At 43.5% G+C, this 72,089-nt stretch overlaps 2 long non-coding RNA genes across 4 annotated transcripts; both read right to left on the reverse strand.

Annotated features, from left to right (window-relative positions):
* Positions 1–24,446: 24,446 nt before the first annotated feature.
* LOC115592344 (uncharacterized) lies at positions 24,447–25,893 on the reverse strand. Its single transcript, XR_003986123.1, has 3 exons — positions 25,699–25,893; positions 25,455–25,514; positions 24,447–24,590 (listed from the first exon to the last, which is right to left on the reverse strand). It is a non-coding gene; the product is annotated as an uncharacterized LOC115592344 (long non-coding RNA).
* An 8,644-nt stretch (positions 25,894–34,537) lies between these two features.
* On the reverse strand, positions 34,538–53,641 carry LOC115592342 (uncharacterized). 3 transcript variants are annotated; one of them, XR_003986122.1, is made up of 5 exons: positions 53,590–53,641; positions 48,262–48,916; positions 36,611–36,782; positions 35,490–35,548; positions 34,538–35,219 (listed from the first exon to the last, which is right to left on the reverse strand). It is a non-coding gene; the product is annotated as an uncharacterized LOC115592342 (long non-coding RNA). The 3 variants fall into 3 exon arrangements; XR_003986121.1 differs by having other exon boundaries at positions 35,490–36,782; XR_003986120.1 differs by lacking the exon at positions 34,538–35,219 and having other exon boundaries at positions 35,409–36,782.
* Between the last annotated feature and the right edge of the window lie 18,448 nt (positions 53,642–72,089).

Genomic DNA, 72,089 nt, shown 5'->3' on the forward strand with positions numbered 1-72,089 from the left:
TCATGTTGTACAGTGTTTATTGGGGCCGTATCTTAAGCTAGGTGATACGTGATAGCTGCTGTGATCGGCTTTCTAAAACGGAGGCATAATTTTCTTCCTTTTCCAAAAGCCGCCTCAGAGGTAGAGGTAAACATGTGACGTGACGTGAGCCCGACGTTGGGCTGTGAGCAGTTGACAACGAATTTGTCTTCAAAATAAGAGCTTTACATTACACCCCATTGGAGTTTAGAGCTGGGTTCTTAGCGGGGGGCTTTTAATTTGAAAGTAGCGACCGTTCCTAGATTGTGGCTACAAAAACAAGATAACACAACCATACAGCTAGAGATCCAGGAGACGCTAGCATCTCCTGATCTCAGCGGCTGTCCAGTTGCTCATCTAGCAGGCGAGGCGGAAATAAGTGGACCCTCCGAGGCGGGAAATCGGCGGACCAAAACAGACCCCCAGTTTGCCGCCCTCTGTCTAAAACTGCGGACCTAGCCGCCAAAAGGACGGGCAGATTGGCGGCTTGCTGCCCCGTCTAAAAACGGCTTCTCACTCACTCCTTCCATACACTTAACTGCAGGCGGGCTTCCGCCACTGAATCACGTGTTGTACAGCCGCTTTACCACAGGTTGAGGGCGGAGGCAGCGGCAGTGCTGCGTTTTGGGGCGCTTCAAAAAATCCGGGAGGAAAATAGGAGCATTTGTTTGTGATTCAGCTGAGATATAAAATGCTTCAGAATCGCTGTGTGTAGATATGAGATCACGTGTATGTGTGAATCGAGATCGCGATTTTTTAACGATTTTTTGTGCAGCCCTAGTCTGGAATATTTTATTATTATTATTTCCTTTAGAGCCTCAGAAGATATCACACCCGTCTAGCCCGCCATCTTGGATCCCGTCTGTGCATGTGCACGCCCGCACAGTGCGACCAGTCCTCGCTCCGACCGAGCTTCAAACCAAGCAAAAAAACACTGCATGAAAAGTGGGATTTTCGTCAGTATGCGGCACTGTAGATTGACGTGGAATTTCAGGTTTGCAGCAATTTGCAGGCAACACTGAAAACTGACGTAAATTGTCAGAAATTGACGTGGGCCTTGCTTGGCAGTTGTCCCCCCATGACCCCCCTCCCCCTGATTCTAGGGGAGGCTTTAACATGTAAATGAAAAGGCTGTGAGCTATACAAATGCAAATCAGGGTAGCAGGGGGAGTTTTACCCCAGGTAACCTTGTTCTAAAAGGTGTTAACTTCATTTTAAGAAAATCTCTGGTATAAATAGATCAGGCTCAGTATAGCTTAATTATAAACCCTTATATTTGAGCTTGAATGGATTTATTTAATGAAAGTATGCTAGATCAATTACTGTGTATGTCATTAGCAATGGCCAATGTTATGTAAAAAAGATTATTTATTCTTTTCTCTCTCTCTCTCTCTCCTGGGAACAAGTTAAAGATAAAACTCCAGTTGTTAAGAAGTTAAAATGTGCATTAAATATTTTGAGATAACCAAGATATTAAAATGTAAAAAAAAAAAAAAAAGTATTTCTATCATTTCATGGGTTCTGAATGTTTTAAAAGCAGTTGAAAAGTAATTCTTATTGCCTGTGAGAGTTCATGACCTGTAAGAGTTTTCACACTTCCGGGTAGACCGGCGCGTGAGTGACGAGGAAGAAGGAGCGGAGAGTTAATGGCGTCGAGCAGCTGACGGTGGACTGTGTGTGTCGTGTTTTATCACTAACAGACTGAACTGTTGTCTGACGACGTGCTGTGAGTGTGTGAGTTGGACTCTCCATCGCAGTCGAAGTGTTTGTTTTTTAATGGACACGAAGCAAGTTCGGCTAAGATAGCTAGCAGGAGCTAAGCTAGGCTAGCAGGAGCTAGGCTAGCGGCCCGGTCATTGTCGAGAGGACGTCTGCGCGGACGGGAGAAGCTTTGCCGGGTCGCCACGAAGAATGTCGCCGACGGACGGCGCTTCCCTGCGGCAGAGGGACACGGAGGTTTATCGCTGCGAGCATTTTGTTTTCACAGACCAACCTCGCCTCATAACAAGGCCGCGACCTCCTGTTAGCTCGGAGCCACGTCTGCAAGTCCAGATTTACACGATGCCGATAATGACGCCAGCATTGTGTGTAAGTAACCTTAACTGTTACTGTTTTCTCCCTGTTTTAATTTTACTGTGTCTTACGTTTTCTTTATTCATACCAGTGTTTTCAATTGTTTTCCAGCTGCCTGTGAGACATTACGAGACAGTACGCAGGACAACAAACAAGCAGATCTTGCATTGCAGGCTGACGCTGTGAGGAGTTGAGCTCGGAGTCGATCGAGGACAAAGAGGGTAAGATTTATTAGATTAGATCCGTTTTTGGTTAGTGTGACTATTATTCTATTAAATGATAGATGTGTTGTATCCACACGCAGTGCATCGCGCAGTACTGATCGTCTTTATTTTTTGTTTTTACAGCTGCTGGAAGCGAGCCAGAGTGCTAGCTGAGGATGAGGTGGACTTTTCGATGTGCGCCGCCATGGACCTGATGTCTGAGGAGGAAGACGGCACAAGATGGCGGGTGTCCGGATGAATTGTGCGACCTCCGTCCTTTCGCAGTCGGGAGCTCACCGAGCTCTGCGGCACACTGCAGTTACATGAGAGGCGATTCCGAAGTACAGAGCAGCGCACCACAGACGTCTGCAGAAACAGACACTTCGCGGTGCTGCAGGATTTTGGGCCTCTTGAGCTTCCCGTTTGTTGTGTGGGCAGATTATGCTTTGTACGTGCTGTGTGTTTGTGCTAATAAAACTCTTTCTTTGAATAAACAACTCCTTCCTGGTAAATGTTCCTTTCCTCAGTAAATTCATTCATGTCATTGATGATATCATAAATATAAATGAATGAATAAATCATATAAATATATAAACATAATATATATATATATATATATATATTCCCACCGGGGTCTACATTTATAATGACCCATGGTGACCAATCACGAGTGATTTTGCTTGTTTATGAGTAGTGGTTTCATCCAATACTGAGTGAGGATATTCAAGCCAGCCCACACGTTCTCTGGCCAGGCGTGGTTTCGCTGCTATTCATATGCCAATTGGAGCCGTTCGCACATCCGGGAGCTCCACTGACGTCATGGTTCGTTTCCGACAATTTTCGGCACAGACAAACGCCACGTTCACAGCCTGTAAATTGTCGTTAACTCCCGAAAATTAAGGAGATTTCCGGGCGTTTACGGGGCCGAAAATCCCACTTTTCATGCAGTGAAACCTGACCTGTGTAACAGGTCATAAACACAATAAATCTCTGTTAAATCCTCAATTTACACAAACAATTATTTCACAGTCTCTGAGTTGTAATGTTACTGCTACGGTGCTTTTTCATCTCAAAATGGTGGCGGAGCGGTCTCTTAACTCACAACTCCGTCGCCCACACAACTACTGCACATATCTTTCATTCACACAGCGTACATACACTTGTATAACATTCACAGTCTTCATAAACACAAAATATTAACTGGTTAACAGTTTATGGCAACATACAAGTATGTGCAAGGAAATAAACACAAAACTCACCAAAACCGATGTGGTTTAGTTCTCATAAAATCCCCCGTCAGTTCCCGACCAGGCAAGTTATGTTTCTCAACTGCAAAATCAACTTTTTCACTCTTTTCTCTGCTTGTTAACTACCGCTCCTTATCTCCGGTTTCTCCTCTGCTCTCTCCCTCTGCTGCAGCGTCTCTCAGGTGCTGCGTCTAGCGTCACTCGCCTCTTAAAGGGGCAGCGACATTAATTTTCTGTCAACATACTTTTAATCTTCAACATTAAATTATTGTTGTATTAACAGTTTTAATTAACTCTGAGAAATCAATTTACATTAAATGTATCACTTTTAACTTTTAAACTTATTTATGCAGCTTTTAAACTATTTATTCTTATTTATATGTCATATTTTAACATGAGTTACATCCTCCCCTCTTTACCTAATGCACGTCCCTGTGCATTTTGAATCTATACCATCATAACTCTAGGGGTTTTTGGAAAGCTAGGTTCTTCAAGGGAGTCTGTAAACACATCACTCAAGGTTTGAAATAAAGACTGAACTACTGTAACCAACGGGTTCCCTAGCTCAGGATAAGTCAGTCTTTTAGCCGCTTTTCTGTCTCTGATAGGTCTCCTAGAACAGTCGCTTTCGGTCTGGTTGTCAGTTCGGTCCATAACACTTGTGTTTTCTTTGCTCTCCTGAGCGGGTTGAGTAGAAGAATGGACATTATCCAGATCTTCCTCAGGTAGGTTTCCAGTTTCCTGTCCAGCTGTTGAGCTGCTCTCTTCAGGATCAAGTAAGTCATAGTCTGCAGGAACGGGTAAGTTCAGGTCACAAGTCTCTACTGGAACATCCTCAGGGAAAGCTCCGGCTACATCTGAAGGATCTTGCTCAGTAGCAGTCAACTCTTTCAAAGGTTCCGGTTCAATCCGTTCTGTTAAGTGTTCCATGGGTTCAGGGGTCAGGTCGAAACCTAGTGTTTCCACTCTTAGGTTTCTATGGCCATCATAATGATACTCCTCAGAGTCAGATTGGGATTCATCCCCATCAGCCCGATCTGAACAGCCATTTTTAGGATGTTGTCGAGTTCTTGGTCGCTTTACTGCCTTTGGTGGGTAAGTTTCACTTTCGATTGGGGTCACAGGAAGGAAACCGCACGGCAGCAGGAGGTCACGATGACGAGTTCTTTGTGGACCATCTCTCGTCTCGGGTCTCACAACATACACTGGGATGTCTCCAGACTGTCTCAGGACAACATACACGTCAGATTCCCACCTGTCGGCTAACTTGTGCTTGCCTCTAAGGCGGACGTTCCGAACCAAAACTCTGTCGCCTTCATTCAAGGTGGAGTCAACAACATGTTTGTCAAACCTCGCTTTGTTGCGATTGGCTGTCTTTTTAGCATTCTCAGTTGCTACTCTGTAACTGTCTTCAAGTTGGGATTTCAAATTCGGACATATTGCGAGTGTGAGCCTGGCTGGTGGTTGACTGGTAGGCCAAAGGCTAGGTCATCTGGCAATCTTGGCTGGCGCCCGAACATTAACTCGTAAGGGGTAAAGCCGGTTGTCTCGTTCTGGTTTGACGTACTCCCGCCAGTGACTCTTTTTCTGGTTCTCGAGGGTTCCCAACATGTTGAGCAGGGTCCTGTTGAACCGTTCTACAGGGTTCCCTCTCGGATGGTAAGGGGTGGTTCTTATCTTTTGGGTGCCAATGAGCTCACACAGTTCTTTTATTGTTCGGGACTCAAAGTCGAGACCTTGGTCACTGTGGAGTTTTTCAGGGAAGCCATAGTGGACGAAAAAGTGATCCCACAGGCTCTTGGCCACTGTCCTGGCTTTCTGGTTCGGGGTGGGGACTGCCAATGCATATTTCGTAAAATGGTCGGTAATGACCAGAATGTCTTTGGTGTTACTGGAGTCCGGCTCCACACTGAGAAAATCCATGCACACAAGCTCGAGTGGTCTTGTAGCCACGATGTTGACAAGCGGTGCGGCTTTCTCTGGCATGGTCTTACGTCGTATGCAGCGGTTGCAGGTTTTGACCTTAGTTTCCACCTCAGCTGACATTTTGGGCCAATAGAAACGCTTCCGGACGAGGTCTAGGGTGCGCTCTGTGCCCATGTGACCCATGTCGTCGTGGAGGCTCTTGAGGACTAGAGATCTCAGGGCTTCAGGGAGCACAAGCTGGTAGTGAGTCTGAGCAGCTTCTTGCCGGCTGCGATATAAAACACCATTAAAGACCTCAAGTTTGTTCCACTCTCTTAATAAGAGACCAAGCTCAGGAAGTTCCTTCCTCAAGGATGGTGGGGGTTTCTCTCCCGACTCCACTTGCCTGAGTACTTCACGAATGCAGGGGTCAGCATTTTGCTTGTCTCTTAGTTCAGCTGGTGTTAACGAGGGGACAACAGGTAAGCCACCAAGCTGATCCTCCTCTTCAAAGCTTTGTGGGAGAGCTCTTGGATGATGGGCAAGTGACACAACCAAGGTGGTGCTTGGTGAGGTTTCCCCAGAGTGGTTGTTGATCACTTGATGAACCAAGTGCTTCTCACAGATGGCCTTGATGGTGTTTTCGTTCAGGTTTGCATAATCTGCTTCTGACAGGTGTCTTTTTGTGAATTGCTGTATCCTCTCCAACTCTTTTTGTGATGATGTGTCATCAGGCAATCTGCCATGAGGACGCCTGGACAGCCCGTCCGCGTCTTGATTTTGCTTACCGGCTCTGTATTGTAGCTGGAAATCGAACGTCGACAGAGCGTCCAACCATCTGTAGCTCGAATGTATGTTAATGGATTGCTATCGGTGACAGCAAGGAAGGTGTTGTAAGGTGTTCCCGTACAGGTAGTCCTGGAATTTCTCTGTTACTGCCCACTTAAGGGCAAGGAATTCCAATTTGTGCGCAGGATACCTGGACTCACATTTCGACAGACCTCGACTTGCATAAGCAACAACTCGCTTCTGTCCCTGTTGCTCCTGGTAGAGGGCAGCACCGAGGCCCGAGGTGCTCGCATCTGTATGTAAAATGTAGGGGAGCTTGGGATCAGCAAATCCGAGGATGGGTACAGTTGTCAGTTTTTCGATTATGGTGTCGAACGCTGCCTGGCAAGCAGGCGTCCATCTGTCACCAAAGATGTCTTTTGGGTTGTAGTATTTCTCAGGGCTCACTGTGGTTTTAGTACACTTTCTCAGCGGCGGATAGCCAGCAGTGAGCTCGTTGAGTGGCTTCACAATCTTTGAGTAGTCTTTTACAAACCTGCGGTAGTAACCACAGAAACCCAGGAAGGTTCTTAGCTCTTTCAGGTTGTTTGGTTTTGGCCAGGTTTTTAATGCTGCTACTTTGTCAGGATCCGTTTCGATGCCCTTTTCAGACACGATGTGGCTGAGGTATTTTACAGATGTTTGGAAGAACTTGCACTTCCCTGGCGACAGTTTCAAGCCAAATTCTTTCAATTGGTTGAGCACGCGCATCAACCTTTCCTCGTGTTCCTCCAGTGTCAAGGAGAAGACGATGAGGTCATCAAGAAAAACTAGGGCTTGCTTCAAGTTCAACTCTCCCGGGCAACATCAGGCATCCTGTTGAATTCGAAGAATCCTTGTGGGTAGACGAATGCAGTTTTGTGTTTGTCTGCTTCCTCCATCTCTATTTGATAGAAGCCTGATTTAAGATCGAGCACTGAGAACCACTTGGACCCGGTCAACGCCGAGAAGGACTCTTCAAGATTAGGTAAGGCATATGAATCTTTTACTGTTTGGCTGTTCAATTTTCTGTAGTCTATGCAGAGTCTGACATCGCCATTCTTTTTCCTGACGACTACAATCGGCGAGGAGAAAGGTGACTCGGATTCACGGATGACTTCTGCATCAAGGAGTTGCTGAAGATGGGTTCACACAGCCTCTATGTCCTGGGGGTGTATAGGTCTCAGCCTATGTTTGAATGGCGTCTCGTCACTGAGGTTTATGTGGTGTTTTATTTTGTCAGTGCGGCCAAAATCAAGCTCATGCAGTGCAAACACCTCCGGCATGGAACTCAGTTTCTCAGTTATCCTCTCTTTCCACTCACTGGGTACAGGAGAGTCAGTGAAGTCAAGGTTGAGATTTGGTTTTTGGTCAGGTTTTGTGGGGGTGTCTGAGTCAGGGGTCTCGACAGGTTGAACACTCCTGACAGCGTGTATCTCTGCTATCACAGCCTTTGGAGACAGGGTGATGTCATGGCGTGACTCGTTCTTGAGTATGACTGGTATGCAGCGTGGCAGCTTTGGTGGTAGACTTACCAGTCCATCTGTCACCAGGATGCCACCTGGCAGGGAAGGTGACTTTGGTGACTCTACCATCACCCACTTTCCATCATCAGGTGTCGTGCAGCTCACTGATCCTTCAAGGACTTTGGTCTGTCCAGCTGCAATGGTCTCAAAGTCTTTACTATGAAGCCTCACCTCTCCCAGGCTGGAATCAACAGAATGCCTTTTCCTGATTCCGAGGGTCTTTAAGACATTTTGTAGCCATAAGGAAGGGACTCATAGTTCTGAGGTGTGATGTCTGCATACTTTTCATAAAGAACATCCAAAGTATTTGTGCCTATAAGCACTGATGACAAGGTGGAGCGCATGTCAGGTACAACCAAAGCCAGCGTGGGCACCTCAATGTCCACTCCAAGCAAGCTCTTTGGGAATCTGACGGTGGCCTGAACATAGCCAAGATAAGGGATGCTTTGACCGTTGGCTCCTTCCAACTCAAGCAGGTCATTCAAGGAATTCATAGGTAAGTGAGACAGGTTCTCTAGATAGAAAGAGTAGGGGATTGTTGTTACTTGAGAGCCTGAATCCAGCAAGCAACTGCAGTCTTTGTCACCTATGGTCACTTGTGCGGTGCACTTGGCTCCAATCAGACCTTTCGGCAGGGTCACTGACTGTTTTTGTGTGTGAGAGAACACACAGGCTCTGTACAGCTTCTTTTTGGGACACTTGGTCTGTGTTCCAGTCCCCGTTTGTCCCACAACCGGAACTGGGTCTAGTTTAAAGGATCAGGCTTTGAAGCATCATTATTAATGTCCCATGCTAACTGCTTTCCTTTTAGCTGCTTCCTCTTCTCAGCTACAAGAGATGAGTTTGGCTCATTTTCACACTGAGGCTTAATGTGTCCGTCCTCTCCACATCTAAAGCAATACCAGGGCCTTGATCTATTGCTTGTGTTGCTGTTTACATCTCGGCTATGGGGCTGCAGCCTTTGAGATGTTGGAGCTGTTTTGGGAGCTACTGGTCTGGCAGCTGATTTAGCCTTTCTACTGTCTTTCTGTGTGATACGTGTCTGAGTCTCAAGGAAGTGTGCACCTGCAGAGCAGAATCTTCATTTCTCACTATGTGCTCACTATTACTTTCTGTATGTCAGGTGGATTGACGTCAGAAGGTTTCAGAGCAGGCTGTGTCTTTTCTTTAGATGGTGTCGGTGGTGGAGACCAATGATGTTGAACATGCTGCTCTGGGGCCGTACTGGGCAGGGGGCTTACCTGTACAGCATTTTCAGGGTCATGTCGCTCTGGGGTATCAGGTGGGTTCTGCTCCACATCTTCATTTTGGGTTTCTGAGTGATCTAGATCGACAGTCTCACTGATGACAGAGAGCTCTTCTCTGAGGACAGCTGCAAAGTCTTTGCCAGTCTGTTTTGCAATGTCCTTTAACTCTGAAAGGTAAGTCTGTGTAGCCGTTTTGCTAGCTACAGGTGTGTAGACACTGGCTAAGGCTCTAATGTGATAAGTGACATCAGTCTGAGTCTTACTGTTAAGTCTGTGTGGCAATGAAGGTAAGAGAGACTGTATAGCTGTACCATACACATACTCTACTACAACCTGTTTGCCTGATGCTGGCTCAGCGAGATCTACTGGGATTGTCCTTTGAATGGAATCATATTGTTTCAGGAAGTCAAATAGTTCTTCATCAGTTTCTGTACCGGCTATACCACTAACTATGACTGAATTAGGGATTTTCACACTACTTGTTTGAATGACATCCATATTGAATCGCTGATAACAATACTATACGGTCTCTGGTTTCTAGTCTTAAATGCTTTAAGCCACTCCTGGCTAGCTCGCCATGTTTGTAGCACCGGTATCACACCATTTACTGCGCCACTGGACTAGTTCTAGGTTCTAAGGAGTGGGGAGCAATTTACTGAATGCAAAACGCACATATAAAACACAGTACACAAACAAAAAGAGTACTCTGCAGGTTCTTAATATTGAGGCAATTATAATAAATGAAAAGGTATTTCACTCTTTTTTTGTTCTTTAGTTCACCTAAGTTATTTTAGTCAAGCTAAGTTGAACTGGACCAGTCTTTTTTCCTTAGGTTACACCTATTTTGGAATTCCTATTTTTCTTCTTGAGTTAACTCTTTTTTTCCTTCCTTTACAGGCAAGAAAATACCTTCAAATACACAATCAAATCAAAGTGAACCACAATCATTTCAAATCACATTTAAATATATTAACTCAATATACAAATAAAAGTATGACACTTTCAATTCAAGTTCGAGTCCAAATGAGAGTTCAAGTGTTCAGTTCAATGAAAAGTTTCAGTTCGATTCAGTCCAAAAAATAATAATCCAATCGGTTCTCTGTTCAGTTAAAAAATAATAATCCAATCAGCTCTCAGTTCAGTTCAAAAATAATTCCTGATACTCCTACCGCTCTGGCAGCGAGTCACCATATGCAGAAGATTTCCTCACTGAAGTGATGGAGAAGGTGAGAATGAAGATCTGGGTCTAGCCCGCCATCTTGGATCCCGTCTGTGCATGTGCACGCCCGCACAGTGCGACCAGTCCTCGCTCCGACCGAGCTTCAAACCAAGCAAAAAAACCTGACCTGTGTAACAAGTCATAAACACAATAAATCTCTGTTAAATCCTCAATTTACACAAACAATTATTTCACAGTCTCTGAGTTGTAATGTTACTGCTACGGTGCTTTTTCATCTCAAAATGGTGGCGGAGCGGTCAACTCCGTCGCCCACACAACTACTGCACATATCTTTCATTCACACAGCGTACATACACTTGTATAACATTCACAGTCTTCATAAATACAAAATATTACCTGGTCAACAGTTTATGGCAAAGCATTTGCTTGTTAACAGCTACGTTTTTAGCTAGGCTCTCCGCCAGAAAAGAAAAGTACAGCACGGTAAATGTGCAAGAAAATAAACACAAAACTCACCAAAACCAGTGTGGTTTAGTTCTCATAAAATCCCCCGTCAGTTCCCGACCAGGCAAGTTATGTTTCTCAACTGCAAAATCAACTTTTTCACTCTTTTCTCTGCTTGTTAACTACCGCTCCTTATCTCCGGTTTCTCCTCTGCTCTCTCCCTCTGCTGCAGCGTCTCTCAGGTGCTGCGTCTAGCGTCACTCGCCTCTTAAAGGGGCAGCGACATTAATTTTCTGTCAACATACTTTTAATCTTCAACATGAAATTATTGTTGTATTAACAGTTTTAATTAACTCTGAGAAATCAATTTACATTAAATGTATCACTTTTAACTTTTAAACTTATTTATGCAGCTTTTAAACTATTTATTCTTATTTATATGTCATATTTTAACATGGGTTACAAAAAGCTCAAATAAAGAGGTACACCAAATGACAACAGACATTGTTGCTGACTATACGTACCTCAGTCTGAGCTCAGTCGGGCTGTGGTGGTGGTTAAATGCAAAAGGCAGCATGCTAACATGTAAATGGGGACAATGATAACATGGTTAGGAGGTAATTGTCACCATCTTAGATGAAAACAAGTTCTCCATCCAGAAAAGCCTTCAGTGTTGTTCTTTGTTCTTCTTTCAGTGAAATAATCTCTTCAGTTATGATGAAATTGATGCTGTAGCAGCTACGCTAACTTCTTAAGGAGCCACAATTCAAATGACCACTTGCTTCTCTCACTGGTCTTCACACCTTAACCCCTCCCTGTAGCTGCCAGTAGGTCCTTATAGAAAGCTGATGGACTGACAACTATAAGTACAGGTGTGAACATCACCAAGATGCATTGAGGACACATTTGAGATCCACTCCTTCAAACCACTTTCATAGGTGATCTGGTCATGTAACCACATTTTTTTCGCAGTTTGTATGCACATGTGTTATGACAAAGAAGTAGTAGTATTAATAGTAGTAGTAGTAGTAGTAGTAGTAGTAGTAGTAGAAGAAGAAGAAGAAGAAGAAGAAGAAGAAGAAGAAGAAGAAGCCACAAAAACAGGCAGAATGGATTCCACACCATGTGCTTCACAGTAATGCAAATAACATGCTTTGTGAACACATTGTCTGTTTCAACTTATCCAACCACTGAACTAGTAACCTCAATATCACCAGTCTCCCTCAACAAGTGATTTTAAGAGTTGCTTCATGAGGAGAAACTTAACAAACTTTGTGAAATGGCTAAAAACAAATTCTGAATCACTGTCTCCTTTTTGTAAATTCAACATTAAATCAGAACATGAAGTTGTTTGTCTCCTTGTAAAAAGTGTCAGTTTGTGGCAGTATGTCTGTACCAGCCTGTCTGCTTCTGTGTCTAAAGTGCTAAAGTCTTACCTGCTAATATTTAGCTGCTGTTTGAACACACTGTTTACACTGATTTCACAATTTACACTCACAGAAGACAACATTTTTTTTGGACATTTTCTTCTGTATTTGGTTTCACATCTTCACAACCATTCAATCTTCATCTTAATGTATGACCTTACATAGTGTGAACCATTTTTCAGTTTTTTTTAAAAAAAACACCACAAAAGAAACCTAACATTTGGCCTCTTGACTTTGAGAAGATAAATGAAAAATAGACAAGTTATAAAGAGATGAAGGGTGTTTCTGGGAAATATACATTTTCCACTTTTTCCAAATTTCCTTCAAATTTATGTTGCTGAAGCCTCTTCAAAAAGGTCACTTTCCATTCCAAAGATTTCATGGATAATGTCGTACCAGTTCACTATAGATGGAGCATTTGGCTGGAGCCATTTCCTTGTAATTGCTTTTCTAGCAGCAATATTTAGGATATCAATTGTTTTGTTATGTATTTAATATTTGTAGAAGTTGAACATAAAAGGCCAAAGAGGACTTCGTACCATTTAAATAGAATTTTTGTCCCAAATACAGTAACTAATTCTGAATCAAAACAAGTGATAGTTGTGGTCTTCCTGGGAGCCGCAGTTCCTCCAGCAGCTGGAGCTGTCTGAGTGATGAGATTTCTGAGCAGGTGTGATGAAAAATCTATAAACACTCTTCCAGCTGAACACCCTCCATGCAACTGAGCTCGTTATTCTCCACTGAAATTCACAATATTCCTTCCAAATTTTCTCTGAGATACAACTGCTAGATTCCCTCTCCCATTAATAAAGGTGGAGCTTGTTAGCTTAATCTCTTGAAAAGCCCTATATAGTCTTGAAATTACTTTAAGCCCTCAATCTGTTTTGTAAGCACTAATACGAAACTTCAATAAGCTATTTTCAAATGCTGTTTTACTCTGCAACATGAAGCTGTTAATATGGTGCCGTACCTGAAAAATCTGAAGAAGTCACTGTTATTTAATCCATGTAGTCTTTTCAGTGCTTGAAAGTCACTCAGTGTCCCCTGATTGAAAACAGTACAATATGAGGAGATATGATTTGGCATAAAATCAGTGTCATTCAGGATCTTAATTTCTTCCAACAGACCATAATTGTTAATAACATTTAGCCACATTTTCAGAGATAAATTAATCCATTTATTCCCTGTTTCCATTGAATAATAATATTTACTTAATAAGTCTTTTATCCCCTTATGGAGCAGGAATTGGAACAGCTCCCGACATCTTCTCTTCGATTTCTTTCCATCTCGCCCAGTAATCGTGAGTGCACCAACAATACGAAATCTTCAGTTTGGCCGATATATATAATAGTCTTTCAGACAGAGGAGTGCAAGTCCTCCCTTATCTTTCGTCAATTGAAGAGTTTGAAATCTAATCCTTGTTTTTTTTCCTTGCCAGATGTATCTAGATAACAATTTATCCCATACTTTGAATTGTTAATCTGTTATTTCAATTGTAACAGTCTGAAACAAATATAACACCCTCAGCAAAATTTAAATTTATACCAACTCAATCTGTGACTCAAAACCTAATACTGGCATTAATTTCCACCTCCTTATGTTTTCCTTTATCTTCAAGTTAAAATTTAAATCACACAAATTGGTTAGCTCTTTCAGGATGTTTATCCATTCATCCATCCATTTTTGTCCGCTTATCCGGGGCCGGGTCGCGGGGGCAGCTGCCTGAGCAGGGACACCCAGACTTCCCTCTCCCCGGACACTGCCTCCAGCTCTTCCGGGAGGATCCCAAGGCGTTCCCAGGCCAGCTGAGTGACATAGTCACACCAGCGTGTCCTGGGTCTTCCTCGGGGTCTCCTCCCAGTAGGACATGCCAGGAACACCTCCCGAGGGAGGCGTCCCGGGGGGCATCCGAAACAGATGCCCGAGCCACTTCAGCTGGCTCCTCTCGATGTGGAGGAGCAGCGGCTCTACTCCGAGCTCCTCCCGGGTGACAGAGCTCTTCACCCTATCTCTAAGGGAGCGCCCTGCCACCCTGCGGAGGAAACTGATTTCGGCCGCTTGTATCCGGGATCTTATTCTTTCGGTCATGACCCAAAGTTCATGGCCATAGGTGAGGGTAGGAACGTAGATTGACTGGTAAATCGAGAGCTTCGCCTTTCGGCTCAGCTCTCTCTTCACCACGACAGACTGATACAATGACCGCATTACTGCGGCCGCTGCGCCGATCCGCCTGTCAATCTCACGCTCCATCCTTCCCTCACTCGTGAACAAGATCCCAAGATACTTAAACTCCTCCACTTGAGGCAGGAACTCTCCCCCAACCCGGAGGGAGCAAGCCACCTTTTTCTGGTCGAGAACTATGGCCTCGGATTTGGAGGTGCTGATTCTCATCCCAGCCGCTTCACACTCAGCTGCAAACCACCCCAGGACATGCTGGAGGTCCTGGCTCGAAGGAGCCAACAAGACCACATCATCCGCGAAAAGCAGAGATGAAATCCAGTGGCCTTTACTCCTAGATATTTAATATGATCCATATCCCAGTTTAGTTTGATCTTTGAGCTGATGATCTGGCTAGGTCTATAGTTGAAACATAATATTTGAGACTTTGAACCATTCAAATTGTATCCTGATACAGAGCTAAAGGCATCTGAAAATGATAGTCAGGTTCATTATATTTAGATTTTAACCTTTGTGGGATTTTTGGGGGGGATTTGCTGAACTATACATTTTTGGAAAGGTTATTGTATAAGTAGTCAGAAAATCAATGTTTGCATTTGCCCAGATGTCTATGTGGCGGCCATATTGAATTTTTAAAAATGGCCGCCGTAAAACTTTAATTTGTAATATCTCGGCTTCTGAATAAGCTGGAATGTTGATTTTAACTGCTAAACCCACATTTTCAGGGTCAGGGAATTCAATTACAAGCTAGTTACAAAGCTACAAGATGTTAGCATATTAACCCATAGATGCATAAGTGGGTCAAAAATGACCCGTGTGGTTGTTTTCTTGCAATATCTTTGTAAAGAAAAGTTTGTGCAGCCATTCCACATTTTATTGTCGTGACAGCCTTCCATGGGCCGACAACACAGGAAAGTTCTCCCGCACAGGCAAGGCAACCTGGCTGCAGGTCTACCTCAAAGCAGATGAAGATATTGTCAGTGCTCTGCAGTTGCTTTTGGATGAAGCAGATGTGACAGGAGGAATGCTGTCAGCCCTGGAATCCTTTATACGCTATATTGCCAAAAGTATTCGCTCACCTGTCTTGACTTGCATATGAACTTAAGTTACATGCCATTCTTGATCCATAGTGTTTAATATGACAGCTATAACAGCTTCAACTCTTCTGGGAAGGCTTTCCACTTGGTTTAGGAGTGTTTATGGGAATTTTTGACCATTCTTCCAGAAGCACATTTGTGAGGTCACACACTGATGTTGGACAGGAAGGCCTGGATCTCAGTGTCTGCTCTAATTCATCCCAAAGGTGTTCTATCAGGTATAGGTCAGGACTCTGCACAGGCCAGTCAAGTTCATCCACACCAAACTCTCGCCTGCATGTCTTTATGGACCTGCTTTGTGCACTGGTGCACAGTCATGTTGGAACAGGAAGAGGCCATCCCCAAACTGTTCCCACAAAGTTGGGAGCTGGAATTGCCCAACATCTCTTGGTATGCTGAGGCATTCAGAGTTCCTTTCACTGGTACTAAGGGGCCAAGCCCAGCTCCTGAAAAACAACCCCCCATCGTGATCCCCCCTCCACCAAATTTTACACTTGGTACAATGCAGTCAGACAAGTACCGTTCTCCTGGCAACCGCCAAACCCAGACTCGTCCATCAAATTGCCAGATGGAGAAGCGAGATTCATCACTCCAGAGTACATGTCTCCACTGCTCTAAAGTCCAGTGGTGGCGTGCTTTACACCACTGCATCCGACGCTTTGCATTGCACTTGCTGATGTATGGCTTGGATGCAGCTGCTCGGCCATGGAAACCCATTCCACGAAGCTCTCTACGCACTGTTCTTGAGCTAATCTAAAGGTCACATGAAGTTTGGAGGTGTGTAGCGATTGACTCTGCAGAAAGTTGCAGAAAGCGACCTCTGCGCCTTATGCGCCTCAGCATCTGCTGACCCCACTCCATCAGTTTACGTGGCCTACCACTTAGTGGCTGAGTTGCTGTCGTTCCCAATCACTTCCACTTTATTATAACACCACTGACAGTTGACTGTGGAATATTTAGGGGCGAGGAAATTTCACGACTGGACTTGTTGCACAGGTGGCATCCTATCAAAGTACCACGCTGGGATTCACTGAGCTCCTGAGAGCGACCCATTCTTTCACAACTGTTTGTAGAAACAGTCTGCATGCCTAGATGCTTGCTTTTATACACCTGTGGCCATGGAAGTGATTGGAACACCTGATTTCAATTATTTGGATGGGTGAGTGAATACTTTTGGCAATATAGTGTATGTGCAGCTTACTCACCAAGGGAATCAACATCAAGGCAATCCCTCAAATGTGATGGCATCTCTTCCGCAAACATAGGGCAGAAAGTGACAAGCTCCCTCCAATACTTTGAGCTCTGAAGTAGCACATCTTGAGAGTCCATGTACAAACAAGAGTATGGGCACAGGCAGCCATTACTCTGCAGGATCCACAGCTGGATCCTCTGCAAAACAGATACTTCAAACAATTGGATGGCATGCTCAAACCAGTGACCACAGAGGTCCTCCCAGCCCCAAAGGCCATTTGTCAAATGAAAGTGTAAATCTGACAGCTCTTCTGGGAGGTACTCCTGCAGAGCTAAGGACTTAGCCTGTACTGACATGTGTCAGTGCAGCAGCCAGTGATGAACGATGATGATGACAATGACGATGACCATGACGGGGACGATGATTATGATGATGTAAAGACACTGTCTAATTAAAAAGGTTGCTTCATCATAATGTGGTCTAAATGTGCATGTTGATAGTTCCAGAACGTCCAAGTTTTACATTAGCTAATTTTAAACTCAAAGAAAAAACTCTTCAATAAAAGGAACTCTGAGTTATCTGACCAACTGCTTGTGATGTGTAGTTTCTTTTACCCATATTGTGGATATACACTGAACAAAAATATATACGCAACACTTTTGTTTTTGCCCCCATTTTTCATGAGCTGAATTCAAAGATCTTCAACTTTTTCTATATACACAAAAGATCCATTTCTCTCAAATATTGTTCACAAATCTGTCTAAATCTGTGTAAGTGAGCACTTCTCTTTTGCCGAGATAATCCATCCCACCTCACAGGTGTGGCATATCAAGATGATTAGACAGCATGATTATTGCACAGGTGGGCCTTAGGCTGGCCACAATACAAGGCCACTCTGAAATGTGCAGTTTTGCTTTATTGGGGGGTCTGGGGGGTCTGGGGGGTCTGGGGGGGGGGGTCAGAAAACCAGTCAGTATCTGATTTGACCACCATTTGCCTGACCCACATTTGCCTCACCATTTGCCCCTTCCCCTTGCAAGGAATATTACATCTGAACAACTTTTCATTACAATGATATTGCAAGAAAACAACCACACCGGGTCATTTTTGACCCGCTTATGCATCTATGGGTTAATATGGTAACATTTTGTAGCTCTGTAACTTGCACAATTGGATTCCCTGATCCTGAAAATGTGGGTTTAACAGTTAAAATCAACATTCCAGCTTATTCAGAAGCCGAGATATTACAAATTTAAGTTTTACGGTGGCCATTTTTAAAAATTCAAAATGGCCGCCACATAGACATCTGGGCAAATGCAAACATTGATTTTCTGACTCCTTATACAATCGACTTTCCAAAAATGTATAGTTTAACAAATCCCCCAAAAATTCCCACAAAAGTATATAGTGAACCTGATGATGACAACAATTTCAAAATCGAGCATTTGCATAATTGCAAACAGTAACAGGCTTAGTGGACAGCCCTGTCTGGTCCCTCTTTCCAGGCCAAATTAGTTTGATACTGCTCCGTTTATTTTTACTCTTGCCTTTGGGTTATTATATAAGGCTTTGCTAGTTTTAATAATGGTATGCTATCTGATGAAATTCAAATTTTCCAATACACAATATAAGAACTTCCAGCTGACACGATCAAATGCCTTTTCTGCACCGAGGCATAATAGTAGTGCCTGAAGTTTATTTTTTAAAATATTTTTTAATACATGTGATGTTTCAGCGAATGTTATCTTGTGTCTGCCTTTGCTGGATAAAGCCTGTCTGGTCCAGACTTATTATCTGGGGGAGGATTTTTGCCAAAAAGTGTGTGAAGATTTTGTAGTCTTGATTGAGTATGCTTACTGGCTGATAACTTCCACATTCAGTTTCGTCTTTCCCCTCTTTTGGTATCAGAGGAATCACTGCATCTCTCCAAAAAGGAGTTATGCCAATCTTGATAACGTGTTATATGTGTCCTTTATCAATGGGTTTAGCAAAACTTTCATTTATTTGTACCACCATCCGGTCCTGCTGCCTTATTGGGGTTTAAATGTTATATTGCCGCTTTAATTTCTTCATCTGTAATTTAAACTTTTAATAAAACCTTTATCTTATTCGTCCCCCACTTTAGTTATGTCTAAGTAAGTTTCCATCTTTGTTTTATCTGTTTTAGGTTGTTTATATAAGCTTTTATAGAAAGTTTCAAAAGATTGCTGTATATCTTTTCTTTAATATTGAATGGAACTTATTTTATGAATAGTTTTTTCATCTTGTTACTTTTTTAATTTGTAAGCTAGCTAAGCTAAGCTAGCTGATTTTCTCCCTGCCTCATAATGTCTTTGTCTCAGAAAGATCATCTTTCTCTTAATGTCGTTTGAGCAGATTTCATTCAATTCATTCTTTTTTTTGGTCCATAGTATTAACATTTAATAAAGTAACCAGTACATCTTCCGGATATATTCCCGCACTGATACAAATCTCCCGTCTCCATATTTCTTTTCATATGTGCACTTAAAATGTAATTTCTTGAAGATTAAAATTGTTACCCTCTCTTAGAACCCTAATTTCTGGAGGATGAACATTGGTTAAATCTCCATCGCTCCTTCTCAATCTCCAAGTTTTTCTGGTTCTGATTCTGTTGAATGGGTCTCTTATAAGGGAGCTACGTACCCCACTCCCTCTTCAATTTTGTCATATCTTTGCTGCTCTTGATTGGATTTCCCAACCCATTTACACTGTACATGATCATTTAGTTGACTTAATACTTTGCATTTTGGTTCTTTGTTTAAGCCCCTGTATGACTATATGTGTTACGGGCCTACTGACAGCTGGACCCTAAAGCAGAGGCAGGCAGGTTGGAGAGGTGCGTCAAAAATGTTTATTTTAACAAAGGGGCTCCACAAGTAAAAGCAACAAGTGGCTGGTAAGGCATGCGGGGGAACTCAACCGCCAGAAGACGCTCAGGCACGGGGCAAACTCAGGAACTCAGGCAACGAGGCAGCTCAGGGCAAACTCAGGAACTCAGGCAACGAGGCAGCTCAGGGCAAACTCAGGAACTCAGGCAACGAGGCAGCTCAGGGCAAACTCAGGAACTCAGGCAACGAGGCAGCTCAGGGCAAACTCAGGCACAATGCAGCGAGGTACGAAGAACTGAAAAGGCACACAAAGAAAAACGTCAGCACTAGTTGGCAAGACTGCAGCAAAAACTCACTAGGAGAGGAAGGTCAGCTCTACCGACAAGACGGAATTATCTGGCAGGGGAGAAGGGCCAAGACCAGGTGTATATATAGAGGTGGTACTGATTGAATGGCTGCAGGTGTGCCTCGTCAGCCCCGTCAGCCAAGCCCTGCAGAGGGGGAGGAACAAAGAGGCAGGGAAAAAACAGGCAGGGCAAAAACACCAAAACAGAGAACCCTCACAGTACCCCCCCCCCCCAAGGGACGCCACCTGGTGGCCTACCAGGCTTCTCGGGGTACTGCGAGTAAAAGTCTTTCAACAGACTGGGGTCAAGGATGAGGGAACGCTTGATCCAGGAACGTTCCTCTGGCCCATACCCCTCCCAATCTACCAGGTATTGAAAGCCCCGGCCCCGCCTCCGCACATCCAGCAGACGACGGACAGTGAAGGCAGGGTGGTCATCGATGATCTGGGGGGGTGGAGGGGGTTCAGCCGGAGGGGACAGAGGGCTGGTGGAAACGGGCTTCACGAGGGAAACATGAAAGGACGGGTGTACCTTTAGGGCAGGCGGAAGCCTCAGCCGCACCACAGTGGGATTTATCACCCGGTCAATTTCATAAGGGCCGATGAACCGAGATGCCAGTTTTCTGGATTCAGTCTGTAGGGGGAGGTCCCGCATGGACAACCAAACCTTCTGCCCGGGCTGATAGTTGGGCGCCGGGGTCCGGTGTAGATCTGCCAACCTCTTGTTCCGAGCTGCTGTGCGGGTGAGGGCTGCCCGGGCTTCTCGCCAAACCCGGCGGGCACGCCGGAGATGACCCTGCACCAGGGGCACAGCAGAATCCGCCTCCTGCGAGGGAAAAAGTGGGGGCTGGAAACCATTCGAAGCCATGAAGGGAGACATACCTGTGGCAGAGCAAACCAGGGAGTTGTGGGCGTATTCTACCCAAGGAAGGTGGGTGGACCAGGAGGCGGGGTGGCGAGACGTGACACAACGGAGAGCTGTCTCCAAGTCCTGGTTGGCCCGCTCCGTCTGGCCGTTGGTTTGGGGGTGATATCCTGAGGAAAGGCTGGCCGAAGCCCCCAGAGCCCGGCAAAAGGCTTGCCAAACCTGTGAAGAAAACTGGGGGCCTCGGTCCGAAACAATGTCCTGAGGGATGCCATGCAGCCGGAACACATGTTTGATGAGCAGAGTAGCGGTGTCCAGGGCTGAGGGAAGCTTGGACAGGGGAATGAAGTGCACAGCCTTGGAGAATCTATCAACAATAGTCAGAATAGTGGTGTTACCTTCAGAGGGGGGCAGGCCTGTGACGAAGTCCACAGCGATATGTGACCATGGCCGATGAGGACTAGGAAGGGGGCGAAGGAGGCCAGCAGGAGGGCGGTGAGAGGCCTTGCTGCGTGCGCAGACAGAGCAGGCGGAGACGTACTCCCTGGTGTCAGCGGACATAGTGGGCCACCAGAATCGCTGCTGCACTAGGGCTAGGGTGCGGTGGAAACCAGGGTGGGAAGCTATCTTTGAGGCGTGTCCCCACTGGAGAACCGGGGACCTGGCAGGCTGAGGCACAAACAGCCGGTTGGGTGGACAGCCTTCAGGATCTGGGTGGTCCTCTTGGCCTCCTGGACCAACCTCTCGATCTCCCACCTGGCAGCTCCAACCACACACGATGAGGGCAAGATGGTCTCCCCACCTGGCTCCCCCTCCGGGAGGGCAAACTGACGAGACAGGGCGTCTGGCTTGGAGTTCCTGGAGGGCAGAACGGAGGTAGGAGAGGTTCTTATGGTCAGTCCAGACAATAAAAGGAAAGGTGGACCCCTCCAGCCAATGCCTCCAACTCTTGGAGAGCCAGTACGACAGCTAGAAGCTCCCGGTTCCCAACATCATAATTTCTCTCTGCTAGCGTGAGAAAAAGGCGCAGGGATGTAGCTTCTAGTCAGAGGTGGAACGCTGGGAGAGAACTGCTCCCACCCCAGTGTTTGAAGCGTCAACCTCCACCACAAACTGAACAGCAGGATCTGGGTGAGAGAGCACAGGGGCAGAGGAGAAATGGCACTTCAGTCTGCTAAAAACAGCATCTGCTGCAGGGGACCATGAAAATTGAGTCTTTACAGAGGTTAGGCTGGTGAGTGGGGAAGCGACACTACTGTAGCCCCTGATGAATCTACGGTAAAAATTTGCGAACCCCAAAAACCTCTGTAGCTGCTTCCTGTTAGTAGGAGTGGGCCAGTCGGCCACTGCTTGAACCTTGGCAGGGTCAGTCCTGATCTGCCCCCTCTCCACCACGAAGCCAAGAAACTGCACAGAAGACAAGTGAAATTCACATTTCTCAGCCTTAACATATAGTCTATTCTCCAACAGCCTCTGAAGAACCAGACGGACCTGCTGGACATGTTCCTCAAAGGACCATGAGAAAATAAGAATGTCATCAAGGTAGACAAATACAAACTTATTTAACATATCACGTAGGACATCATTAACAAGGGTCTGGAAAACAGCAGGTGCATTAGTTAGTCCGAAAGGCATGACACAGTATTCAAAATGTCCGAGAGGGGTATTAAAGGCTGTCTTCCACTTGTCCCCCTCCCTAATACGTACCAGATGGTAAGCATTTCTAAGGTCCAGCTTAGTGAAGACGGTGGCCTCATGAAGGGAGCTGAAGGCAGAGTCAATGAGTGGTAAAGGGTACTTATTATGTATAGTAATGTCATTTAAGCCCCTGTAGTCAATACAGGGGCGAAGAGTCTTGTCCTTCTTATCCACAAAGAAGAAGCCCGCCCCCACAGGAGAGGAGGAGGGACGGATAAGACCAGCTGCAAGGGAGTCTGTGATGTAAGTCTCCATGGACTCCCTTTCTGGTATGGAGAGGTTATAAAGCTTGCTGGACGGTAGGGGGGCGCCAGGGAGCAAATCTATGCCACAGTCATAGGGTCTGTGGGGTGGCAAGGATTGGGCACGGTCCTTATTAAAAACCTCCTGGAGGTCGTGATATTGAGCAGGGACAAGAGTGAGGTCAACTGGTCTGGGTGGTGGTGGTGTAGAGGAGACTGTGGTAGGAATGGCAGAGTGAAGGCAGTGTAAGTGGCAAAAAAGGCTCCAGTTGGTGATGGCCGAGGTGGACCAGTCAATGTGGGGATTGTGCAGCTTTAACCAAGGGAGACCTAACACAACAGGGGTAATGGGTGAGGAAATGATGAAAAGAGAAATAGATTTGTGGTGGTTACCAGAGAGAAGCAGTGACAGCGGTGCAGTGCGGTGAGTTACTCCACCTAGTAGCTTCCCATCAAGAGCCACCACGTTCTTAGCTATAGATAAGGGCTCCGAGGGAAGGTTAAACTGGGAGACAAGGCACGAGTCAATAAAATTGTCATCGGCACCAGAGTCCATGAGTACTTCCACAGGAAAGGAAACTTGAAACCGAGACACAGTACCTTTAAGCTGGAGGCGTCAAGGTGGGGAGGAAGGGACGGAGGTGTGGCTCACCAGTGCCCCTCCTGTGGCTGGTGAGCCTGCTCTTTTGGCAGGACTGGACACTGGGCGAGAAGGTGGCCAGCCTGGCCACAGTAAATGCAGAGGCCCAGGTGTCGTCGTCATTGGCGTTCAGTTGGGGAGAGCCTCGTCCTACCGAGCTGCATTGGTTCCTCTGTGCTGGGGAGGGATGAGGCTGCCGACGAGGAGCCACTGGAGCCAGGTGGACCAGGAGGTAGAGGAGAAGGTGCAGGTGGCCGTGCAGACCAGAGACGAGGGGAGCTAAACCTGGCTGCTCTCTCCCTCCGTCTCTCACGGAGGCGGTTGTCTAGGCGAATAGCCAGGGATATTAGGTCGTCTAGACAAGAAGTTTCATCCCTAGCCGCTAGTTCATCCTTGAGCTCCTCCTTCAAACCCTTGACAAATACCCCCTGTAGGGCCCTTTCATCCCACCCACACTCTGCTGCAAGAATGTGAAAGTCCACAGAGTACTGGGAGACTGTGCTGGATCCCTGCTGTAAAGAAAGGAGCCTGCTACTGGCCTCCTTGCCCTGTAAGGGGTGGTCAAAAATCTTTCTCATCTTGGCTGTAAACAAAGGGAGTGAACTACATAGGGGAGAGTTGCTGTCAGACAAGGCCAGCGCCCAGGCGGATGCCCTATCCGACAGCAAACTCATAATAAAAGCAATCTTGGATCTATCAGTGGAGTAGGTTAAAGGCTGTTGATCAAAAACTAAGGAACACTGGTAAAGAAACTGGCTACATGTCCCTAAAACTCCTGAGTACCTGGCAGATGTGGGGATGAAGGGCTCACGGGGATGGTTGGATGGAAGAACCGGGGCGGAGTCCGGAGAGGAGTTCGGAGCGGGATCAGAGTCTGGAGCTGGAGCTGGAGCTGGAGCTGGAGGACTGAGGAGGTGTGTGGACACCTGGTCCAAACGACTCTCGAGTTGAGTAACTCCTGAAGCAAGGCGCTGAAGTGTGTCCATAATTTGTTTAAGGGCCTCTTCGTGTTGCCCCATAAGGACTCCCTGACTTGCTAGCGCCTGCCGAAGTGAGGAGATCTCTGCAGGGTCCATATTGGCCAGATAATTCTGTTATGGGCCTACTGACAGCTGGACCCTAAAGCAGAGGCAGGCAGGTTGGAGAGGTGCGTCAAAAATGTTTATTTTAACAAAGGGGCTCCACAAGTAAAAGCAACAAGTGGCTGGTAAGGCATGCTGGGGAACTAAACCGCCAGAAGACACTCAGGCACGGGGCAAACTCAGGAACTCAGGCAACGAGGCAGCTCAGGGCAAACTCAGGAACTCAGGCAACGAGGCAGCTCAGGGCAAACTCAGGAACTCAGGCAACGAGGCAGCTCAGGGCAAACTCAGGAACTCAGTCACAATGCAGCGAGGTACGAAGAACTGAAAAGGTACACAAAGAAAAACGTCAGCACTAGTTGGCAAGACTGCAGCAAAAACTCACTAGGAGAGGAAGGTCAGCTCTACCGACAAGACGGAATTATCTGGCAGGGGAGAAGGGCCAAGACCAGGTGTATATATGGAGGTGGTACTGATTGAATGGCTGCAGGTGTGCCTCGTCAGCCCCGTCAGCCAAGCCCTGCAGAGGGGGAGGAACAAAGAGGCAGGGAAAAAACAGGCAGGGCAAAAACACCAAAACACAGAACCCTCACAATATGAGTCACCAGGGCCGGAGTGGGACTCATTTTCAGCCCTGGAGTTTCATGCCTCAGACCAGCCCACTTTAGATCACAACCTATTATATTAAAATAATGTAATTACAACATGTTAAGCCCTGTTCTCCAAAGCCTTGTAATTCTGTGTATTTTTTACATTTTTTCTGGTTGCTGCACAATGTGGATATATTTCAACACGAGTGCACATCTCCAACATCATTCTTTGTAACACAACAACCTTTTCAACAAATTCAAAAAAGAATAATTAAAATATTGAATATTAAATTTGAAAACATTTAAAAGTGTTGCACACTTCCTCCAGTTTCCCCTGTCTTGCCTGCACCTGTATCAAATAAAAACCAATAATCTGTATGACTTTAGCATATTTGACATGGAAAACACATTTTGACTGAACCAATTAATATTTTTTCAATGGGATATTACGCAGGCTTATTCCATATCACTTTCATGTGTGTGCTTTGTTTACTATCTTACTTTTAAAGATAAAAAGTATATCGGGCCACTCCTATCATTTGGGAATAGAAAGTGATTATATTGGAACTGATGCTTGCTTGTTCACACACTAGCTCACCTGTTTCTTCAATGACAGCAGCTCCCTTCCTCACCACTGGCTCCTGCTCTGCCTCTGACACTAAATCACATGTTAAAAATGGTCATAATTCTCACCACAAATCTCCCCTTTTACAAGTCAGTTTCATTATTGTTGTGCTGAATCATCTATCATCAATTATCTCAGGGCATTTATCATATAGAGCAGGTCTACACCATACTTATTATATTAATTCTAATAATATTCACTCAATGAGCAATCCTACCTGCCCACTCTGGACCTGTGGTGGGCTCATGGCTGGTGCTAGGTGCAGCATCTGAGGGGCTACAAGACAAAGTTTCCCAGTTATGTGGCATCGCATCATACTATTATTTAAATTATGTAACGTTAGGTTACGTTAGGTAAGACAAGGCTATATGTTACAGAGCCACGCAATTCATTGACTTGATAGTCAACACACTTGCACTTCTGGGGCTGGAGCCAGGCTACAAACACCACTGACAGTGTGCGGCGTGCACCGACGTGTTACGTCAGGCTGCGTCTGCAAAAAAAAAAAAAAAGAAAAGAAAAAAAGAGCTACCAGTGGATACGGCCCAGGGACAGCGGTAACAGCACAAACGTAACACCCACACAATGCCATGACTGAACACCAGCCCAAACTAAATAAATAAATGAAAATAATAATTGAACACCGCCCCTGGCGGCCCAAAAGTTAGACCGGCCCATCGGGAATTGTCCCGATCCTCCTGATTAGCCACTCGAGGCCTGTGAGTCACATCTTACACCCCTGGTGCTGTAAAGAACAATAGCAAGAACTACAAGAAAAACAAAACCGACAACCTGTATCACAGTAAGGAAATAGTGATGTTGATCACAAATAATAACACTGACTTCCAAAATGAAGGCCTCTTTAATGGCCTCCTGACTCTGATGGAATGTGAGTGCAGAGGGAAAGTCTCCTCCTCCTGGCAGTGAAAGAGTATACTGATGTTACTTATCAAGTGTCTTGTTGACAGAAAGCCTGGAGCCATTCCTTGAAGCCTCTCCTGTAGCTTGTGCTTTCCTGGTTTAGTCATTTTTCACCTGACTGCCAAGTCAGTCAATTTAGCTTCACAAAGCTTCACTAGCTCCGATAAAATATCCTCTGATGACTGGATTCAGGTCTCAGCTATATTAATTAATTCCTCCGCCTCTTCTATTCTTTCGTAAATTCTACCAATATCCTCTTTAGTACCATTTATTTGCTGACTGGAGTTTTTCCTGAATTCTTGTAGTTCTTTCACCCTCCGGCTGCATAATGGCTTCCATGTTGCTAATGCTATTAGTTTGCGGCAATTGACCCTTTTTTTAGTTGTCGCATTCCTTACTTTTTTCCTCCCCTTTCTGATGGGCATAATCACTCGCCTACTGTAACTTATGCTGCTTTGGCATTTCTTTTATTGAATGCGAGTTTTATCAAGCATCTCTTGAATGTTGCTGTCGGGAGCCTGTTATACTATGTTGCCATCCCGTCCCGCGCTAGACCGAAAGACGAAGAAAACATTTTATTAACACTGAACATGTCGCATTTTACAAATATACTAAACAATGTATGCTACTTCTTTGTCCCTGTGGAGAAAGTTAAAAAGAAATGTCTCAGTTTAGTGAGTAGTTGAGGTAGGAGAAACTTTATAAACTTTGCAAAATGCTGTCTGTGACTAATTCTTCATTATTTGAGCCTTCTTGTAAATTCAGCAGATGTTCTACATAAACTTCTTTATTTCTTTGTGTAAAAACATGGTGTCTGTTTGTCCCAGAGATGGATGTGTTTATTTGCATATAGAGCAGGTAGAGATGTCTGATTACAAAGCAGGTCACTCAGACACAGGTTAATGTTAGCTGTAAACTGACAGACTGCAAGCTGTGATCCCAACTTTTTTAACTAGGAGCACAGTGGCCCCTAACTAAAAATTTTAGTAGCACAATCACAAAATGTAGGGGCGCACACCATAAATCAATTATATTGACTATATATTATGTATATAATAATATATATTATATAATATAATAATTAAGAAATTATTTTATGTTGAGTTCAGTTTCATGCTGTTCTTTCTTTGCAGGTCGAGTTGGCCTTTATATTTGGTAAAGGGTAGTTCTTCCTTGGCAATGAAAAAGCCCATGTTAAACTTCAGCCTCCTCAACCTCTTGCCTCCTAAATGCAACTGAAAGTGAGTTGCATTAACATTGGAGTACAGGTCACAGCATATTTTTGTCACACCGCGATGAGGGTTGTCTCGTTCTGGGTTTTTGTGGCGTGGCTTCCTGTTTTATTTTGAAAAGTAACTCTCCTCTGGTTTCAGGTCACTTGCCCTTCCTCATGTGTCACAGGTCTGATGTCTCACATTCCATCAGAGTCAGTATTTTGCTTTGAGGTGTTTTGCCTCGTTTATTTCTTTGTGTGTTTTGTATCTTTTTTCTTCTGTATCGTTTTCTCGCTTTTCCCAGATTAGTCATTGTGGTTCACAGCCGGTTCATTTGTCACTATGTTTAAGAGCATGAGAGAGAAATACTTTCAAAATAAAAGCCTGCTTTAATTGTCTATATTCTGCATCTGATTCCTCTTTCAAGCCCAGGCCTGACAATTTTATGCCTTAGACTAGCACTGTGTTTGACCAGTGTGTTTTAACTGTATAGTGCCAGCATTACCTGCATATGTCATGTTCCCAACATGTTGCCGGTATCGACTGCAAAATTTGGAGTTCATGGAATTCGTCTCGCTGAGACCTTAAAGGGATAGTTCGTGTTTTTTGAAGTTGGGTCTTATAAGGCACATATCTATAGTCAGTCTGTTACCTGCCGTAATCAGCCGCTCCAGCCCAGACGCACAGCTCTGTACTGCAGTGAATGGAGTCCAGATGCAAAGCGAATTTTAACCACCTAAAACAAGGCTCACCCAAAAAAAATCTAATAGAGAAAATGCGCACCGCTTTATATCCCCGCCAGACCGCCCTTTCTTTTGGCACGACATTTTCTGTGAGCGCCGTTTCATTGTGTAAACTTTTACTATATGAATAATTTCCATTGTCATTGTCCGTCTAATTTAAATAATGTTTACGTTCAGAGTTTGGTTGGTTCAGAGGCTGCAGCAGCTCTCGTGCACCTCTAGCTACTCCGTTCACAGAGGCAGGGTTACTCAGGTAAGGCACTCTTGATAATCTGTCAAGGCATACACTAGCATGCCATGGCATACTGGTTGAGATACACTGCCCTAGGCTATGGGTCCCTGGACTGTGAGAAGTAGCTCAACTATTTTTAGGTTTGTTCTGAGGTTTCTAAACATAATTTGTGTACTCTGTGCTGAGTCTTCTGATCAGATATTAAAGGGCGTTAATACAAACAAACAAATTCATACTTATTCCTTCACCCAATACGAATCGATAAGAGAATTGATAAGGAATCGGATCGATAAGCAATATCAATAATAGAATCGAAATCGTAAATTTGTATCAATTCCCATCCCTATTCGCCACACTTTGTGTCTTCAGACCCGGACTCATCCTCTGAGTTAGGATTTGACTCTGGCACACTACTGGGCTTCTTGGGGAGAAAATAAGCGTCAAGAGAGTGTTTCTCCATTGTTTGCAGAAAGTAAAACCTTCTCCTCCCGCGCTCGGAAAATCTTTAGGATCCGCCCCTCCCATATTTGACACTTACAGTAGCATTCCTTATTCCCCACTACCTCCCCATTTCACACACATTGGCCTGCCACCTGTAGTCCCTTACACACACAGACGCCGCATTTTCACTGCAGCGGCAGTTCACAAATCCTCCGCCATTGGTCTTCACACAGTGAAGCATCTATGCCTTAAAGACGAACTTCTGTGTAATTCACACAGAAAGCAGGCGGTGTGGCTCCTAAAGAGGCGTGATGGTATATGTCATGATGATAATGTTGCTGTGTGTTTTCAAGGTGTTTCCCCGGTGTCCCCCTGTCAATCTAAACCTGCGGACAGTTTATTATCATATGGATGCTGTTATAATGTGTTTTGATTGAGATCCTGACCCACCAAACATCCTGGAAAGTGACAAATTGACAATGTTTTTCATTGTAAATTACACAATTACATAATCACCATCAGTAAACAGGACACTGACTGACTCTGCCACTCGCGGGGACGGAGGCTGTCTTCTAGGGGAAAGTTCACTGAAGTCTCGGTCCAGAGGGCTGACTGTCACAGAGATTTTTTTCAAGACAAACACTTAGTGAGTTGAAGTCATTTGCCAGTGACAGATGCTGTTTTACGGGCAGAAATGTGACAGTCAGTAGAGTGAAGGACCTGTGTAGTTATCAGACTGTCAGATCGACACGCTCTCGATACGCAACGCCAGTTTATCCATTCACACTGGTTTGGTTCGCCAATTCTGGCGCCGTCTGATACTACCTCCCATGGCTGATCAGCGCCGGAGCAAAATTTCACACCTCGCCGCCTCCAAGAAATTCACACAGAGGCGGAGAATTGGTGCATGATCGGCAGTGTGAATGGGGCTTGTGATTCCATATTCTTTGATTCACCCCTTCCATGTACCAGTGTAAAAAAAATATTCACTGGTATTCACTAAATATGCGACTAAATGTAAACTTCAGTTGCACTCTCTGAAATTTATGTCGCAGTCTGGAGCCCTGGGAAGGATGTCTCGATGTCATCTTGAAGCCTTGAAGTTAGTGAGCAGGGGAACAGTGAAACTTCCACATGCAGCTCTGATCAAGGGCACAGGTGAATAGAGTGTTGGCATTCACCTGTGCCCAACATAAACATATAAACAGAGCCATTGTTTTGCTATATGCGAACTATGCAGGTGCATAGGGCCCCCTTAAGTTGCAAGTCCGGCCTCAATATTTGAGGAGTGACCCAACTGAAAAGGTATGAAAAGTACCTGGCACTTTTTTCATAGCACCTCCGCTGAGGTTACAAGCGAGCCAAGGTGATACGTTTGCCCGATGATTGGTCAGACCAGTACTACTAAGCGAGGAGAGGTGAGGGAAGTTGCGCTGAGCCGCCAGTACCGGTCATTCAGGGTATGGCATCAAAACAAACCCATTCATCTGGTTCAGAAAAAAGAAAAAAGAAGCTAGATGAAGAAAAACGCTCACAGGATAAATGTAAGGTTTGTTTCCATGATGTGGGTGGAGGAGGAGCTTTATTGCCAAATACTTTAAGTGTTTGCTTTAGGAAAGTGCTAAAATAAAATGTATATGTCACATGTGAATGGCATGAGACTGATTGACTGAAGTGACACCTGTGTTAGTGAAGTCCAGCACGTTGGCATTATGTTTGGGAGGGAGGATGTGTTGTTAGGCAGATGTGTGTCACCTGCTGTATCCTCGTCCAGTGGGAGCTGCTGTTCCCTCATAGACCTCCTCTGCTCTTCAATATTTGCCATGTAACATTACTTTACTACTTAATACTAACATTACTTTAGGATTATTTTAGTGTATCCTCAGTTTATAGGTCTCTAATGTGAAGTGTGCTTAACACTAATACATATTAGACCTATTGTAGATGATTATGGACTATTGTGGCAGTAGATTATTGCTCTGAGTGGATTATTGTTAACTCTGAGTTAGTTGCTTCTTTCTTTACCAAATTTATTACATTTATTGTGACCATATAACTTAAACACATTTGCCTACATTCCTACAGTTTAGTTATGTTTTTGATGTATTTTTTTTTTTCAAAAGAATCATAACACAAATTAAAGTATATTTGAAATAAACTATACTATATATGACCGTTAGTTCTTCCCACAGAATATAGGTTCATCAGTTAGGCACAAGTAGTCCACTTTGTAATACCCTGTGAAATATACACAAATGTTCTTCAGTATCACATAGTGCTCATCAGTCATTTATCTTTGTTTTATAACTTTATACAATGTGTTGTAAACTGCTTAAAAGTGACAACTTTAGAAATTGGGTACATGCTTTAAAGAGACACTGTACTGCATATTGCAAAGTGTTACGACCAGGGCCTAGGGGAAACCCTGGCGTAACAAGAAAATGAGACTCCCCTCTTCCTGTTCCCCAAACACCACCAGCAGCGAACGTTTTTAACAAAGTTTTTATTCAAACATAGTTGTTCCACAATCACACAAATGCTGGTAGTCTGGAACAGCAGAGGAGAGCCCACAGGAACTGGAGAGGAGCCGGCCTTTAAACCCATGGCTCCAGGAAAGCAGCCAATCAGCTCCATGGGGCAACCTACAACCAGACACACCTGCAACCAATCTCACACACACACACTCATACTCACAGGTAAAAGAGGGATATTAAAAACAGACAAATAGACACATGACCTCTAGGGTTGTAACACCTCCCCCCTTAAAACTGAACATTTCTCCCATAAAGAAATGTTCATTCAAGTTATTGCAATCGGGTGTTGAGCAATCACAAGTCTGTTCCCTCTTAAAACCAATCTACATAAAAACAGGACCCAAAACCTTATTGGTGGGTGCCACTCCCACAAACAAAATGGCCACCACCATGAGGAGAGAACACAAAAAGCAAATGCACCAACTGTGGTAACAGACACACCAAAAACCGCAACAGGTGCCCAACACAGTGGAGAGCAACAGCCACCACACAAAAGGCATCACTGTATAGTCAACACTACACACAAATGTTGCCAGCTTACACCTAAGCTGCAACCACAAGTGACCCAACAAAAGTGAACTGCCGCCACCACACCCAAAATGGACACCTTGTGATCTCCAACCACACGTTACTGTAAAAAGAGTGTTACAAAAAGAGACAAAAGTGACCAGACAAACTGGAAAGCCACATCCACCACTCAAGATCCACTGAGTGACGCCATCCCAATCACACTAATTAATACACTAAATCAGTAACACCTGTGACCACACCAAAAATGGACTGCAACAACCACACACAAAAGGCATCACTCTGTAGTCACCACTACACAAAAATGTTGCCAGCTTACTCTTAAGCTGCAACCACAAGTGATCCAACAAAAGCGGAGTCCAGTTCCACAACCAAAAGGTCACAAAAAGTTACTGCACACAAGTATTAATTAGGGCCACACATCACAACGTGACCAACACAAAAGCAGCCATCTCACACAAAACCATGTTGCTGTGCACAGTATAAAACGAAGGGAAACAAACTATAGAGACACCCCAACTTTACCTGCCTACAAAAGGTGGCTAACTCACCTAGCTAGTCTTCAGTGGCGTGCCAAGCTCGAGGCGTCTTTAAACGCTGAACTCAGTGAATCACCGAAGACCAGGAATCTAGTCAACTGCGAAACACTGAAGCGTACCCCCACCCAGGATTACCACCAAAAATAAGAAAGGCAAAATAACAAACATGGCAAATTACTTGAAAGTGCCCAGCAGCTATCTGGTCGGGGTGCTCAGACAGACACACAACATGCAGCAACAACTTAACAAAAGAGATGACCACTACACTTAACTAACGGCCACTTACACAAACAAACTAAACCAAACCACATCTACCTCACCTCATGGACATTCAGATCCCGGACGAGCCCCCAATTGTTACGACCAGGGCCTAGGGGAAACCCTGGCGTAACAAGAAAATGAGACTCCCCTCTTCCTGTTCCCCAAACACCACCAGCAGCGAACGTTTTTAACAAAGTTTTTATTCAAACATAGTTGTTCCACAATCACACAAATGCTGGTAGTCTGGAACAGCAGAGGAGAACCCACAGGAACTGGAGAGGAGCCGGCCTTTAAACCCATGGCTCCAGGAAAGCAGCCAATCAGCTCCATGGGGCAACCTACAACCAGACACACCTGCAACCAATCTCACACACACACTCATACTCACAGGTAAAAGAGGGATATTAAAAACAGACAAATAGACACATGACCTCTAGGGTCGTAACACAAAGCTTAATATAAAAACAGGTTATGAATTTCTGCATTAGTGTAACATAACTCAATTACATAGTATGAATATTTCCTTAGGGTCTATATTGCTTGGTATCCTGAGGAGTTTTGTCTTTGTAGGAGCAATTCGGAAATATTTTAGATGCTTTGCATTTGGGGGTTACAAGAGGATCAAAACTATTGTTTCTATAAAACTGAAATTGAAGATATGTTGCATCTTTTTTGGTTTTGTCCATATGTGGCTATGTTTTGGATGACCTTGGAGACATGGTCAGCCTTATTTTTGAACTGAAAGGAAAATCATTTCTCTCCTTTTTGAAACATTATTTTAAGTTATATGGTATTATAACAAATAGACAGCAAAAGATCAAGGATTATGAAAGAAAATGGAATACATTAAGGCCTTGGTTAAAAGATTGAGGAAGAATTGTGTCTGTTTTTTTATGTTTGGTTTTTGGGTTTTCTTTTGCAATAGTGTTTTTGTTTGTTTGTCTTTTTATTTTGTATGTCACTTGTGAAAGATGTTTGTTTGACTTTTGTGTCCTTGTGTTCTGTATTAACTGTTTTAATGTAATTTATATATACATATACATATATACATATATATATATATATATATATATATATATATATATATATATATATATATATATATATATATATATATATATATATATATATAGAGCCGTGGACCAGGAAGCAGCACGGCTGCCCTCAGCACCACCAGACCAGGATGGTTAAGTTTAAAATGTTTTACAATTAAAAGCGAACACTCTGTTTCAATTATTGACCTATAGAGGATCCCCTTGTTAACCTTGTATCATTATTTTCTATCAGTTTAATTGTCTGGTTGGGTCAATTTAAGACGTTTGACTTTATTTTGAGAGAGGTTTTCACGACTTTAGCCGTATTTTCCACTTAAAATGTGATCGTTGCATCTTTTTGGATCACCTAAAGGGTTAGGAATCTATCCATCTTAGTTTGTCAAAATAGGGGCCCCTAAACAACATCTTGCATAGGGCCCCCAAAAAGACAGAACCGGACTGCATATACATATATGTTATAGATTGTTTGTTAAACAGTTTGCCAAGATTCTTTAGATTTGTACATTTAACACAAATATCAGTATAATAGTATAGTATAATAGCTAGTAATCATTCATCATTATATCCTCTGTTGTGGGCCATGGGTCTGTAGTCAGACAACATGTGCTTGAACAAATTGAATGAATTTTTTGTGATGTTTATCTGCTTTTACACTACAAATAAGATGTGCGATGTGATAACAGTGGCAACTTGAGAGATTAACTGTGAAACAAACCTGGTGGTTGTCATGAAAAAGGACTTTTTGGCATTAAGCCGATTAAATATTACATATTCATTGGAAATTGAAGATATATGTTCATGCGTGCGCCTATGTAGCATAGAACATGTATGTGTCTTTGTTGCATTAAAGGTCAATATATTAGTTTGAGTAAGGCAACTGAAGGAATATACATATTTAATAAATTTATTAAATGTACAAATACATAATTTCACGGAGAAAAAAATATGATGAAGAATGATAATGTGACATAAAGTACACATTCTAACATGTAGTGATTTAATCATGGTGCACTCATCATTTTTATTTTTTCATTTTTTATTTCAAAGCAACATTAGAGAACAGAAACTTACCAAGAAGCAAATAACAACCAGCGCTGTGCTCCGCAGCATTCCTTGCCTTTCCTCCCCTCCTATCTCCCTCGGGCTCACCTTCACTCATCACCTCATCTATTTTTTCCCTTCTGTTGCCAGGCAACAGACAGGAAGAGCATCACTTGGAGACGTCAAAACCACAGGAAGAGCTTGCAGGAAGAAACATCACACAGATGTTCTGTAGAAGAACCAGGGTCTATATGAGCAGTAAAAATCCTCCTCACTCAGCCATTTTCTTTGATATAAAATGTCATTAGATCCGGGAAAGATGTTGAGAACACCAGAGCAGCTGGACAAGCTTTAACAAATGTAACCAAATGCATTAAATATATTATTTGATCTCTCGAAGAGTCTGTAATTTATAAACAGTAAATAAATATGTTTACATATATTGAGTCTTATAAAATATATCATTCAGAGGAGAGGCACTAGGTTGATATTAGCATACTGTGTGTTGCTGATGTCTGGATGGAGGAATTCTGGGATTGCCAAACAGTGTCTGCTTTGCTTTGATAAAAGACATTTCAAAGGACAAACAGAGGAGGCACGGAGATTGAAAATGACATTCAAATATAACTTCAAGAAGAAATTAAAAAACACAAAAAATATCAGATAAACACATGCCATCATCATAAGAAATGTTCTGAACATAATTTGTGGACATTGTACTTGAGTCTAAGTGTATTTCTTAGAGCAGCATTTCTTAGACAACATGAAATTATGGACATATCAAAGTTAGTGAAGGACAAAGACTACTATCAGGGCCGCAGTTTTGTGTCTGATTTTTTGCACCTGTACGTGGCAACAGAGTCCAGTGTGATCTGAGAGGAGTGGTTTGAAAGTGAGACCAGATCCTCAATGTTAAGATGTGAATTAAAAGCAGTGAAAGAAACAGCGGTAAAAAGCTAAGAAAACTTGATCAACAATGTGGCCTTTCAAATGTGTAGGTACTCAAATTGCTTTAGTGAAGTTACAAGATAAGCAGAAGAAAATGGATGGATGGATGGAATGTTACAAGAATCCAAGGTATCCATAAAGTCAGTGACAAGAAACTGAAAAGGGCAACTGACATGTGTGTTAAAATCACCTAAAATAAGGTCACAATGAGGTCTGTAGATTATAGTTTAAACATTGGGCTTTGGAGTCAACTATATAACCTCAATGTTCAAAAGATGTAAAACTACAGGTCCCATAACTCTAGTCCATATTTAGAAAATGTGTTTCTTGTCTGTAAGGCCACCATAGCTTCTGGTGCTTCTCAAGAGTCTTCGGAATGGGAGGTGTGAGGGAGTGTTGTAATCTATGTAGAACCTCACTGCTACATGCCCCTAAATACTCGATATAACAAACTGTACCTTTAACAGAATTATTATTTACCAAGTAATATTAGTCTAGTTCTTTTTTGTGCCACTTGTGCCAATAGGATCGACACTGTACACTTAAAATGTAATATAGAAAAAGGCTTAGCTGCTGTTACACAATGTAGGCATAATTGATGCTACAGATATGGGCATGGTTTTACCACTGCTGTCGCAAGTTGGGTCTTCAGCAAGGGTAGAAGGTGTTTACCACTGTCGCTGAGAAGGATGCGATCCTCAGCATTCTGTTGGAACTTGTGCAAGAGATTGCCTGCCTTTAAAATAGGACCATCATGTACAGACCACAGCTAGTGTACACACAGTTGGTGATCAGAAGATCAGCATTTCCCACAAGCTGGACTTTGATGCTGCAGCGGCCCTTACTGTTGACAAACAGAATATGCACATGTCTGAAGTCAGTTATGGCAGTGGTGTTAGGCATCCTGCCCAATGAGAAAAAATTCCACATACATATAAATATTCAATTAACACCTGCTCCTCCACAGCCAAAACATGGCTGCTTTGAGTGACACTTTCTAAATGTAGACGCAGACTGTCTCAAATAAAATAAAGACGTTCAGCACACAACTGAGGCCATTGCAAAAGAACAATTCCTGCCAAGAGTACGAATTTAAGCTCCTCACAATAAACCCAGCCTACATTCACACTTGAATTCTACTATGGCAGCATGGTATAAAAAGACAACCTGTTCAACCTTCAGACATCATGGAGGCCCAAAAGAACAACTCAAGTACTACTGGAGTATAGTACCAACAAGCATTGATAATTAAGGCTGTGTGCGCCTGAATTATCAATGCTTGTCCAGAGGAAGGGAGCCTGATAGGAAAAGGCCCTGCAGTCAGCTGACTTCTTCTTAAAGTGAAACTCTCGCCAGAAAGCAACCGAGGCTTTATTTGTGATTGAATATGAGTCAAACCTTCATGTAAAAGCATAATTACGAGGAAAGAGGCACGTTTAACATTTACCGTAGTTTTGTTTTCGGGCAAGCTAATTTTCAGTGCTACAGGCACTTTTACACTAGCATCAAAATCGCTATTTTTAAAACACTAAGAAGGCTTGACACAACATGAAACTTTGCTCGTAGTATCACCAGGGTCTCTACACATGAAAACGAGCATTGAGAACATTGTTTGTGTACACAGAGTTTACTAAAAAGAAGGTTTTTGGACAACTCACAATAGCAGTAGCGCCGCCGTCATGGAAGATGAAAAGTGTTGATCCCAGAGTGAAACTACGAGCAAAGTTTAATGTTGTGTCGAGCCTTCTTAGTGTTTTAAAAATAGTGATTTTGATGCTAGCATACAGGTGCCCGTAGAACTCCAGTGAAAATTAGGTTGCCCATAAACGAAACTACGGTAAATCTTAAAAGTGCCTTTTTCCTCATGATTATGCTTTTACATGAAGTTTTAACTCATATTCAATCACAAATAAAGCCTTGGTTGCTCTCTGGCAAAAATTTCACTTTAATTCTGGGAGCCATCAGGAGCCCTGAATTTTGAGAGCGTAATGCCCGAGTTGGAATATATGGTGTAATAGATCTGACATGTACGACGGGGCAGGGCCGTGTACAGTTTTGTATGTCATCAGCAGCACCTTAAAGTCTGATCTTATATGTACTGGGAGTCAGTGCAGAGATGCTAAGATTGGTGTAATATGATAAAATTTTCTTGTACATGTTAAGACTCTAGCTGCAGCATTCTGAACCATCTGATAACTTTTAGTGCTCACACACGGCAGACCAGAAAATAGGGCATTGCAATAATCCTTTCTAGACAAAACAAAGGCATGAATCAGAATCTCTGCATCCACAGTGGACAGGAAGGACCTAATTTTAGCTATATTGCACAGGTGGTAGAAAGCGATCTTGGTAATTTCTTTGACGTGCTGATCAAAAGAGAGGGTGTAATTAAAAGTAACACATAGATTCTTGACAGTTGAACTTTGAGAAATAACACGGTTGTCAAGAGTTACAGTCACCCTAACAACATGGTGTCTCTGTCTAGTGGGAGCTGAGGTGTCTGGATGGCAACACATTCTGATTTTTGAATTTACTTAGTGTAGATTGAATGATGACTAATTGTTTCTCCTCATATGAGTTAAAGAGTGCAGACAGAGTGAGGCTCACAGCTCCAGGGATCCTAAAGTAGTTTTTCAACTGGTGAAGGCTAAAGGTTAGTAGGCGGCAGGCCATCATAAAGTACTAAAACCTGAAGTTGGTCCCCACCAAATGGTTGGAGATGCCCAAACGTTTATGTTCCCATAGAGGGATGGGGAACCCATTTGGGTAATTTTGGGGACAAGACCTACAGTTGACAGCAGCCAGGTCAGATGAGTTAGGGGAGAAGAGTAGAGAAACAGGTCAACTCCTCTTTTAGGCTATTGGATTATATGCCAAAGTAACCAATTAGAAGAAGTGGGTGTTTACTGGGAAAGGGGCTCTAAAGGCCGGTGCAGGGAAAGAAACAGGGGTGGCACTTGGAAAAACCTCCTAAGAGAAGAAGCTGAGGTTTTGAGGGAGCAGAGGGCAGAGCATTTTTTGGCATTGTTTTGTCCACAGATTTGATAATATCAGAACACGGCCGCTTCTGATCAGGACTCAAGGCGCTAGATTTTGTTTCAATAAAGATTGCTTCTTCATTCCACCCGCCTTGACTCCGCAGACTCCTTTTATGATCAAACTACTACGCCGACACCTTAAAGAAGAGAAGCCCAGAAACCACAGAGCGATGACCAGCATCTCAGTTTTATCCGAATTTAGGAGCACGAAGTTTTCTGAGATCCACTTCTTCACCGCGTACAAGAGGGGCCCCGATTTCTTGATTTGAGATTTATCATCAGCTTTTATGGGCACATACAGCTGAGTGTTGTCCACATAGCAGTGGAAAAGTGTTCCATAGCTACAAATTATTTGGCCAAGAGGTGAAATTATAAAGAGAAGAGCAAAGGGCCCAGAACAGAGTCCCGGGGGAACCTCATACTTCACATCAGCAAAAATTGATGAAGTTCTATCGTAAGAAACACATTGTATTCTTTCAGACTGGTACAATTTTAGCAGAGACAGAGATGCCAAATGGTCATTCATGTCGGTCTAACAATATGCCATGATCTATAGTATCAAATGCAGCGCTGAGATCCAGTAACAGAAGCACTGAGGTAGAGTTAAAGTCTAGAGTAAGTAAAATGTCATTTACCACTTTAGTAAGGGCAGTTTTGGTGAAGTGACAGACTCTGAAAGCTGAGTGAAAAGGTTCAAGAAGATTATTAGTAGGTAGCCTGAAAAATTACTGGGACACAACTCTAAGGGCCCCCACACACCAACCAGACTTAAACCAACAGTCAACTGCCTTTATCCGACCACTCTGTTGCCTCTTGTCTGACCCGTTTGGCAGAAAAGTTGCATTGAACACACTGCTTCAACGTGCTGCCAGCTCCACAGTAGCGTGTACGTTCTGCACTTGTGCGAGATGCAATAAGCGGGTGGTGCTAGATGAAAACAGGAAATGACAGAACGGAGTGCATAGAAAAACAAAGCGCACACAGTATTCTGCCCCTCCCACACACCGCACTGATTCTCTAGCACACCACCAATCAGAATGGTCATACAGCTAGCACACAACCAATCAGAGAATCCAATGGCTCAGATGGTCAACAGACAACCTTCTTAGACTTTGCATGTTGAATCAGAGCAGACAATGTCTGCGGCTCCAAAAGCTTCCAACGCAGCTGAACACACCGAACATATTTGTTCCCGACCTTGTGCGAGTCTCCCCAAAAGCTTCAGACGTCCAACGGTTGGGCCAGTGTGTTCCTGCCTAAGACTTTAGAGAAGAAGGGAAGGTTGGATACTGGTCTATAATTACTCAGAGATCCTGGGTCGAGGTGGCAAACTTAAAACTAGCCGATACAACACCAGTCATGAGTGATGAGTTAACAATATTTAACATTGTAGGTCCCAGTGATGTCCATAGTCCTTTAAACAGTTTTGCTGGAAAGGGGTCCAGGACGCAGGTTGTTGGTTTTGAGGATGAGACAATTTTAGACAATATCTCAAGAGAGATATTTTCAAAAGTGTTTAGAGCTGAGAGTAACTGAGAATCAGCAGAGGAATGTTTTAAAATAAACTTTGACAAGGAAGCCAAAGATGATGAGATAATTTTGATCTATAATCTCATCAATTTTATTGCATAAGAAATCTAAGAAATCATTTGCATAAAGGGTGCACAGCTCACCTACTGTGGTTTTTGAGTAAGTTTAGCCACAGTGTTGAAGAGAAATCTAAGATTTTGTTTATTATTGTTTATGAGGCTGGACAAGTATGCTGTTCTAGCAGCATTAGGTGCACACTTATAATTAAGTACACCATTACGCCAAGGAAGATAAAGAAAACATTTTAGATTTGCGCAATGCTTGTTCCATTTTCCTGCAGGCCTACTTGAAATCTCGGGTTTCATCAGAAAACCAGGGAGTAGATTTCTCTCGTGATCTTGATTTGGTAGAGACTGGTGCCACAGAATCGAGGAGAGAAACAAGTACTGAGATAACTTCATTTGTGAAACTTTCCACAGGTTTTGTCACAGTTGCAAAAGGAGTCAGGACCCCAGGCACTTTATCACTGAGCATCGCTATGATTGCCAGGCTGATATGATGAGAAGTAAAAACCTTTGTGTCATTGATACATGGACAGGCTAATGACGCTTCAAATGCAATGAGAGAGTGGTCCGACACAGCAGAGGAGACGGACATGACGTTCAGGGTGGACACATCTAGTCCATGGGAAATGATCAAATCCAGAGTGTTACCTCTGACATGGAAGCATGGGATGCTGGTGACCAGCTTCCTCAGCAACATCACCAGCAAGACTATGCTGGTAGGCCATCATAATTAATGGGACCTTGCTGGTGGACCAGTTTCTTCATGCTAGTCCACCAGCTAAACCAGCACCAAACAGCATAGACCAGCATGGAAATCGTGCTGAAATCAAAGAACAATAAACAGCTAAGATAGACGGAGATGGAGAGGACACAGTAAACAACAGCGTTCTCACGGAAGTCCTGATTTGTGTCACAGGAAGCATTGTTATAACTGTAAAGTTAGTTAACCAGTAGGGCTAATGCTAACTAAACTATCTAAAGCTTTAAAATAAACTTAGTGGGATAAATGTGTAATGTATGCCACTGAGATGTAATGGGGTAGAAGAATATGGTATAGGTTTAAAGGTTTTAAGGTTTTTTGTGAGGAACCGCCATCTCATTGTAGCCCCCATAAATTTAACATAAAAGTATATTGATTCGAACTAAGTGTTGTGATTTTGCATGTAGTAGTGCATGAACCACCACAAGGTGGCGTATATTGCTCACTGACGGGTCTAAAAAGCAGCGGTAGAAATGAAGAAGAAGCAGGAAGTGGAAAAGCAAGCAAGATGAGCGCAAGTGCGAGCGCAGTTTTTGTAAACAGCCCGGAGTAAACGTTAATTTGTTGATTAAGTTTGAAGTTAATGTTGTTCGAGAAGAGGTCAGAGTTGTCCGGGGAGATGCTGTGTCGCCAGAGGATTAAGGAGGAAGACTAACTAATGTGTTTTAATGACTATTCTCCGGTGAGTGTGTTACGTTTTCAGTGCTAGCTTAAACTTTAGCTTGAGATCATTTCACAAACGTGAGTGATTGAAAGAAAACCAATCGGAGGAATGTGAGGTGTTTGGAAAAAATGCTTATCACTGTCAATTTAATGATGTATGAGATACTGCTAGTAGAAACAATAGCCTTTTATGTTTCATTTTCTTAAAAAATAAAAAAGATGAAAGATATCAAAACGAGCTGCTAAGATCTACTAATGCTTAATAGTTTAAAGAATCAATATGGACTTTAACTAAGGTTAAACTGTACACTATGCAGGTTGGTTTTCTTATAGTTGACTTCTGAGAGGAGACGACGGCGACTCGCAGTGGTTTCAGCGGGTGAGCGGTAGTCCACTTCATGGATCGAGCTACTGCAGCTTCAACTGGATTCCAGATAAGATTTGACAGTACATTAAAAAAGGGGGCCCCTACATAACTGAACTGAGACTGAACTAACTACCAAGGAGACAATGTGATTACAAACTTTTGACTGAACTAACTCGAACTTGAAAGAGACATTTTCATTAATGAGAAAGATACCTCTTTACAGTGGAGGTGATTTTGTTTTTGGTTTTCTGAGGAGCTGTCCACACCAGCCAGTTAATTTTGCAACCGTGAAGTTATGTTTCCGGTTTTACTGTTCAGTCCACATGCAACCGTGCTTTTGGAACACTGAAACCGTGGTTGTTTGAAACCGGAGTCCAGGGTGAGGTTTTTGGCCGATTTGGGTTTCAGCGGTTGCGTATGGATATGACAACCGCGAATATTTCCATTGCTTACGTCAGAGCTGAGCGCGTGCCTCTGTAAATATTGCACGCGCAGCAATGTAAACACAGAGTAATGACAGTCAGTGGTTAGAGGTTAACTAGCTTCACTTGATACCTTTGCTAATATGGACGTGACAAAGTTGTTGTTTATTGGCTTGCCGTCAGCTGTGTTCGGCTGTCATGTCCACCTGGATGAGCAATGAAGGAGACTGCTACTCTTGCTAGCAAACAAACGATGCACCCTTGCCAGTCACCATTGTTGTTTGTGTTTTGGTATTTGCCACGCTTCCCCTTTCCGGTTTTAAACAACTAGTGCAGTGCCCGTAAGAAAAGTGTATTCCTATAAAAAAGTGGGAGGTTAAGGAGCTTTTTCATGGATGGCCAAATGAGGCTGTGTTTGAAGGTGGGACGTCAGGGATATTTAGGTTTGTTGTGAAATCCGATATTCCAGGGTATAATTGGCTGTTTTTGACTATTTTTGATTTTGCCATCATATTTCATCTTAAAAGCTATTTACTTGGTGTCATTATTTTCAGCACAACCTCACATGTGTGACTGTACAGTTATTTTTTTTATTTTGACATACTGTATTAACACAATAGACCTAAAATAGAATAAAAAAACATGAAATCCGAGTAGAAAAAATTTGATTTTTTACTGTAAAAACCACAAATATGTTTAACAAACCATTTTTTTTTTTTTTTTTTTACTTATAATGCAAATATAAATTGTTGTTTATCTGAATGTGTGCATGCATTTAAAAAAATTACAAATTTATATGTAACCATTTACATTTAAATGCAGGCAATGCTCAGGTCTGCCTGTGCTCCTTCCAGCTGAATGAAGAGCTGCACTGCCTGCTCCACATTCAGCTTCTCCTCATTCTGACTCATTAAACAAAAAAACGACTCCACTACACACTAAACACACTACACCAAACACTACATAACACACTAACTACACACTCCAAACACGCTAAATGTCACAAATCTCTCAACTCTCACACACACCGACCGTCGTTGCATGTCAATCATCCACCTAGGTCCCTCCCACAACTTCCTGTTCCTCAACAACCAAACTTGCTGCTTGGACACTTTAGTGACAAAAGCCCGTTTTTACCGTTTCTTCCTGCACCAGACACAAAGCAAACGTGACAGCAATGTTCGCGAATAAGCGTGGCGGACATTATTTACCCTAGGTCCGGTTTTGGACGTGCCGATGCTTCCGGTCCGTCACTTCGGGAGGTGGGCCGTGTAGCTAGCGGCTAGCAGCTAGGCTAGGTACATTTGATTTCACTTGAACCTGGTTCAATGTATTTTATTTTAACATTTTGTCAAAGCATAACATAGAGGTGAATTAGCACTTACTGAGAGAAGTGTTTCTATGTTTTTTGTGAATAAATGCACCCGGATATTGTCTAAATACACTTGTGTTTTGCTTATTAATCCTCCAACTAGAACTTAGATTTGAGATATTGATGTCATACTATTCCTAAGACTAACCTCTCTTACTCTTAGTGTTACATCATTGTCACACCTATTGAATGAAGGGCATGTTTCCAGTGGCAACTAGACACACCTCCAGGACTCCAGTGGCTGGGTTCCAACTCGGAACCGGTTGGCAGCCGAAAGGCAGATGGGTGAGGAAAATACAATGAAAGCTACAATGCAAGATGCCGACCAGCACATCAGGAGCAGTTTGGGATTCAGTATCTTGCCCAAGGACCAGGGGAATCAAATCAACAACCTTCCGTTAACAAGATACTGGCTCTTCTCCTGAGCCACAGCCTCCCATGTAAACAAACAGGGCAGGCAGGAGCCATGCTGGAGCAGTAACGCTGCCTGTGTGGACACACACAGGAGTGAGCACCAGCAGCTTAGCAACGCAACCGCTACACAGTACACAAGCATCCATTGTGACCAGCCTGTAAGTTTCTGACCCGGTCCAAACTGTAGCTGCTGTCTCCTGTCCATCCAGGATGCAGACTGCATGAAGAAGTTAGATCGACAATCACCATGAAAATGAAGACAGAATGTACAGTATCTATAGACACTGAAGAAATTTTGTTCTCCCTCCACGTACCACAACCTTCAAGTTCAGTCTGTGGTTTCAGACTGGAAGAACTGGCTGTATACTTAAACACCACTTCCTTTCTAATAAGACCTGTGTAAGGGTTAGCGAGTAGCCAGACACATGGGAATGGAGTCACAGGCATGGTTCAGAAGTCCAAGTGTATTTTATTTATAGCAGTAGAGTTCTGTGCAGTTATTTACAGTGAAAATAGAAATAATAATACAAAACTAAATAAACTACTATCCCAAAATAAAAATATCCAAAAGAAATAATACAAATAAATTACTTAAGAGAAAAATTACCCTAACTGCACTTTTGGCTATGCCTCAAATGGGCCCAAGGTGGTCTCCAGCTGTGTGTGTGGCTCTCTCCTTGCTAGTCTTGTAACCCATAGCCACCCCAGCCTTGCGCTTTTTACACAGGTGGGCTCAACCTACTTAAGAGACCAGAATCAATGATCTCTTATTACCATTCACAAGGACCACAAGATTCAAAAACAACATGTTACTAACAAGAAATACATTTGAGTTCATTTTATGTGTTTCTTTAAAAACAGGCATTTTAACTTCCTGAACACTTAACAGAACCAAAACATCCCTCTCACTCTACCACACTTGGGCCCAATCCCATTTCTCTTTTCTACCCCTACCCCTTGTCCCTACCCCTTGCCCCTTGCCCCTTGAAACGGAGTGCCAAGGGGTAGGGCTGAAAGTCAACCCCTCCGAATTGGGACACCCCTTCGACAATCGCGTATGTCATCAGTAGTCACTCGCAATTCGTTCACAACTTCAAATTCATGCATACACTGCACAGGCTAATGTTAACGTTACATCCGATTTGTGCATGACATTCCTGCGTATCCCATAACGCTATCAATGAAACTGAATACAAGCAGCGAGGTTGCTGAAGTTTTTATTGATAACGTTATTACTGTAGATTATCAGGGCTGCCCACAGAGCACCACTAGTAGCGTTCAGCCTGGTAACGTTAACCTGAAGCCTCAACTACTAGCAATTTTTTTTCCGTGTATTTTATGAAGAAAATGACCATTACACATTGAAACAACGTTAAACTAGACAATACAACGGTTTTCGTAAATTTAAAAACTTTATTAATGGAGAAAATACTTACATTTGTGAACTTCTTTTGCGGTAGCAGCCACCTTGCCGGTGATTCGCAGTACATTCTGGGAAATCTGTCGTAGCCCTCCGTTTGGAGTGTGCCTCTGGAAAATCTCCGTTTGAAGGGGTATATAGCCCTACCACTTGCCCCTCACCCTCCGTCCTAACGGGAATTGGGACACCCCTACACGTGAACGCGCAAAACGAAGGGGTAGGGCCAAGTGGTAGGGCCAAGGGGTGAAATGGGATTCAGCCTTGGTCTCCTCTGGAAGCCCTCCTACTTAATCAGATGGATCACTCAACACACCTCAACTCAATACAATGTTTGTAACAGAAGTACACTGTCTTGCTTTTCTTTTTACTGCAAAATGTATTAAATGTGTCTGGTGCATGTCACACTTTGGGCCATGTGGTTTTCCCTATCCCCACAATCAGTACGTCTACATGCACAGCCTAGTCGAATTACAGCCATAGTTTGACTATGCTACTCAATCAGACATCTGCAATTGTCCGAGTATGTGCCTGTGAGAAAATCAGATTATTGGCCGGAGCATGTCATACCCCGGTACGATAGGTGGTGCTTTACCCATTTCAACTAGTGGTAATAGAACCACCTCCATCTGACCTTTTTACGTCACCAGTAACAACAAACTGCCTCGGCATTCGAGAAAGATGGTGTATGAAGAGCGTGACAAAGCTACATCTTTGTACATTTCGTATATGGTGTACATGATAATTACACAAACTAGAATCACAATGGTGCTCTTGCTTGCTGTTATTTCTGAAGAAAGACGTTGTTGCCGTCCTTCTACTTCTGGCTCACGGGAAAAAATCTCTAACCTACTGAAAGTGCAGATTATTGAAAGTGACATTATTGATTTAGGTAATGTAAATATTTGGAGGAAACAAGGTATCCAAAATAAATGACAATTGTCACTTAGAGTTCAGCGGTCTGATGACATGGGGTAAAAAGCTGTTACAGAGCCTTGTGGTCTTGCACCGAATGCTACAGAACCTCTTTCAACAGGCCAGGACGGAAAAAAGTCCATGGTGAGGATGGGAGGAGCCTCTGATAATATTCCAAGCTCAGGACATGCAGCACTTGGGAGCAATGAGGGGAGAAGAGTCCCAATGATCTTGACTCTTTCATCTCTTTTTGAACAAAAACTTCACGTTAAATATCACAATTTTGGGGATTTACAGTATATTTCAGATAATTTAGCAGCAATGGTGTTTTACATTTAGCTACTGCAGCTGAGTATTTATGTTTTAATGCAAAATGCAGTTGTTAATTTTAAAGGCAAGCTTTCATTCTGTGTGTGTTGTTTTTTCATATTGCATTGCATTAAAGTAATATAAGTTTTTCTGTGAGTATGTTGTGGTGGATTTCTAGTTTATTATTAAGCAATCAGAACTCAGCAATTCTGCATTCTCTTTTAAGTTCTTGGGTTTAATTATTTTTCCATAGGATGACCCTTTTTGTTGTTTTTCTAGTTTTAGTTGGAGCCTCTGCATCAAGAACTGTTTCCATTTTACAGTTAAAATCATTTCTAAGTCTTTACAGGATGATGGTAAGACATGATTATTGAAGGTTGGAATTTGTGATTGAGTGTTGTTGCTACTTCAGTCGTAATGTGGCATTTTGTAACAGTATGTTTTGTGGTACTTGGAAGAGAATGATTGAAACAGTTGAAAAACACACAGTGGTGGTCAGTCAGAGCCAGATCGGTGACAGAAGATACACTATATTGCCAAAAGTATTCGCTCATCTGCCTTGACTCGCATATGAACTTAAGTGACATCCCATTCTTAATCCATAGGGTTTAATATGATGTCAGTCCAACCTTTGCAGCAATAACAGCTTCAACTCTTCTGGGGAGGCTTTCCACAAGGTTTAGGATGTATTTATGGGAATTTTTGACCATTCTTCTAGAAGCGCATTTGTAAGGTCACACACTGATGTTGGACAGGAAAGCCTGGCTCTCAGTCTGCACTCTAATTCATCCCAAAGGTTTTCTATCGGGTTGAGGTCAGGACTCTGTGCAGGCAAGTCAAGCTCTGGTCTTTATGGACCTTGCTTTGTGCACTGGTGCACAGTCATCAGGAGTAGGACCACACCTCAACAGCGCCGATTTCCGGTATCCCTATAAATAACCACCCAACCGTCTCATCTTATTCGCTCTCGTGTTCTGCCAGAAACGAGATCATGTTACATCGCCTCAAGCACATCCAAACTTTTGTAGGAGCAACATCAGCCTCTTCTTACCTCATCATGGACTTCGTATCACTATCCCCGTCAGACAATGATCTTTTGGACGAGACCAGGATCACCATTCATCAGAAGCCAAAAACTTCCCCATCACCTCCGTACCCGAGACCCCGATTTCAATGGTCCAAAAGCCGCCTAGGAAGCGAGTGAGTTCGAAGAGCACCAACTTCGTCTCATCCATGATTCATATCCCGCCTGGTTCGTGTCTCCTCAACATTCAAGATTACCAAAGTTCGTCTGACAAATCCTCTGTGTCTCCCAGCCCACCTCCTTCTGCAGCAAAGAGAGGACGAGTACATTCGGGAACAGAATGTCGCCGCAGTTCGCCGACTCCTTCGCCTCCGAAGATAATTCCAGCCTCCCGCCATCATTCCGACAACACTGGCCAAACAGCTCTCTGGTCACAGCCTCACCATGCTCCAGTGAGATTGTTATGGCGGGGTTCTAGGTCAGGACCCAAAAGCAGAAGGAGCTGAGGCAGAGGCCGGTAGTAACTGGATTTTATTAGGTTCAGAGCTCGTAGGGAGGTGGGGTCCGCAGGCGAGCGGATCGGCAGGTGTAGTCTGCAGGTGTAGTCGGCGTAGGTGGGCTGGCAGGCAGGTGGACAGGCTGCCGGACTGGCAGGCTGGGCTGGAGAGGTGCTGAGATCTATCTGCCGCGAGGCAGGAGCACGGAGGAAGGGAAAGAAAAACACAATAGTGAGACAGGCTCACAAAAACACACTAGACACACTTAGAAAGTTAAAAAAAAGTCACATAAAGCTATGCGAAGGCTCTGATAAATTCACCGTAACTGGCGGAACAATCTGGCATCGGAGTGGAGGCATGACCGGGCTTAAGTAGCAGGGGGATGATGAATGAATGAAAACCAGGTGCGCCTCTCCGCTGGAGCCGGTGCGGTTGGCACGCCCACAGGTACGGGAGCCAGTAGACGGGAGCCAGTAAGGGAAGAAAAAAGGGGGAAAACACAGAATACCCCGATACACGCGACTGCCCCCAATCACACCATGACAGAGATCCCCCGACCGGCCTTCACCTTCTAAAATCACAGATTGGACAGTAGCCACTCTCCAGAAAAAAAAGGACAAAGGAATTCTGTTTCACCGAACGGACAAGAAAGCCAAACTTTTCTCTACACTCATGTTGGCTTACTCCGTCAACACTAGCTCTCTTCCGAGTGACGTCACCACGCGCACCCCAACATGCCGTGACGTTGATGCTCCAGTTAAAGGATCAGTACAATTAAGTCAGATTGTTGGCAGAGGTAATTGTACACCAATGAGGACTTATTTATGAACGAAGACGTTGATTTGAGTTAATTAATTACTTAAATCGTTACACACTGTCTCTTTAAAGACAACAGAGGGGCAGTAGCAAAAGCGGAGACAGAGATCCTCAGCCGAATCAAATGACTCTAGGGTTTCTGCTACCACCTCTCATCATCACTCCACTCCAGATGGAGCGCCCAGATGGATTTCAGGTCCCTCCAACTCTCATCAGGATTTTCATTATTGGCACCAGCAGCCTACAACATCAAGGGCAAATGTCATGGTGCCCACTGCCATCCAGTTCCAGCCATCACAATAGCCAATCTTTGCAGGGGAACATGGCACCGGGATGCCAGTGCCCTCCGTTTTGGTAGTAATGGTCTTTACCAATATCATATACACTTTGCCTCCAAAGCTGCAGCTGGCCTTACACAGTTCAATGAAGCCACATACTGTGGCACTCTCGACAATGAAATTTACTGTTGTATCTTCGCCGCCCGTGCAGCCCTTACATGCTCCCTTTGTGGCGCCCCATCCCACCCAGCCTCTTCCTGCTCAATCCCCACCCACACTGAGCCGCATCAAAACCGAACAAGAGCTTCATCCTTCTCTCGCCTGTCGTTGGCAGCTCCACCAGCACCCATACCTCCAAAACAAGTGTCATCTGCCCCTTCTGTTATCTTTCCTGCAACCAACAGCATAGATAAGAAAGGCAGGCCCATCATGCACCAAGGAGGTCGTCCGATTTGCAGCAACTTCAACAGTACCAGATGCACCATGTCCCAGTGTCGCTTCCTCCACATCTGCTCATTCTGCGGCGGGGGCCACGCCCACCCTGCATGCCCGCACAACCCTACCTCACTGAAGCTAGGTGAGCACTTATCAACAACCATTAACATTGCAGTTTTAGCAGAGGCACTTCGTAACCACCCAGATCCAGCTTTTGTTCAGTTTCTTATAAAAGGATTTGAAGAGGGTTTCCACCCCAGACATTCCACACAACCATCAATCTCTTTCAAAGCCAAAAAATTCAGAGCCAGAGTCAGTCAACCGCCTGCTCGCTAAGGAAGTTAAGGAAGGTTTCATGATCGGACTGTTCGCCCGTCCTCCGTTTCCTAACTTCCACATCAGCCCCCTCGGTATCACAACCAGGAAATACACCGGAAAGATACGCATCATCATTTATCTTTCAGCACCCCATGGCAGTACAATCCCCAGCATCAATAGCTTGATCTTGAGTGAGGACTTCTACCTTCACTACGCCACCATCAACCATGCCATCACTCTTACTAAACTCGCCGGGAAAGGGTCGTGGCTCTCAAAAACAGACATCATCAGGCTCACCTTCGGTCGAAAAAGCAGCCCTAAACTCTTCGACACCCTGTCTGAAACCCTTTGCTGGATCCTGTCTAACAACCATGGGATTCCATTCCTCATCCATCTCTTGGACGATTTTCTCATCATCTCATCTACATATTCAGCTCTGACATTCAACTTGTAAATCCGGCGCTAATTCCCCTGATAGGTGACTCCCAGAGCTCCATTATCAACAGCCTATCACCCTCAACCCTCTCTTCCTACTGGACAGCTTGAAAAAGCTTCCATTACTTTCACGACCAATACAACATAACATCCCGTCGTTCAATCTCATCACCTTGACTTCTTTCATTACTTACACCCATTCCATCATGGCAATTAAAACACACACCATCAAAGTTTACCTTAGCGGTATCAGCTTCTTTTCCAAACTAATAGTTCAGGCCTGACCTCCAGCCATCCCCAGATAACTTACTTTTTCAAAGGACTCCTACATCAAGAGCCAGCTAAAAGCCCTCGCTGTTTTTTCTCTTATTGCAGACTTGCTGTTAATCTGCCTTCACACCATCCGTTCCAGATATGGCACTCCTCAAGTTGCCTGAACCCTGGAAGCCATGTTCTTGCTTGCTTTTTTCGGTTTCCTCAAGTGCTTCGAATTCACCACCTTAACCTTTCACTTTGACTCAAGCCGCCATGTATGTATTTCAGACTTGTCTCACTTTTAAGATGACACCATGGTATTCTATTTAAAGCAAACTAAAACCAATCAATCTGGTCTGTCTACACCCATCTTCTACTTCAAGGTCCAGTCACCACTGAATCCTAACCCTTCCTGCAACTCAGAAAATCTCAGAATATAGCAATGACGGATCCTCTCTTCATCTACGAATCTGGACAAGTGGCTACTCGATTCTGGTTCCACCGTCACTTTCACCATGTGCTCTCATTGTCTGGTATTTCACCCGTTAACTACTCCAGACATTCCTTCAGGATTGGAACTGCCAATTCAGCCTCCCGTAATGGCATCCCAGAACACTTCACACAACTCATGGGCCGCTGGTCCTCCCAAATGTATCACTGCTACATCCGTTCAAATCTCAAAGATCTCAGATCCGCACAATCTCATCTCAAGTGATTGGGGGTTTTGGGGGGTCCGTCACTGCCCGGGTGCGGCGGCAGATTCTCTACAGAGCTTCCCACAATGCACTCAAAGAACTGAGATCTTCAACATTTTGTATTATTTTTCTTTCATAATAAATCATATAAATACTGATGGTGTGGTCCTTGCTAGTAATATGAAGCTTGTATGGTGAAGTTTCAGGAGTAGGACCACACCTCAACAGCGCCAATTTCCGGTATCCCTATAAATTACCGCCGGACCCTCACCTCTTCTTCACTCTCGTATTCTGCGCCCCTCCCCCCCCAGCCCATTTCTCTCTTCCCGTTTCTTCTTTTCTTTCCTCTCCTTCGTAGGACCATGAAGGGGTCTGTCGCTGCCCAGGTGGCAGCGGATTCTCTACAGAGCTTCCCCACAATGCACACAAGGAACTCGGAGAACTAAGATCTTCAACCTTTTAGATTATTTTTCTTTCAAAATGAATCATTTAAACGCATCTTCCTGACGATGTGGTCCTTGCAAGTGAAACAGTTGCAACAAAGTTGGGACCATGGAATTGTCCAACATCTCTTGGTATGCTTCCTTTCACTGGAACTCCGGGGCCAACCCAGCCCCTGAAAAACAACCCCACACCATAATCCCCCCTCCACCACCTTTACACTTGGCACAATGCAGTCAGACAAGTACCGCTCTCCTGGCAACATCAGATTGCCAGATAGAGAAGCACGATTCGTCTCTCTAGAGAACGCGTCTCCACTGCTCTAGAGTCCAGTGGCGGCGTGCTTTACACTACTGCATCCGACGTTTTGCATTGCACTTGCTGATTTATAGCGTGGATGCAGCGTCTCGGCCATGAAAACCCATTTCATTAAGGTCTCTACGCAATGTTCTTGAGCTAATCTGAAGGCCACATGAAGTTTGGAGGTCTGTAACGATCAGTGGCGGCTGGTGACTGAAAAAATTGAGGAGGACAGGAGGAAAACCAGTCCACGGTGTCATGTTATTTTATACAAGTCAACTACTTATCCCTACTTTCTTATATTCAATGAAAACTAAGCAATTAAAACAATGACCATTAAGAATTCTTTAAAAAACATTTTATTAAATGGCTAATATACAAGACAAAAAAAATACCACTGTATACCCCTTCCGGAATTTGATCCCCAGTCACCTGCTCTACTCACTGTGCTACCACAGCAATCAATGTAAATACTTCAGGACAGCACAGGACATCACACTCATCACTCATCACAATCGCCCGGTCGTGCCGCTAACGTTACGTCCTCCAGCAGGATGAACGAAACGAAAACTATGAATTATTTTTCTGACTGCTTCGCTCTGATTTCTCCCAACAGTTTTTTTTCTATCAGAAATGTGCTTATATTTCCTTTGAAACCGATTCCAATATCGCTGAAAACTCCATATTTCTTGTCCGAGCATGGCGGGCAGTGAAAGCTGTAAAATACCATATTGACCCGAATATAGGACGACCCTGATAATAAGACGACCCCTCTTTTCAAGAATCTGATAACCAAAATTTGTTTCTCAGTAACAAACTCACACACCTTCCTGTCAGTCTCTTGGAAGCGGCCGCTTAGAGGACCACGATAAGCTTTTCTCTTACTGTTAGCGTTTTCAGACGATCTTTTTGGACCCACCATCTTCGGACGTTACACTCCGTAACTCCATATTTCTTGGCTGGCTGACAGTTGTTTGACGCCTCCGCTGCATTGATCACCATTATCTTAAAATCAGCATCATAGCTCCGCCTCAGATGTCTGTTAACTTGCCACACTTGATCCACTTTGCTCCGTAAAATCACCCCGTCTGTCCATTTTTCATCTCCTGTCACTTCTTCTCCGCTGTGATTGACAGATAACCCAGCCACAGTGTCAGTGACGTCTCTACAATAATCTGGCGCCCTCTGCTGTTGCGGTTGCGTAGCGACCCAGACAACTATCAGCATGTGTCAACGGTTAGACCCCGATTATAAGACGACCCCACTTTTTCATATAATTTTAATCGAAAAAAAAAAAAAAAAAACTCGTACTATATTCGGGTCAATACGGTACATAGAAGTATTTTTTTGTTTACGGCTGTATAAACGTGAGAATAAAATTTGGGAACTGTTATTGGACCAACCTGCTGTCAATCTTATATTCTGGTTGTTTATTGGTAAGGGAGGACGTCCTCCCTTAGCGCGTCATTTTACGTGTCTTAGCCAATCATAGATCAGCATGAAAAAACCCTGAATGCATTGAGTGAATGGAAGGAGATCCCTCCCACGGAGGACAGAAGCCCTCCGTCCTCCTCTAGCCCCCACCTTCCTGCTCCCTGCTCCTCTCACAGACTGCTTTGTCTCCTCCGTCTGCAGCTGTCGCTGTTCAACCGTTTTAGGTGGATTTTTTTCCAAAGAAGAAACTTTTTTAATGATATAATATATATATAATATTTTATAAATGATACTGAGATTTGGTAATGATTTATTTCAACCAGTTACTCTTTCTTAAAAAAAATGAATCTTCCTCTTGCCTCCCAAAAATAGAGGAGGACCAACCTCCTCTGCCTCTATGGACGAGCCTCCTCTGGTAGCGATTGACTCTGCAGAAAGTTGGCGACCTCTGTGCACTATGCGCGTCAACATCCGCTGACCGTGCGCCGTCATTTTACGTGGCCTACCACTTAGTGGCTGAGTTGCTGTCATTCCCAATGGCTTCCACTTTGTTATAACACCACTGACAGCTGACTGTGGAATATTTAGGAGTGAGGAAATATCACACCTGGTGGCATCCTATCACAATACCATGCTGGAATTCACTGAGCTCCTGAGAGTGACCCATTCTTTCACAAATGTTTGTAGAACAGTTGCTTAGGTGCCTAGGTGCTTGCTTTTTTACACCTGTGGCCATGGAAGTGATTGAAACCCCTGATTTCAATTATTTGGATGGGTGAGTGAATACTTCTGGCAAAATAGTGTGTGTTGACTTTAAAAACATATGATATAACTAAATCCAAAGTGTGTCCATGTTTGTGACTTGCTACATTAATGCGCTGTTTAAGAGACTTCCATTTCAACAATTCTAAAAACTTTTTGGCTCTGGTAGCTAGATTGTCAACATGTATGTTAAAATTTCCAATTAAAATGAAATTGTCATAGCTTGTATGAATGATTGACAGTTTTCAATACAATTCTGTTAAAATAGAGGACACAGATAATTTAGGAGATCTGTATACTGTCACTGCAAGGAGAAAGGGCTGAGATTTTTAAAAAATTGCGTTTTATTCAAAGGCTTGAAACATGCATAAGTACACATCCCTGCCCTTAGTTTCTCTCAGTATATTGTCATTCTGCTGCGTCTTTCCTAACTGGATGGACAGGCCTCAATCAGTGTGGCAGGTGCATCTGTGCTCAGCCAAGTCTTAGTCAGAAAAAGACTTGTTAATGCTCTAACAGTGCTATGTTAAATTCTGTACGTTTTGCAACTGAAAAAGAGTTCTTGTTTATGTGAACTGTAAGCAGGTTGTTTATGTTTGGTCCATTTAAAGCTCTGTTGGCTTTATTGTGTCGAGCTCAGATGATGGGTTTAATAAAATCAACCAAGGTGAATGGGGAAGCAGCTAGTTCTGGTGTAATACATAGCATTATGTTGTGAGCAAGTGCCTGTTAGCCCCTATGGTTGGGATGCAATCCATCACCCTTAAAAAATGGGCGACCCAAGAACAAATCAAAGTTATCGATAAAAGTGAACTTAAAATTCCTACATGCAGCCATGAATTCAGAAAAAAAAGGCAACATAATTTCTCTAGGTCCCCTTTGTAGGTTGGCAGGGGTCGTGAGATGGCAAAGGGAATGAGTCTGGGCTCAGTACCACAAAAAGTTTTTCCAGCCTGAGCTCCAGATGAGATGGTAAGGAGTGGAGAATTTCCCTCCGTCTTCCCGGCCACCCTCTGTCAACCACTTGCTTCCACCAATTTTGCCCCAGGCATGGTGTGGAGCAGGAGCCCATTGAGGGTCCCACAGCTGGAGTGGTCATGTCAGTGGTAAGTTGTTAATAGTGTTCCGCGGCCAGGGTTTCCACATATGGGTCCGGAACTTGTAGAGTTGATGTGAGCAGTGCTTAATGTGTTCCAATGCCAGTGGAACCGATTAAAACTGTGGAGTTAAAAGTTTCTTGCAGTTTCGTTGACCCTTTTTAAAGCAGTGTTTAGTTTTGTCATTCGACAGAGTTGAGTTTCATGTGCAGATCAGTTAGCTTCTCCTGCAGCTCTTTGATTTTGCCACATTTAGCAGTATACATAAAATCCTCCACATCGATGATAAAAAACATGTTGCAGAGTTCACATTTTTGGGCTCACTTATTGTCAGTCATAGCAGGATCCTCCATTTCTCAAAAAGCCCAGGGGGCAGCAACAGGTGGTCCTCCTGCCTGGTCGACAGACATTTTTCTGTCAAGAGGGGCAGACATATTGATCCGGAAAAGGAATTTCCTTGCACATCAATATGGCTGCCTCCCTTGCTTTCATTGAACATTTTTGCAAGAAATGACTGGCTTATCCATCCACACCGGATATTTTTTTTTTATGACCATGACCATTTTTCTTAAGAGTTTTTTGTAAGAAAATCACATCAGCTTTAAGTGACTTTGATTGGGATATAGCCTTTTTCTTGGGCTCATTAACCCCATTTATGTTCCGGGTACAAAATGTTTCCTCTATTCTCTTCTTTATTAAATGTTTCATGCATTGAAATGGTAACTGAGTATGACTGGCTTCCCCCTATTCTGTACTAAATCCTTGCACTTCAAAGAAAACACTTGACCATGTGGGAAAAAAGTTCCAAATCGTACATCGTTTCACATGATCAACAAACGATAATAACATAGATACAACATCTGAAGGTCTTAATCATTCTTCAATTAACTGCCTTATTCCTGAAGCAGTACCTCTGCAGTTTTACAAAAAAGGTAAAAAAATAAATAAATAAATAAAACAAAGTCAGACTTCATGTGACAGGTCAGACTAAGAATGGTTCCAAAGCCCCTAATGAATATGAAACCAACGAGGAAGTTTATGTCGCCCGGAATGGTGTCACAGGGGCCCCACCCTGGAGTCAGGCCTGGGGTTGGGGTTCGCAGGTGAGCGCCTGGTGGCCGGGTCTTTGCCCACGGGACCCAGCTCAGCTCAGCCCGAACAAGCGGCGTGGGCCCGCCCTCCAGTAGGCTCACCCCCCGCAGGAGGGTTCAGAAAGGGCCGGTGCAGTATGATTTGGGTGGCAGTCGTGGGCGGGGGCCCCAACAACCCAATCCCTGGACGGTGACTCTAGCCATGGGGACATGGAATGTCACCTCCATAACAAACACCATGTTCAAGCATAAGGGTGTCCATATGTGCACTTGGCACCAGGATGCCCTAGGGTGGAGGTCAATGATCGACTTTGTTGTCGTGTCATCTGACCTCCGGGCGTATGTCTTGGACAGTGAAGAGAGGGACTGAGCTGTCAACTGATCACCACCTGGTGGTGAGTTGGATCCGTTGGCAGGGGACGAAGCTGGACAGACCTGGCAGACCCAAACGCATTGTGAGGGTCTGCTGGGAACGTCTGGCAGAACCCTCTGTCAGGGAGGTCTTTAACTCCCACCTCCGGGAGAGCTTTGGGCAGATCCTGAGGGAGGCTGGGGACATTGAGTCCGAATGGACCATGTTCTCCACTTCCATTGTTGACGCAGCTGTCCGGAGCTGTGGCCGTAAGGTCTCCAGTGCCTGTCGTGGCGGCAATCCCCGAACCCGGGGGTGGACTCCGGAAGTAAGGGATGCTGTCAAGCTGAAGAAGGAGTCCTATCAAGCCTGGTTGGTTTGGGGGACTCCTGAGGCAGCTGACGGTTACCGGCAGGCCAAGCGTGCAGCCTGATATTGCCTTCCAGATGTTAAAAAGAAAAATTATAAAACTCCTTAAACGGTAATTTGATTACTTTACTCTGTGCTCGATAAAGTCATGCCATTACTCCTTGTTTTACAACCATAAGCCAGAGGACCAGAGAGGCATACCACCTCTTCTGGCTGGGTCTACCCAGAGGAAAATTTTACTGCTCAAAGCTTGCTCCTTGATGGCTCCATAGCCATCAAGGAGCAAGCTTTGAGCAGTAAAATTTTCCTCAATGAGAGTTCTCATTTCAGTCTTGTTGTAGTCTTTTTTGGTCTCAAACATTTCTCATTTGTTTCTCCTAAAATTCCTTAGGAGCAATAGGTGAGACTTGAGACTTTACCGCTTAAAGCTTGCTCCTTTCCAGCACTGGGGAGACATTCTGAAACTTCATTAAGAGCTTGATGAGATCTCCTTTGAAACTTACAGGGAGCCCAAGTTGAGATTTTCTGCACCTGTTTCTCAGGAGAAACATTTGAGAAACAGGAGAAATCAGCCACAGCCTCACTTTGGTCTCACATAGATCTCATAGTTGTCTAGGAGAAATGAATGAGACACTACTGAGATCTCTTTTCCAATTTTCGTTTCCTCTGGGTAGGGCTTCTGGATGCTTGTATGCTCCAAGTCCATGGATGTGGAAGAAAAAGCAGAAGATGTCAGGGAACAGTACCCAGCTAGTGCTTCTCTTTCCAGTGTTCACCACCAAACACGTTTTAATATTGCTATCCTGATGAATGTCATTATATTCTAAGTGAAAATGCCAGTGTTCTGTAACTCCAACCCTTTTGTATGCAGGGATTGCACAATACCGCCGCAATGAATACCGCTCTTTAATCTGCTGGTGCTTCTTTGCACTGAACAAATCAATGGCAGGAGTGATTTAAGATAGCATGCAGACGTTCTCCAAACAAATGAGGCATGATGTGTAACACAACAGCATCAGCATCTAGTGTGACCTTTTACATACATGTCCATGTCACTTTCTATATCATGGTATACCATGGCAATAAATTAATATACTGACTCTGTTTTATGAGGGTTGATCTTGTCCTCTGCTCTTGCTGACTCAGAGATGGAACAACAATGAACCCCCTTTCCACCTTTGTAACTTTGTGCAATGCCTGTTCAAACCATGATGTTTGGGACACTTGTTGAGGATCCAGTCTGAAGCCTCCTGAACAACTCACTGACTGATCAGACACGTTTGATTTTCACAATGTAAAATCTGGATGACTACATTGGTACTTTCCAAGCCGGACAACAACAACCAATGAGAGAGGCATCCTAGGGCAGCTGACAGTGTAGCTGATACTCTAGCCTTTGAGTTAGCTAGCATACTAACGTTGAAGGAAACCTAAAACCCAAGTTCTCTCTGAAGAATAGAAAGCCTGTGTCCACTCATTGAGACTTAATTAATGTTAATACAGTAATTGCTATTTTCTTCAAAATGTAGAAATATGGAATATATTGCTTGTAAACGGTTCCCAGGATATGTGAATAACACACATACAGACAGCTTAACTGTATAGTTTGATGTACAGAATGATGATGAGGATAAAGGTGCAACAGTCCTGTCTTTAACATGTAATGTAAAAGGGTTTAATGTTGTGGGGAAATATACCCCAGAGTCTACTTCATTGTGGTTGAAGTTGGCTAAACTTATGAGTCAACTCCAAAGAGATGCATTCATGGTAGTGTTGACATTTCTCTGATCAATATGCACAATATCGAAAGAATCTCCTGTCTTAGTACTGTTTTGCTGAAAATAATTCCTATGCAGTTTGCTGCAATAGTTCATTCAAGGGCCAATTTCTGTGTTGACTTTGGAAAGGACTAACATTTCAAATTAATATTTTCTTTATTTGGAAAGCTGTATACGGTTTACATACTAAACTATCATTGTTTTTCTAGACTCTGCATTGTATATACATCTACAATGGAGTGTAAACGTGATTGCAAAATTAGCTTGACCCACAGTCAAAATGGATACATAGTGAGGATAAGTTGTAGAAAAAAATAGATTTTTTCTCTGATATGTCATTGTGTTTGTACGTGCTTGGTCTCGCCACAGCATGCAGAGCAGGGTTTGGTTTGGTGTGTGTGATGTCTCTGCGCATGCTAATGTGTTAACCCAGCTCACTCTGCTCATCAGTGGCTGTGTGGTGCTTGCTGCTGCTAAGAAAATGTTCCACATGATTTATCAGTCAGTAATGTGGCCCCATTTCACGCAAGTAAAATTCATCCTTATCTCTCTGCAGCTCTCTTTCTCTCTTGATTCCTTTTTTTCTTCCTTGTGGCAAGCACAGCAGCAGCAGCAACGTTTCCTTCTCCTCTGTCACCTCCACTACCTCCCTTGCTGCCTCCCTCGATCTCCTGCTGCTTCCATCTTCCCTCCCTTTTCTGCTGTGTGTTTGCAGATGAAACGGGCAGCCTGCCAGTTTTTCATATTTCTTGGCAGCAAAGTGGCTAGCCAACTTCCTGGGGATGGGGAGCAGGGGGATTTGGGGCTTGCAAAAGGTTACATTTGCACAATGTGTCTGTGAAGAAACAGCAAAGGAGAGGGAGGGAGGGAGGGAGAGAGAGAAAAAAGAAATGAAGAAAGAGTGGAAAAGCTGGGCTGGATCAGCTAAACGACTCCACCGTTCTGGGGGTAATGGAAAAAGCCCTCTGGGGGAATATTCAGTATGCAAGAGTATCGAGTTGCATGCAGTCATTACAATGATGTCTGTCCCTCTCCCTTTCTCTTTTTGTCTACCTTCTCTGGAATGTTCCCTCCCCTCCAACACACACACACACAAACACACACACACACACCAACCTCACCTTGTCTCTCTTTCTGTCTGTGTGAAAGTGTTCTGTGAGGCGATAGCTTTGGGACGGAGGAGCTGGTCGAATCATTGCAGTTTGACGGGTTTATGTGTGTGGGGGGTTACTGCTGCTGATTACATACCAACAAATATCTACTGCAGAACGACTGTCTGTTCTGCTGTGCTGTCAGGATTGACTGAATATGGATAGATGGTGGCATGATTCAGAGGGAGGATTAAACAGTGCAGTGTGAAGACTGACAGGGAGAAAAGTCAGTTGTTTACCTTCACAACTGTCTCTAAGGAGAAAGTTAAAGCGAAACTCTCGCCAAAAAGCAACCGAGGCTTTATTTGGGATTGAATATGAGTCAAACCTTCGTGTGAAAGCATAATTACGTCGAAAGAGGCACTTTTAAGATTTACCGTAGTTTCGGTTTTGGGCACGTTAATTTTGAACGGGAGTGCATGGGGCAAGACATGCTAGCATCAAAATCGCTATTTTTAGAACACTAAGAAGGCTCGACACAACATGAAACTTTGCTCGTAGCATCACCAGGGTCTCTACTCATGAACACGAGCATTGAGAACATTGTTTGTGTACACAGAGTTTATGAAAAAGAAGGTTTTTGAACTACTCGCGTTAGCTGCTGCACCTCCTGCGCGTTGCCGTCATGGCAGGCAAAAAGTGTCGATCCCCGAGTGCGACCTGACAGGCAGGAGAGTAATGGTGAACCGCTCCTCAAGCGTGCCTGTCAGGTCGCACTCGGGGATCGACACTTTTTGCCTGCCATGACGGCAACGCGCAGGAGGTGCAGCAGCTAACTTGAGTAGTTCGAAAACCTTCTTTTTCATAAACTTTGTTTGTGTTTTGTGCTTATTAGCACATTTGAGCATACTAAAATGCTAAACTAAGATGTAGAACTAGCTTAACTTTATACCTGTGTGGGCCTATAGCATTTTCATTGTGATTATTATAGCAACACTATTACCAGCATGTAGCCATAAGCAAGTACTGAGCTGAGACTAGCAGTCTTCTTTTAGTTTTGAGAAAATTTTAAAATGTGCTTTGGTTGCAATGAAGCAGTACTCATTCAATACATTTAGTATAGACAAACCATAAACTGTGTTTTTTGAAGCTTTCTGAGTTGGGAATGGCTTTTCACTAAAAAAGATCAGATCAGATCTCATTGCTTTTGTCCTGACAGTGTCAAGGTTATGTAACTTTTAGTCATAGCATCACAAGCAAATTTTCGCTACAATATAAGACCGTTAAAAGTTTCTAGACATTAGCTAACTTATCTTTTATATCACTGTTCAACATTCACTTAGCTTTTGCTGCTTTATACTACTTTACTATAAGGGTGTCACAATTTCGATTGAAAATCAAAATCGACCAAAATTAAGTCACAATCTCAAACTTCGAATTAAAAAATGGAATCGTCGATGCCGCCACACCCCGATGTCATGTCCAGTCGGCTTGCCAAGCGGAAAAAAGCGAGTCAACCTCCTCTAACTTAGCTACTAGCTAAGCCTCTGCTAGCTTTTTTTGCAGCTTTTGGAGTGAGAATCATTTCTTATTAAGGTCAGTGAATCCTTTGTTGATAATAATCACCTTTTAAAAACTTACAAGGGTTTTTGCCTATTAACAAACATTTTACAAGGACCTTAATATATCCCTTTACACAATGCAGTGTGGTTCTGGCTGGGATTATTAGAAAGGCATGGCTATAGTTTTGGGTGATGCACTGACTATATTTTATGGCTGTGGTTGTAGCTTTGGTTGTGGCTGTGGCTGTCATGATGGATGTGGCCATGTTATTAATCGGTGTAACACTGGCCATGTGAAGGTCCAGTCAGGGCCATAGCCAGGGTTTAGAAATGAGTGAGGTCCAGAATTTTTCTTATGGGGCTGTTATCTGTTAATACCTGATGCCACACTCAGCGTTCAGTGTATGTTCAACTGCTGTTTTAACACAACAGACAGACTTGCTGCTCTCTGTCAGCCCAGTGCTCTGATGACTTCACAGCTGCAGCCTGCTGCACTGTGTGCTGGTAATTCCTCTGTAAATGTTAGTAGTTGGAGCAATTTGAAAGCCAAATTCTTGTTGCAGCCTTTATCATTTTGTGCAGCCTTGAACAGTCATGTGGAGGCATAGCTGTGGTAGAATAAGAGAGCACCAGCAGACCTGGGACCAGCTGACCAACAGCCCCTTAAAGTATTGTGTACAAATGTATAAAAAAATTGATTTCTAACAGTAGTGCTGCCATACTCAAAGAAATAACGAGACATTTCAACATCTAATTATATTTATATGGCGTAGATTTTAAATTCAAATTGTATGTATTAAGTCAACTATATATAAATTATATATATCATATTTTTTTGGGAAATAATTACTGAGTTTCAGACCTCTGTGAGCTCATTGCTGGCTACAGCCATATGTCCAGTGAGATGACATGTTGGCTTATCTTCAACAACATTCAGTCAACGCTGAGTTTTAAAGAGAGCCTGAAATTAAAGATATGCACTGTTTGTGGCTTCTGTGGGCTCTGAACTTGTCAGCTACCTGATCGCTAATGAGCATGTGCAATTCTCAACACAGATGAAAAAGTAGCAAGATGTCTCACTCCTTAGAAACTTCCATATTTCGTTTTTTGGAATAAATAAATAAATAAATAAATAATGTGTCTATGTTGGATGGACTGAGGGTGGCTTTAAGTTTTCTCACTGAGAGACGTGACACAGAGGTAAACTGCAACACACACTTCACTGACTTCCATACAGACACCATAATACACTGACACCAAACATCAGTGAAAGCAACTAGCTTTAAAGGTCCCATATTATACTGTTTTTCATCAATTTCACACAGATGTCAGAGGTCCAACAACACTGTAGTTGAAATGTATTGCCCCAAACACATCCGTGGTCCTGAATTTCAGCTGTCTTAAAGTCACTCTACTGAGCTCTACTGAGAGCAGGCTGTTTCTGTGCCTGCACCTTCAAATGCTAATGAAATTTGTCTGTCAATGCCTACTCAGAGAGCCTTACCTGCTACGTCACTCTCAGGAAGACGATGCCTCTTATGCTAGCCGTAGCTAGCTATGCTTTCGGTCAACTAAACCAGTTTGACCCAGAATCGGACCCAGAAGGAGAGGCTCCGGAAGAAGTACAGACTCTGCGGCTGCAGCAGGACGTTTCAGAATGGTTAGTGTGTCTTAATAATGTTAGTTTGTTTGTATTTGTTGTTACAGTTACTACCATGTAGCTAATGGCTAACAGCTAGTGAAAGCTGTGTTTGTCTCCAGCACAGTCTCCAAACTCTTGGACACTGTTCGCATCGTCTCTGTCTCCAGTCTGCACGTTTCCAGACTTTTTACTGTGACAACCAAGCTCCCTCATTATATTTTTAGGGGGCCAAGCCCGAGGGGCCGAGGGAACGCGTATGCAAACATATGCGTTTCCTAGGACCAGCGGTGCTAGGAACCCTATTGTAATTGTAAAGATTTTTATTTTTATTTTTCTCCGGCTAAAATTGGTGCTGCAGGCTAAACCGTGCAAGGGAGGGCGGTGCAATTTGGAGGGTTGGTCCAGACTCCTGCGAATATCTCAGACACAAAAAACTACATATATCCGCCTGCAGGGGGCGCTATAACCTAGACCAACACTTTTTTGCCTATAACTCCCAAACCGTATGTCGTACATTCAAAAACCTTTTATGCCCAGATTCCCTGAATGGAGCTGAATCACTTTGCGATTGGCCACGCCCACTTGCGGTTGAAAGTTTTTTCGCAAGATTGCAAAAACTGGAAAACCTACTTTTTCAAACTCCTCCTTGGGATTTTGTCCGATCTGCGTGAAACTTGGCACGTACACTCTTCAGCTGGACCTAATCTAAAGTTATCAAAAGAATTTTGCTCGGTCAAAAAATGTGCAACTTATTAACGAACAAATTTCTGTAGCTAGCTATAAAAATGTAAACTGTTTGATATCTCGGTCAAACTAAATGCTATCAACACCAAATTTGAGATCCTTGGTTGCCATGAGACTGGGAAGGGATGAGCCGAATTTGGCGAATTTTGGCCACTAAGGGGCACCAAAAATATGGGAACTTTATATCTCTTGAACGGCTACACCTATTTTTACGAAATTTGGTCTTATGATGTAGAGCCAATCCTGAGGCCATATCTTGAAGGTGGTCATGACTGGTCAGTGTGGGCGTGGCTTATTACAACAAATCCAAACCGGCACACATTCAGCCTTTTGCACTTCCAGTGCACTTCCCCTTACAGCGAATACCATGGCTCAGACGTTGGCCTGTGTCTTCACTTTTGCCCCGAGCCCGTCATCCTTTGGGGCCAACTTCCGTGGGCTCTGCAGTGCGTGGGGTCCGAGTCGCGCGGGGGGGCTTGGCCCCCGTTCATAACTGCTTGCAGTTCTAATTTTTATCATTAAACTCACTTCAAATACCATTGCATAGCGGTCCGAAGCAGAGCTAACTAGTTAGCCAATTTCCAGCTGACTTTACCATACTTGTAGGCAACTGTAAATACTATCAAACCGCAGTGACACTTATCGGTGGCTTGGGTGCAGTTGCTGGGTCCGGTATGGTTGGGACTGATCCTTTTCGAGGGTCAGTGTTGAGGCAAAGCCAGCTTTGTACTGACACTCATTACTGAAGCAGTCTGATGTGAAGTGGTTTGCACACACATACAAGCTAACACAAGCTAACAAGCTACATAACGAAAGGAGCTGAATCTGAACAGCCTGTAGGAGTGCCATTTTACCAGTGGGTGGGCTGCAGAGACCGTACAGGAAATGCTTGTTTTCCTCATTCTGGGAGTTGGCAGGCTCAGGGAAGACCAGTTTATATATGTAGTGACCACAGAAAATGGGACCCTAACCTTAAGTACCCTCCCTGCTGCAGGTCATTAGGTGGAGCAGACCATTGTGTTGGGACCACAACCTTAAGAATAATAAATATTTACACAAAACCAATATTTATAAAACCACAAAATAAAAAGAACGAATATTTAAAGGAACATAAACAGACGAAAACAATCTTTATTTCCTCTGTCTTTCTCTGCATCATTTCAAGAATATAGTAGTATTTCAAGAATGTAGTCTGATTCAGCGGCGTCCCTATCATGGAAGTAGGGATGTAACAGTTACCGGTGTCACAGTAAACCACGGTAAAATTCCCGACGGTGAAGGTTACCGTTTTAGTTTTAATTACCATGGTAACCACCACGGTCGATAACCACGGTGTGGAAAACTCACAAGATACTTCTTAAGAGATAACTTCTTAAGTGCAGCGTGTGCTTGTTTATGTAGTGAAGAAGACATGGCGGAGGGAGGACTTGATAGTAGCGGCCCTCAAGGCATTTTCCTGCCTTCAAAGAGAACTAAATCGGAAGTCTGGGCGTATTTTGGTTATTATAAGAATACGGATCCACTGAAAATGACCGAAAACGCTGTAGTTTATACTCCAGGCCTATAGGTGGCGCTTGAAATTCACCAAAAACGGGGAAAAGAAGAGACGGAGCATGCACATAAAGCTTGCGCGCTGTAAACAAACAGACAGTAGACGGAGAAACCGAACACAATGGCCAACAAAATGGCTAGTGCAAGGAAACCAGAATCATTTGTGTGGATCGTTAATGAGGTTGAACTGCTGCTGCGACTCACACTCAACTACAAGGAGAGTAAGTTGCAAGAAAGGCTCAATATCTTCTGTGGCACAAACACAAGCATGTAGTCCGCCATTGTTGTTGTTGTTGTTATGAGACGTCGCAGGGTTCAGAGGTTGAAGGCCAGAGGTCGAGGGGAGGGGCGATGGCGTCATCGTTTTGGAAAGTATGCAGATTCGCTGTCCACACGAGAACAGGAGGGCTGCATTTTCGGATTTTTCCACCCTGCGACCCGTTTTCAAAAAATTGTGTTTTCAGGCCAGCGTTTTCAGGGTCCGTGTGGACGGTCGGCCAAAATGATGCAAAACATGTGTGTTTTCGCAAAAGAGCGTTCTCGTCTGGATGGCCCCTTAGTCTCATTCAGCGGCGTCCCTACCGGTGTCACAGTAAACCACGGTAAAATTCCCGACGGTGAAGGTTACCGTACCACCACAGTGTAGAAAACTCGCAAGATACTTCTTAAGTCTCACTATGCATGGTGCAGTGTGCAGCGTGTGCTTGTTAATGTAGTGAAGAAGACATGGCGGAGGGAGGACGTGATAGTAGCTGCCCTCTGGTCGAGGATGGCAGCCCTATCTGCAGGAGCTGCAAGAGGAAAGTCGTTGCGAGGGGCGGCAACACATCCAATATGGCTCAGATGGCCAATAGCCAACGTTCTCAGATTTGTTCCTGAACTCGTCCTAGTCTCCCCAAACGCTTCAGATGGCCAACAGCAGCTCCAGTGCTTTCTTGGTTTGATCAGTTCAACATGTTAGCGAGTTCCTGCTCTATTATTGATAAAGACTTTTTAAAACAGGTTTGACGTCTCCTCGGTGTGGTCTGATGAGGTTTATGATCTACTGCATCATGTTTTTCCAGTGTGTTCATGATGATGCACGGAACAGACAAAGAAGAAAAAATCAACAGAGAGGCAAAACACGCATCCTGGTAATGTCAAAAGTCAAACGCCTATCATCAGGCGGTTTAACTAAGTATATAAAACCTGCATATACACACTATTGTTGGTGTAAAAGTGGTAAAAGACAGGGCCGGACATGCAATTGACTCGATGGTTTGATCACAGGACAGTGAGAAAGCTAACAAGCTACTCACTAGAAGTCCTGTGTTGAGATGGATTTGCCAAATAACCAGTTAATGCATATGTGTCATTCAGTTGTCCTTGCTAAATAAACACCTAATATATTGCTACGCAATTACTTTATGCTTATCTCAGAATCTCAAAATGTCTCATTCTGGAGATGAGTATTGCAGTGTTTCTTCCAGCTCTTCTCGTGTCCTAAGTGGGAGGATTCATGTTTTGGAAGCAAGGATGCATAAATGACAAGAATCCCAAGAATGACTGAGAGAAAGACGAAGAGAGAGAAAAGGACCAAATGCAAGAGAGGGAATCACCAGAAGGGAGTCCCAAAGCCAGAGAGGATTGGGGGGGGGGGGGGGAATGGAAGGATCAATATCTAATTTCAGTGCTGAGTTCACTGCACTGTGGACAGCTTTCCAATAAGACTGGGATAGAACAGCAGAGTTTGAATAGCCATGTATTTGTGTCCGTCTCACTGTGCATCTCCCTCCGTCTCTTTGTCTGTCTCCCCGCCTCTGCCTAGCTCCCTCTCTGTGCTCCATGAGTGGACCACACCTCCATCTGTCTCTGTGTCCGCTGCTAATGATGTGCAGGCCTGGGCTCATTTCCACGCAAAGAGAAGATGTGAAGTCATTCCTGGAGAATGAGGAGCATTTACTGTACTCGTAACTGCTGCTGATTACAGCAGATGTGGTAACATCACCTGAAGAGGTCTAAAGGCCACCTTTCAAACTGCGAAGATAGAGAAGATACATTTTACTGCACTGTAATGAACTTAAACTGGTTAGGAACAGTCAAATTTTAATACTAAAGCCTCTATATTACCTATATAATCAAACCACTCTCACAGTCTGAGGAGAGAAGCTGCTCTGTAGTCTAGTGGTATGACACTGAATGGAACTTCATTTTATTTCACCATATTACAGTTACGCCCACAAATAGATGCACTGCTTCATCTCTATACACACATCCTGGAAACAATCCGTGTTGTGTAGTGTTACTTTTGAAAGGAGCTTGTTGTATTACAAGATTGCTGCCATTTGAATATAACTCATTGTGTTACAGTCTTACCTGCTGGGAAAGGCAAGATTTTTTTTCATGTTGCCTTTTGTACCTCCTTGTGCATGTATTTGCTTATATTGTCCAGAGGATGCACTTCTTCCTTTAAATGTATTGACTCTACTGACATAGAATATCATATTCTATGACACATAATCTGCAGACGCAATAGCTTCATCTTCGTTGTTTGATTACAAAAAACATAAAATCAAGTTGGCACTGGGGCACATACTGTGGGTAAGTTCATTAAACCCAATATTTTTTCATTTGCAAAGAAAACGATTGAATTTTTTGAGTAAACATTTCTTGAATTTCAAGTGAATGTTTTTTGTTTCTTGTTGCAATAAAAAAAGTAATGTGAGTAAAATAGTAATAAAACTATGTTGCCTCTTTTTTTCAATAGCTTTCAAAATAAACGCACACCAGCGCAAGCCAAATGAAACAGAGACACAGGGGTGGGCTTGTACTGCTTTAGTCCACAGGGGCTGCCAGAATCAAGAAAAATGACAGTTACTTGTAGCAGAATTGAGAATATGCTGATTTTTAAAAGAGTAGTAAGAATCTTGTGCAGAGGCTGAGATCAGTTTGTGTATGCAGGCTACAGAAATAATAGATCCTCCATATCCTATGATGAAACCAGACAGTGTAATGTCATTGGACATACAACAGTTTTTACAAAGTGGGTATCACTCCCAATAACCAGTTCAGTGACCTTTTACCTGTCTGTCTGTGAAGTGGCCTACAGGATGGTTCATTATTTGTGTTGAGGTTCTGTCCGAATGTATGTTTTTTTCAATTGTGTGCTAATAAAACGGAAAGACTCATAGAGCTAATGAGTGAGCCACACTGGGTGTATTCTGACTCAATGCCACACACATCGTCCTGCTGCCCCAAATACTCACTAGAGCACGAAATGTGGATTAATTTACTGCTGTAAATAGTCCACAACAAAAGCACTGTTTCCTCCTGTTTGAGTAATACAGTACACAACTTTTGTATTTTTACAATATTATGGACCCATTTTTGACTGAAAAATATACAGTATCTTTGTGAGCCATTTTTAAAGATGCACATCTTCAGAAGGAACCAGTTGTTGATATAAGGATTTATATAGAATAACCTGCCTGGTTACCGCAGTATAACAATAAGTAGTCTGTACACAGAGACAACAATGCCCTGGATCCACCCACTGAATTAGCTTGGCAAGCCATGAAATGTGAAAAAAATGAAAAAAGATTTTCCACTCTTTCACAGGAGCAGTTGTTTTTTTAAATTATGTCAGAAGTGAGGTAATGGCAAGGTCAATTTCTTTTCTCTGTTTCAAACCACAGCATTGAGTGCAGGGTGGCGGTGTTGAGGGGCAGTTTACCTCCCTCAAATATTTATGAGAAAACGTACCAATGCAACTGTGCAGAAACCCAAACTGTGGAGCTCTGGTTGTCTCCCTCCAATTCTCTTCCCTCCATGAAGCGTGTTTCTCACACCTCACAACAGTGTTTTTAATCTTCTTTTTCTAACTTTTTGTCTCATTTGATCCATGTGCTGTCCACATCACTTTACTTGTTATTGTTCTCTTGTTATCAGAAGGTTGCTGGTTCCATTCCCCTGGTCTGCATGTCGAAGTGTCATTGGGGCAAGATACTGAACCACGGACTGCTCCTGATGTGCTGGTCGGCACCTTGCATGGCATCCACCGCCATCAGTGTATGAATGTATGAATTAATTACTGTGAGTCGCTTTGGACAGAAGCGTCTCCTAAATGCCCTCAATGTAAATGTAAATATACATCAGATATGACACAAACGTGACTCCAAAAGAATGTTTCTCTGTGTCTGCAGGATGTGTGAATGACAGGTTAAAACAAAGTTCACTCTGTTGTTTTTAATCTTATCAATTAGGCCTGTGCTTTTCCTGCAATGACGGGCCAGAAAAGCAACACATCCTCATACCTAAAGACTGAAGAGGTTGATCACCAGTGACCCCCAGAACAAAATCTAACACTGTTAACTGAACAACATGACTGTTGCATGGACCAGCAACAGGTGTACTGGATATTTGTCATACGTTGCAGTTTGGTTAGGTCTAGGGAAACATGATCGTTTGGCTTAAAAAAAACTAGATTACATATGCAACCTAAGTTATGTAATGTATTTGACACAACTTCCTAATGCTACTGCATTAAAATAACTCCCTGTTTACTTTTGATTTCATTGGATACAAGCAGTCTTTTGGGTGAAAGTCTTATGTTTGTTTGAGCCAACCTTCTGCCCCTACACAGACTTTGTCACTCTTTATAAGTGCTGTGCTGCTGTAATATAACCACAGCCACTAGAGCTCACTGCCCATAAGCTGCTCTCACAGTTGATCCAGTTTGTGTTTTTTCTGATGAGGACAATCTGAAGAAATGTCCATTGTTAAAAAAAGTGGACTTCTCAGGCCTTGTTTACAGCTGCCATTGACATGGGTGACGTGACATGACTCACAGGTGGACAGCTCTAAGTACACCTGTGAACACCTCCAAGATGAACTGAGGAATCATCACTGACTCAGACTGCTTTGAAAAGTGATGAGACCACATTCTGTTAGCAGTTAAGTGTACAAATGTTTTCTGGGCTAAACTGAAGAATTGCTTACTGAACTGACTTAAGAAAAAGCCACAGCAGCAGCAGAATGAACTCTCGTACACACAAAACTTGCTGTCTGACTCTGTGGTTAACTGCAATGCAAATAACATGTCTGGTCTCTCTTGTTTTTAGAAGCAGCTGTTTGTGAACACATTGTCTTTTTTAACTGATTCAACCACTGAACTAGTAACAATATCACCAGACTCCCTTAACAAATGTTGTGATTTTAAGAGTTGCTTCATGAGGGGAAACTGAACAAATATGAAAGAAGACAACATTTTATTGATGCTAAACATGTCACATGTTACAAAGACACTAAACAGTAACCAATCTAAGCTACTTCTTTGTCCCCGTGAAGAAAGTCCCCAGACTCCCTTAAAAAATGTCTCAGTTTAGTGATGTTGAGTTAGGAGACACTTTTTAAACTTTGTGAAACTCTCTGACTAATTCTTCATTATTTGGTCCTTGTATATTCAGCAGATGTTCTTCATGAACCTCTCTTTTTCTTTGTGTAAAAACATGGTTTCTGTTTGTCCCAGAGACTGACGTGTTTTTACATATAGAGCAGGAAGAGACGTCTGATCACAAGTGGTCACTCGAGACAGATGTCAAGATACATTCTATGTGGAGATGGTTTTTTTTTCACAGCTTGTTTTCACTTACATTCAACATGACATTTTCCTGCCTTGATAATCCATGATCAGGACAGCTCACAGTGCATCACCACATTCAGACTAAGACTAGTCACCAAAACAGGACTGTATTAAAATGATCCATTGATTAAGTGTGCAGTTTAACCCAGATTAGGTTGGAGTCCACAGTGAGTGAACAGGAAATGTTTGTGAAACATCAGTATTGTTGCTATGGTTACCTAAGTCCATGTGTTCACAGTGGAAAAGTGAAAAACAAAGTGTATTCAACGATGTCAATATGCATACTCATTCT

Source organism: Sparus aurata, chromosome 12, assembly GCF_900880675.1.
Source record: "Sparus aurata chromosome 12, fSpaAur1.1, whole genome shotgun sequence".
NCBI lineage: Eukaryota > Metazoa > Chordata > Actinopteri > Spariformes > Sparidae > Sparus > Sparus aurata.